At 39.1% G+C, this 72,089-nt stretch overlaps 2 protein-coding genes across 2 annotated transcripts; both read right to left on the reverse strand.

The window, feature by feature from the left end:
* Positions 1-22,085: 22,085 nt before the first annotated feature.
* Positions 22,086-37,139, reverse strand: LOC148010329 (G-type lectin S-receptor-like serine/threonine-protein kinase At1g34300; the record flags this gene model as incomplete). Its single annotated transcript, XM_087671134.1, has 2 exons — positions 22,086-23,533; positions 36,112-37,139. Coding segments are annotated over 2 exons (1,899 nt in total), but the record flags the coding sequence as incomplete, so codon positions are not given.
* On the reverse strand, positions 37,131-38,273 carry LOC148010330 (G-type lectin S-receptor-like serine/threonine-protein kinase SD3-1). Its single transcript, XM_087671135.1, has 2 exons — positions 38,170-38,273; positions 37,131-38,056 (listed from the first exon to the last, which is right to left on the reverse strand). Exon 2 carries the CDS (start codon positions 37,914-37,916, stop codon positions 37,140-37,142), a length of 777 nt encoding a protein of 258 aa, XP_087527261.1. The 5' UTR covers positions 37,917-38,056; positions 38,170-38,273; the 3' UTR covers positions 37,131-37,139.
* Positions 38,274-72,089: the final 33,816 nt, after the last annotated feature.

Consider the following 72,089-nt stretch of genomic DNA (forward strand, 5'->3'; position numbering starts at 1 on the left):
GCTCATTACATCACTATTGAGCACACAAAAACTATTTAACTTACGAAGTTCTTCTTTTGCTAGCATTTTACTCATTCCTTTTCCTTGAGGTATTATAGAGGTCATCCTCAAGTCTTCATCATCTTTCCATAGTCCCGGTTGAGAGGGATCCACTTCAGCAAGATATTCAAAGATATAAACAAGGGATGATTGCACTAACCAACCCTCAGCCATACTTCCCTCAAGCCGTGATTTTTGTCTCACAAAATCTTTCAAGGTTTTCATGAAGCGCTCAAGAAAAAATATCCACCTTGCATGAACTGCCCCACAAAGTGCGATCTTATCAATCAAATGTACGAGTAAATATAATTTAGTCAAAATGGATCGAGGAAAAAATTCCTCCACCAAACAAACCACCTCAACAGATAATACTCGAGCATCTTGCAATGTGTTTGGATCAATTTCCTTCAAGCTCACATATCTGTCAGGATGTATTTGAGAATTGTTTATTTTAGTGTAGAAATTCAAAGATATATAATGAAAAAATACAATGTATACACACCTCACAAGCTCTCCTATCTTGTAAATGATATCACGTACATCTTTGGATACACAATGGGATATGCTAGTAAGAAGTACGAACTAAATGTAAACAATATTCATAGATCAAATAATTAGTTGAGGAAAAAGTCATCATACCCCAAAGTTTACACATAGTTACTCCACTAATTACTATATTCATGGTTAGAGATACCCTTACTTGAATCATTTTGTGCCAATCGTGGGACTTCAAACCAGATAGTTGCTCCACACCTCTTTTCTTTTTCTTTATGAAAGCTCCCTTGAGACATCTCATACATCCTGTGGGTGTTCGAAAGCTACATATTTGTTCATTCACTATTTTTTCATCGTTCTTTAACAACATTCAAGGTGCATGGGGTAGCTCAATCTTTCCTCTGGGTCCAATGCGTGGCCAGGCTCGTCTCATGCAACCAATGTTACGTAAATCCTCCCTTACATTGAATCATGAGCCCCTATCAAGTGATCCCATAATGTAGATACAACATTTTTGAATATGTGCATGGGGTCCAACAGGCGATTGATCTTGAGTTCAGTCCAGTACGGAAGATGAAAAAATATAGAGAACCTAACAAACAAACAATATATTATGTAAACAATTCATCATGCTAAATACTTTAAAGTCAATCGAGAGAAATGCACTTCTTACCGACTCATGCCGAGTGGAGGATGGCTGTCGGCATTAATCTATCTCTCCTTCCAATCTCGAATGGTTAGAGATTGTGGAGTCATTCCATTAGTAGGGAGAACATATTTAGGATGGTCAATAGGAAGAAATCGATAATGATTGTCGTAGATAACCTTCTTTAAACATGCCGTCCTAGAGGAAACTAGAGAGGGACTGCAAATAGGACATGCATGATATCCTGATGTGGTTAAACCTGAACAAACAAGTGAATTAATAAAATACAATTGATTCAAGTCTTGAATTTCAAATATAGAGTTATATACATGTACCTGAACACTCTCCGTATCCTGAAAAATCATGCATAGTCCACAACAACATGGCTTTCAATGTGAAATCTCTAGAGGATGCAGATGCACTTGTATCTTGCACCTCAATACCTTCCCATAACATTTCTAACTCTTCAATCAAAGGCTCTAAGTAAATGTCCATATTTTTTACCTTGTGCTTTTCAGGAATCAGAAGGGACAATATTACATGTCCCTTTTTAATTGCCATGGATGGAGGAATATTATAGTTCACCAATACTACTAGCCATACACTATATGATGTGCTTTTGATGCCAAATGGATTGATTCCATCCATACCTAAACCAAATCTCAAATTTCTTGGCTCTTCTTTGAAAACGGACCACAAATTATCTATATGTTGCCATGCCGGTGTGTCCGCAGGGATCCTCCATTTTCCATCACTTGAACGATGACTAGCATGGCATGACATGAGCTTTCCAATAGATTTACACTTGAACATAAGTTTTATACGTGGAACAATCGAAAAATGTCGCAAAACCTTACGAGGCACATCCATTGACTTCATCTCCACTTCGTATCTTGATTCGCCACAAACATGACACTCTCGTGCGAACTCATGAATCCCACGAAACAAGACACAATCATTGACACATGCATGGATCTTGACATAATCGAGGCCTCCCAGAGATGTCAAGTAATGTCTTGCTTGCTCTCTCTTAGTTGGCAATTTGTTTCCTTTTGGAAGCATTTGTGATAATAACCTACATATATTTTTAAAAGTGAGTTAAAAAATCACCAACATATATTTCTGTCTAATTTCAAAATAGAACAATTAATATTATGATTCATAAGCCAAACTGAATTGATACCTACTTCAATAACGCATCCAAACTGATATTACTCCATCCATAAATTATTTGCAAGTTAAGTATCTCGAGGGACGCACGAAGAACGGAGTACGTACAACCTTCATACAACGGAGTAGATGACGCTATGTATAGTGGATCATCTGGCTTCGTAGAGTAATCTTCTCCCTGAACCGGTTGCGAAAATAGATGTGCTCGTTGACTCATCAGCATGCACCGCACTAAGTGATGACGATGACATAATTAAACCTAATTCATGACAACATCAAAATATTTGTCATTCATATGTTTACATAAAAACTTTAAGCTGGCGTATTAATTATTCTAAGATCTCAATTTTAAATACACAAAACTCATCATAAATACATTAAGACTTATTATAAGAATTCACTATCAAACCTTATCTTAAAAATAAAAAATTATGATAAAATCTAAATGCGCATCTATATTTGTGTTTACGTACGCGTCTAAATTTGTGTCTATTTGCGCATCTACGTTTGCGTCTATACGCGCGTTTACGTAAACTTAGACGCGCATATACCTGCCAAAATTAGACGCATACGTCAAAATTCAAAACATACTTAAATCATTTCTTTTCAAACTGTGCCTTTCCTTTCCTGTGTTTTTTGCGGTTCTAAAGCTCGAGTTTAGCCGACATGCAGTCTCTTCATGCCTCACCTAGTCTCTTCATGCCTCACCTCCGCATAACTCACCTCTTCTTTCATTTCAAACACACAAGAAGGAAAAAAGGAAAGCCAAGGAGAGGAAGAAAGAGAGAACAAGAGAGAGGAGAATAAAAGGAAGAAGAAGCAGCAAGCAAGCATCAACGGAGAGTAACTTACCAAGGAGAGGAAGAAGCGCCACCACCCGCCACACCAAACAGTCTCTCTCTCTCTCTCTCTCTCTCTCTCTCTCTCTCTCTCTCTCTCTCTCTCTCTCTCTCTCTCTCTCTCTCTCTCTCTTAGGATTTCTGATTCCATTATGTATTCCATTTTGTAAATCATGAATGGCGATCGTCGGACTGAAATCAACCGACTGAGCGCGTCTGCCAGCACGTCTACATTTCAGTGTAGATGCAGGGATAGACGCGAAGAAATGTTTTCTCTCATTGTGTCTGAGGCCGCGTCTCAGAGCGCGTGTTCTGCATCGAAGACGCAAGAATACATACGCTCTGCACAGAGGCTTTGACTTCAGAGTCGCGTCTCTAGACGCGTGTACTCTACAGTCTACACGCGATGATACACTCACACGCCAAAAGCATTGACCTAGAAATCACGTCTGACAATGCGTCTATATTGCATCTCAGATGCGGATATAGACATGCTCTGGACAAAGGGTTGACTTTAGGGACGCGTTTGAGAGCACGTCTATCCTGCAATTTAGACGCAGTTATACACGCGCCAGCGCCAGCTTTTATAAAAAACAATTTTCATTGCCTAAACAATATATCTTTGCAATGATGAATGTGACCAATCCCATGTTTGTGTTTATCAGTTTTCTTGTTTATGATAAGCATTAGGACTTAAGTTTTATGCTCAATGTCTAAAGAAAGCTAGATTATTAGCACTTTCAAGTGCCATGAGCATCCATGTATTTTTTCTATATGTGAGCATCAAAAGCCTTCTCTTACATAATGATTCTAGGCTCACTAAATGATTTTTCATAATTAATGTTGGATTGGATCAAGGATTATGGCTCTTTGAAAATGTTTAGGTGTGGATGAAGGTAATATATGATTTTTTGTATGCAAATAAATTTGTCTTTTTTCTATGTTTTTTTTGCAGATGTCGAATCCTAGATCATCAATAATGACCCGAATTTGGATCGCATGAATGATACATTGGCCTTGTTTGGCAGGGGGTCAATGCATTTTTTGGAGGTTTTTCTAGTAGGGAAAACTTCATGGGAGAGATGACCAGACACCTTGGCCGCTCTCCCACAACAGACGAGGCGTTCAGTGTCATGTCTGGAACGCCTCTGACATCTTTACTTGGCACTACTTCCCAGACTCCAATTGCAAGTACTCCACGTGCAGCACCTGTACATGCATCGGTTGAAGCACAAGTGTCAACCGATGCACGTGCATCTGCAGAAGCACGTGCATCCAGCAAGGCAGAGGGTAGTCGACAAAGAGGGAGGAGAGAGAGTCGAGGGGGAGGACGAGGCTTGTGTAGGGGTTCCCTAGGAGGTGGCGAGCAGTAGATCATGTAGAGGAGCCAGTACGCCAGTACTATAGAGTTACAGATACTAGTGGCATCTTCCATGATGATGAAGGAAGGGATGTAATGGCGTACATGAGGAGCATCGTGCATGCGACGTATAAAGATTGTTTCGTCTACTTCAAAAATCAGAAAAGCGACTTGTGGCAGGAGGTGTTGAGGGCAGTCCATAGGAGGTACCCAAATATTGAGGGTCAGCGATTCTTGGATGATTGGGGACGCACAAAAGTGAGGGATTTGCTTCACAACAAAAGATCCCACCTCATGACATGTGCCAGGGACTCACTATGGAGGCAGGAGGAGGGGCGTGGAGCCTATAGCCAACCACCTATGTGCCACCACATAGAGTGGAAGAAAGCCAAGAAGAAAGCAGTAGAGAAAGTGAAGAGTCGCCAACACGCAGAGGTACGACGGATCCAAATGGAAAGCATGGGACCAGATCAGGCGACAGAGAGTCGTGGGAGGCAGAGTTTGTAAGTATATTTTGATTTCTAGTTTTTTAAATTTTATATTTCTTTCAATTCTTTATATAATTTGTTCTAATACATTATGTCTCATAATTGTTTGTATATATCATGATTGTTTTGCAGACTATTATGGTTAGTAGGATACCTACTCCTAGAGGGGTAGGTTACCATCGAGGCCATAACTGCGCAGCCACATGGCTTCACTTCTATGAGGAGGGTCTCATCACTGAGGACCAATACAACCGGGCTATGAGAATTCGACAGCCAGAGGAGGTATGTTTTTCTTACTTTCCTATTAAAAGTATAGCTAATTATAACTTTTTCTCCACCATGTTTACGTAAGCAACCTTGATCTTTTGTGTGTGTGGATGAACCCGGATGTGGAGCATAGCGAGGAGGGGGATAGCGACACTAGTAGCCATGGTGGTGCTAGCGAAGATGTTTCTTCTTCAGATTCATAGAGGAGCACCATACCTCCTCTATGCCTTGTTTTCTTGTATATGTATTATCCATCTTTGAGCCTACTGCTTGCGGCCACGCTTTAGGTCGCAAGCACTTAAACTCCCCATGTAAATGCTTTTGATCTATAATGAATACATGGACTTTTATTTTCAATTCTCGTGCTTTTAGATCCATTGTCTTTTTCCCAAATGCACAATCTGATGTATGGGAGGGGGAATTTTCCAGTTCTATTTTGCGCGTCTATCCGTGGGTCTAAATTGCAAAAAACGCGTGTTTATAAGCGCATCTAAAATGCAGAGTACACGCGCTCATACAGCCGCTAGATAATTCAAATTTAAAAACGAAATTAAATATCTTTTTTTTAATGAGATTTTTTGTTTTCCATTAGCGTCTATGAGTGCTTGTAAAAGCGCGTCTACGGGCGTGTCTATATGCCTATCTAATTTGCTAGATAGACGCGCTGGTAGACACATAGAATAAATTAAATAAATAACAATTTTGGTTTTTTTATGCACTTGTATTCACGCGTGTATATGTGCGTCTGTTGCGCGTCTATTTTTGCATGTAAATTCCTTTATACATGCAATTATAGACGCGAGGCTGTAGACGCGCAAATAGACGGGCGGATAGACGCGCCCGTAAGATTTTCTCTATATTCAAAAATCGCTTCTAAAAGTGCATTTAAGAGGCCTTTTTGTTGTAGTGGATCCTTATATAGCATTGGTTGCCTCTTGAGCGATTGGATTTAAAGCTTGAGGTAGCTATAGGCGGTGGTGATAAATGGGTGAATGCAATTACCTTCTTATGAATTTGAAAAATGGCTTCTTAAGATTTCCTTGCTATAATAGGTATACATTTTTTAATTTAATTTTCTTCTTATGAAGTTGAAAAATAGCTCCTTAAGATTGCCTTGCAAGAATAGGTATACCCTTTCTAGTTCAATTGCATGTATATCTTGGATCTTAGGACATTTCTAACTTAGAATGCTATTTTGGATTGTAATTGAGATCATATTATTTGCAATAATGGGAAAAATATTGTATTTGATCCGTGTTATGGAGAACAGTGCAATGAAAGTTCAACTAGGCATGCTTGATTGTCTAGGATAGTGTAGTGCCATTCTCAATTCATCTTCTATGCAAGCTTTAGCTTCATGCTACGATTTGCCTTATAGTTTCTTCTATACTTGCAAGCTTCAACAAATTCTATTGTATCTTTTTTCTTCGACCACTTTCAATATTTATAGCCATCTTGATGAGGATATCTATGGTGCAAATAGGTTGGGTCCTTCTAAGGCCTCCTTCTTGTGAGATATCAAAGGAAAGCACATGATGGCAATATCCAACTTGTGTAGAGACACTCCCCCTTATGCTTATAATGCTTAAGGTTTATGGGTAGTGGAACATTTGGCACCTTCTATATCTAAACTCTAATAAAATTTTCATGATATCATATAGATCTTGAGTGTATATGGATGCTTATCATGTTGTTCTTTGACATTCCCATGGTTCTAAGCATCTCTAGAAACCTTCTCATGTGGGTTGGTTCAAATACTTCAATATTGTAGGATTCTCAAATATTGTAGTCATCAATACTCCTAGTTTATCTAGCTCTTCATTGGCATAGCTTGTGAATTTTAATTGCTCTGCTAAATTTTCTTTTGCTTTGCTCATATGCAAGTGAACACACTTCTAGGAGTATAGATCATTTTGGTGGGTTGGTCTAAGGAGTCAAACAATTGGCTTGACATGCCATTTAAAGTGTAGTCATTGTCTCCTTAGTTGTTTCTTCCTCATGTAAGTCATTTCTTCCTTTGGCTCTTTTATGGTTGCTAGCAATTATACAAAATATATGGATGCAACCAATGAAGGAGATTGGGTGTCCTGCACAACATTTTCCTTTCCTTCACTATAGCCTTCAATTAAGCTTACCCTAGACAATCATTTGTGCAATTGTTGCTCCAAGGACTCCTTTTGTCTTCTTATATCCTCCTCCAAAGATATATTTAGGGGTACTAAGGTATCTTCATGTTCCTTGGCCTAGTGTGCTTTTCTAGATTTGAATCCCTTGATTGTTCTAAGCCACTTCTTTCTTCCTATAGGTCATTCTTGTTGTCACAAGGAGACCTTTTGTCATGTCCCTTCTTTTACATGTATTCCTTCTTATCCTCTACAAGTCTAGATGTTGCTTCTTTTTTTCTCTCTTTTTAACCAATCTTTTCTTATTTTTCTTCTCTTTCTTCTCCATATCTACCTTCCCTTTGTCTCTAAAAGAGGTGTAACTAGAATCCTCTACAAATAAATGCTTCCTACTAAGGCTTCTATGTGGTGATTGGTCTACTTAGGATATCATGATGTTGAGAATGCATTATGTCTATTCAAAGTTGTATTGATGGACCTAATCAATGCATTACCCCACATGAATATGGCTTCCCTTGCCTTATTTCATGTGAGTTTGTGATCTAGACTCTTGTAGAAGAGACTTTGGGCCTTTACAATGGCTTTTCAAGTCACATCAATCCACAAGTAATTTAGGCTCTATCTAATGATTCCTTTAGTTAGAAATCCCCAATGAAACTCTCAAGAACCCTTGTTATATAAGATCTTGGACTTACATAGGTGAAAATGGCATGAAAGATTGGAGTAGTGAGATGCAAGTCTCCATCTGCTATAGCATTAAGCAAGGCCATCCTAGTTTATATCTTGCTTGCCCCATCATTTTTTAATGGTCTTGCATTTCTAATCTCATCATATCTAACAAGGCCTTGCCTAATTCCTAGTGCTTCTTCCACCAAGCTAGTGTGAATTTAATGTCATAACTTGCTCTTTCATCATCAATGTGTAGTTGGATGAACCAATATTTGTATTAGAATTTACGTTGATAGACTCTAATGAACTCACAAAATACAATGTGACTAACTAGTCCTGCCATCACCTCTACATAAGTTTGTGGGCTACACTGCTTCATTACTCTTCTTATTGTCAAGATTGTGGGAGAGAAGGAAGGAGTCTCACTTGTAGCTTTCTCACTTACACAATGGGGGAATACACACAAAGGTGGAGGCTGAAAACAGTTTTCCTCTTCTTAGTTGTGTAAGCCAAAAGAACTCTAGTACAGAGAAATAGAAGAACCCTATATATGGGTCTCAAACCAACCTCAATTAACTAAGGTGGCATACTAACTGAGCCACGAACTAGAGTAGATAAGGATAGCTGTCATCTAGCTAATATTCATGGGCGGTGTACCAACCGCATCTGCAGCTAACAAGTCGGTGACATAAATGCACAACGGTCACCCTGGCATATCACGAGTGGAGCTCGATATCTCAACACTTCCCCTCGAGCTCAATCCCAATTCCTGCACACCAAGCAGGTCTCTGAACTTGCGCAGCTTCTCTGCGCCCAATGCCTTCGTAAATATGTCAGCTACCTGATTCTCTGTGCTAACATAAACTAGATCAATAAGACCTAGTTGAATCCTCTCCCACACATAGTGATAATGTACCTCAATTTGCTTTGTTCTAGCATGATAGACTGGGTTATTTGCCAAGTGTATACTACTCATGTTGTCACAATAAATGACAATTGGCCCATCTGTAGATCGATGCATATCATAAAGTATCTTATGCAACCAAGCTACCTCACATGCAGCCATTGCTACACCCCTGTACTCAACCTCTGTGCTCGATAAGGCAACTGTAGGCTGTTTCTTGCTGCTCCAAGTGACTGCAACACTCCCAAAAGAGAACACATATCCACTGGTAGATCGTCTATCAGAAATACTACCAGCCCAATCAGCATCAGTGTATCTATGCAATTGTATCTGAACCCCAGTCTCATAAAATAGTCCATACTACAATGTGGACTTCACATACCTGAGTATGCATCTAGCCACATCCAAATGCGGTTTCCTTGGAGCCTGCATAAACTGACTTACCAATCCAATAACATAGCTCAAATCTGGCCTGGTAATAGTCATATAAATCAAACTTCCTACTATGCGTCTGAACATAGTAGGGTCTTCGAGAAACTCACATACATCTGCGCTCAGCTTCACATTCTACTCCAAAGGAACTGAAATAGGTTTACAGCCTGTCATCCCATATTTGGACAGCATGTCCAATCACTACAACAGAAACGAGGCAAAGACGCGCATGTTAGACGCGCAAAGTCGGGCGCGTCTATCAGAGCGTCTATAAGTGCGTGTAAACGTGCGTGTAAATAGACGCGAATTTTGCGTCTATATATCCGCGCAAATAGACGCGCCAGCAGATGCACAATTATTTAACCACCTGAAATCGATTCTTGAGCATACACATGTACGCATGATAAAAACCATAGAATTAAGAATACACATTGAATCATTGAATTAAAAAAATAGAGTTAATAATTACTTTTTCGTTGCTCTCTAATGAATGGCAGTTCCTCCAGTTGACAAGCCTGATATAAGTAATTAGCGGCAAGTGACAGAAACCTTACAATTAGTAGCAAGCATTGCAATATGTATCTCGTAATTTCTCTACATACTTGAAGATGATAAAAGATACTTCCTTTTTATTATGAAAAATTCAATTTAGCCTTAAATTGACTATTGATTCTTGAGTATATTGCACGTGTGCGCATGATAAAAAGCATAGAATTAGGAATACACATTGAATCAATAAGCAAATTAAGTATGTTACAGCGAATGATCCATCTCATCTTCAATGAGATCAGCTCTTGCTAAACTATCTACTTCTAGGTCTATGTTACCAAGAGGTAACGAAACAAATAAGTCTATCCCACTATCAGATGTGTTGCTATATTGCTCAATAACTTCATCAATATCATCGACAATCACATTATTGTCTTCTTTTGTGTTTCCTTGAACATCCTCGCTAGGTTCATCTTGTACTATATCACGCATATCATCCATTATGGTGTCATCATACACATCATCATTAATTGTTGGATTGTCATCTGCTATCTCCATGTTGGTAATATTACCATATATTGATTTTGAACAATTAGATATAGGAATGACATACCACCATCGATTATTGTTTACCATTGGATGATACACAACCTGTATTTGAAAAACAAAAGCAAAAAACTTAAGTACTTATTATATTGTGTATATGTATCACATGTATACATATAAAAAAATTAGCTTTTGCATATATACCTGCTCGCATTGTTGAGGTAGTACTAATGTGTCATTCTTATTTTGGTAAAATTTTGTAGAGTCAATGATTACAAAACCACTTGGATGACGTCTGATTGTGCAATGCTCACCATTTGTTACCACTTCTTTAAACCACTTCACATCCAGTACATATATAAAGAATCATCTGAAGTCAAGCTTCAGAATATCTTGGATCAAGCCACAATAACCTTCCATGGTACCATTGGCATCCTCGAAGTGAGCAAGGACACCACAATCTTGGGTATTTCTCTTTTCATCTATACGTTGAGTTCGAAGATGTTTACCCTCACACCAAAGTGCATTGAATAATGTGCACTAGTAGTAAAAGATAAAAGATCAAACATGTCAATTATTCATATAAAATAAAACTTATAGAAACAAATTAATTGATAGTATATCTCATCTTTGATAAGCAACCTCGTGCGTATTCCCACTCTTCTTGAGATATATTAACTGCCTCCTCTTTTTCCATTCTCTCCATTTCTTCATGTAACCAATCTATATCAATATGACGTGGGAGCGCATTTAGATGATCTGAAAATGAAACATTACGTCCATATCTAGTGCGAAATTCTTGTCTTTCGCTTTTTCTTCTTGCCCTTGCTTCTCGAGGGACGCACGAAGAACGGAGTACGTACAACCTTCATACAACAAAGTAGATGATGCTACATATAGTGGATCATGTGGCTTCGTAGAGTGACCTTCTCCCTAAACCGGTTGCGAAAATAGATGGTGTACCATGTTGTCCAAAATCTCATCCTCTACGACTTGATGGGGCATTTCATGAGGGCTACTATCATGGTCGTCAGTCTCTACTCTTCTTGAAGACTCTACCTTCTCGCGTCGACGTTTTGCACCCTCTCGACGCCCGGGAGGGAGCATTTGAGGATGTGGCACCGCATCCTGCTCAACCACAAAATGAAGTTTCATGTACGTTGATATATAATTCCCGTAACACAGACATATAATCTTAGTGGTAAAAAAAAACAATGAATACCGGTGATTTTTCTCGGTCCCATTTTCCATACAAGCTGAGGTGTGACATTGCAATTCGACGTGCTCGAAAAATACACCCTCGACAATGATCACACATACATTTAATTTTTCATCGTAGCCATGCATCTCGATTATGAAGACGCAATGTTTCATCCTCACTTAAGGATGTGCTCATTGACTCACCAGCTTGCACCACACTAGGTGATGACAACGTCGACATGATCAAACCTAATTCATGACAACATCAAAATATTTATCATTCATATGTTTACATAAGATCTCAATTTTAAATACACAAAAATCATCATAAATACATTAAAACTTATTATAAGAATTCACTATCAAAACTTATCTTAAAAATAAAAAATTATGATAAAGCCCAAATCCGCGTCTATATCCGCGTTCTATATTGGTATCTATTTTCGCGTCTATTTTCATGTCTATACTCGCGTTTATCTGAACAATAGACGCACATATACACACGAAAATAGACGCACACGTCAAAATTCAAACCATACTTAAATCATTTCTTTTCAAACTGCGCCTTTCCTTTCCTACGTTTTTTGCAGTTCTGAAACTTGAGTTTAGCCGATATGCAGTCTCTTCATCCCTCACCTAGTCTCTTCATGCCTCACCTCCTCATGACTCACCTCTTCTTTCATTTCAAACACACAAGAAGGGAAAAAGGAAAGCCAAGGAGAGGAAGAAAGAGAGATGAAAACAAGAAGAAGCAACAAGCAAGCATCAAGGGAGGGTAACTTACCAAGGAGAGGAAGAAGGAGAAGGAATAAGCGCCACCACCCGCCACACCAAACACCCAAGGTGACTCTCTCTCTCTCTCTCTCTCTCTCTCTCTCTCTCTCTCTCTCTCTCTCTCTCTCCTCTCGCTCTCTCTCTCTCTCTCTCTCTCTCTCTCTCTCTCTCTCTCTCTGTTTCTCTCTCTGCTCTGCATCAAGGGAGGGTAACTTACCAAGGAGAGGAAGAAGGAGAAGGAAGAAGTGCCACCACCCGCCACACCAAACACCCAAGGTGAGTCTCTCTCTCTCTCTCTCTCTCTCTCTCTCTCTCTCTCTCTCTCTCTCTCTCTCTCTCTCTCTCTCTCTCTCTCTTTGTTTCTCTTTCTCTCTCTGCTCTGTCTGTGTATTTAGGATTTGTGATTCCATTATGTATTGCATTTTGTAAATCATCAATGGCGGTCATCGGCATAAAATCGGCCGACCGAGCGCGTCTAATAGCGCGTCTACATCTCAGTGTAGACGTAGACATAGACGCGAAAAATGTTTCCTCTCAGAGCGTCTGAGGGCGTGTCTTACAGCGCGTGTGCTGGCGTGTGCTCTGCAGTGTATACACGATGATACACGCACTGCACAGAAGGTTGACCTGCAGTCTACACGTGATTATACACGCGCATTGACCTGGGATGCGCGTTTGACAATGTGTCTGTGCTGCATCTTAGAACCGTAGATAGACGCGCTGGACAGAAGGTTCACTCTAGAGCGCGTCTAACCTGCAATGTAGACGCGGGGATACACGCACCAGGTCTCCCAGTTCTGATAGTAAACAATATATTTTTGCAATGATGAATGTGACCAATCCCATGTTTGTGTTTATCAGTTTTCTTGTTTAAGAGAAGCATTAGCACTTAAGTGTTATGCTTAATATCTAAAGAAAGATCTTTGAAAATGTAGGATGTAATATATGATTTTTTGTATGCAAATAAATTTATCTTTTTCCTGTGTCTTTTTCGCACATGTCGTATCTTGGTTCATCTAGCAATGACCCAGATGTGGATCGCATAAATGATACATTGGCCTCCTTTGGCAGGAGGGTCAATGCATTTTTTGAAGGTTTTCCTAGGGAAGACTTCATGGGAGAGATGACTAGACACCTTGGCCGCTCTCCCACAGTGGACGAGGTGTTCAGTGTCATGTCTGGGACGCCTCTGGCGTCTTTGCCTAGCACTACTTTACAGACTCCACATGTAGGTACTCCACATACAGGTACTCCATATGCAAGTACTTCATATGCAGGTACTCCACGTGCTCCACGTGCATCGGCTGAAGCATAAGCATCTGCAGAAGTACGTGCATCGGCAGAAGCTCGTACGTCCAGCAAGGCAGAGGGTAGTCGACAGAGAGGGAGGAGGGAGAGTCAAGGGGGAGGACGAGGCTTGTGTGGGGGTTGCCTAGGAGGTGGCGAGCGATCACCCTCACCAGTAGATCACGTAGAGGAGGTTGTATGCCAGTACTATAGAGTTACAGATGCTGGTGGCATCTTTCATGATGATGATGAGGGAAGGGATGTAATGGCGTACATGAGGAGCGTCGTGCATGCGACGTATAAAGATTGTTTCATTGCCTTTAAAAATCAGAAAAGCGGCTTGTGGCAGGAGGTGTTGAGGGCAATCCATAGGAGGTACCCAAATCCTGAGGGTCAGCGATTCTCGAATGATTAGGGATGTACAAAAGTGAGGGATATGCTTCACAACAAAAGATCCCACCTCATGACACGGGCCAGGGACTCACTGCGGAGGCTAGAGGAGTGTGGAGCCTATAGCCAACCACCTATGTACCACCGCATAGAGTAGAAGAAAGCAGCTGAGAAAGTGAAGAGTCGCCAGCACGCAGAGGCGCGACGAATCCAAATGGAAACAATGGGATCGTCGCATTACGGATCGGGCGGCAGAGAGTCGTGGGAGGTAGAGTTTGTAAGTATATTTTGATTTCTAGTTTTTTTTAATTTATATTTCTTTCAATTCTTTATATATTTTAGTCTAATATATTGTGACTCATAATTATTTGTATATCTCTAAATGTTTTGCAGACTACCATCGTTGGTAGGACACCTACTCCTAGAGAGGTAGGTTACCATCGAGGCCATAACCGCGCAGCGATATGGCTTCACTTTTATGAGGAGGGTCTCATCACTGAGGACCAATACAACCGGGCCATGAGGATTCGACAGCCAGAGGAGGTATGTTTTTCTTACTTTCCTATTAAAATTATAGCTAATTATAACTTTTTCTCCACCTTGTCTATGTAAGCAACCCTGATCTTTTGTGTGTGTAGGCGAACCCGGATGTGGAGCATAGTGAGGAGGGGGATAGCGACGCTAGTAGCCATGGTAGTACTAGCGAAGATGTTTCCTCTTCAGATTCGTAGAGGAGCACCATACCTCCTCATGAGGTCTTCTTTTCTTGTATATGTATGATATCTCTTTGAGCCTACTGCTTGCGGCCACGCTTTAGGTCGCAAGCACTTAAACTTCCCTTGTAAATGCTTTTGATATATAATGAATACATGGACTTTTATTTTCAATTCTCGTGTCCGTAAGATACATTGTTTTTTTCCTAAATACACAATCTGATGTGTGGGAGGGAGACATGCTCTCTGGTTTTTTTTTCCAGTTCTGTTTTGCACATCTATCAGCGCGTCTAAATTGCAGATAATTCGTATTTATACGCGCGTCTATAATGCAGACTACATGCGCTTATACACACGTTTTATAATTCAAATTTTTAAAAAAATAAATATCTTTTTTTAAAATGATATTTTTTGTTTTTCGTTCGCGTATATCCGTACTTATAAAAGCACGTCTATCAGCGTGTCTATATGCGCGTGTATATGTGCGTCTATTGCGCGTCTATTTGTGCGTGTAAATTCGTTGATACATGCGATTATAGACGCGAAATGGTAGACGCGCAAATAGACAAATGGATAGACGCACCTGTAAGAATTTCTCTATATTCAAAAATCGCGTCTATGAGGCCTTTTTGTTGTAGTGAATCCATACTGCCTCTGCAAGAGCCGTATCCCACTTGTGATCTAATCACCTCAATGCCCAAGAAATAACGCAGCTCTCCCAAATCCTTCATCTCAAACTTCTGCTTCAATAGCATTTTCACATGAAGGATATCTTCATCACTATCACCTGTCATAATCAAATCATCAACATAAATGACAAGTAGCATAATACCTTTCTTTGTTTTTCTCACATAAAGTGAGAAATCTGCCTTGGAAATCTGAAAGCCAATAGTGACAAGATACTGTCCTATCTTGTCAGACCATGGTCTAGGTACTTGTTTCAAGCCATACAAGGCTTTCTTCAACTTGCAAACAAACTCATGATGAATAGCATGCACATAACCTGGTGGCTGCTCCATATAGACCTCTTCTTGCAAATCACCATGCAAGAAGGCATTCTTTACATCCATCTGATGTAAAGACCATCCCTTTGATGTAGCCATAGCAATGACTTCTCTTACGGTTGCCATCCTTGCAACCGGATTGAATGTTTATTCATAATCAATGCCATATGTTTGTGCATACCCCTTGACTACTAATCTTGCCTTGTATCTGTTCACAGAACCATCTGCATTGTGCTTCACCTTATAAACCCACTTACAACCAATTGCATTCTTATCTTTAGGCAAAGGTACCAATTCCCATGTAGTATTTGCTTTCAAGGCATACATTTTTTCATCCATGGCTTTCTCCCATTTTTCTTTTCCCATGGCTTGCTCAAAAGAAGTGGGTTCTGTTCATGTATCACTTTGACCATATAGGCATAGTGAATGGCTGTAAATCCATCATATTTCAACCTATCCACAGGATACCTAGCTCTGGTAGACCTGCGCAAAGTAGGTTCATTCCCAGGTGTTCTCAAAACATCCCTGGTCTTCCTTACTCCAGGTATAACAATAGAAGGAATACCCAACTCATCATCAATGCTCTGTTCTGAGCCATTGGATTCACCATCCACATAAGAGTGACATGCATTCACATCAAACATGGGCTGATCTACCTTCTCTTTTTCTTTTCGTGAAACCTGCATACCACTATCTGCATTGCTTTGAGGAGATTCTCATAATCTCAATCTGCCTATCCATGGTGAAGAATGTGAACCACTACTAGAGAACACTCCATGTCCACTAATATTTTGTGACTGCTGCTGTGAATTCTGTGCAGAATTACCATTTTGTGTATCTACATCATCAATCACATTTACTGGTTTATACCAGCTACTCATCTCATCAAAAACATCTCTGCTCACTGTAAACTTACGAGTCGAAGGATTATAGCATCTATACCCTTTCTGCTCTGCAGAGAGTAACCAATAAAGATACACTTCTTAGCTTTTGGATCCAACTTGGATCTCAACTCATCTGGCACATGAACATAGGCAATGCAACCAAAAATTTTCAAATGAGAAATATTTGGTTTCCTACCAGTATACCTCTCCTTTGGAGTCATTCCATGTATTGCTGCAGTGGGAGTCATGTTCATTATATAGACTGCTATAGCAACTACTTCAGCCCAATAAAAATCTGACAAGTCTTTTTCGTTGAGCATGGTACGAGATACCTCTCCAATATACTTGTTTTTCCTTTCTGCAATTCCATTTTGTTATGGGGTATGACTGCACGAATACTGCTGCTTTATGCCATGCTCCTGCAGGAACCTTGCAAACTCATTTGAGATATACTCTCTCCCTCCATCTGACCTTAGGCATTTTATTTACAGGCCTGTTTCTTTTTCAACCATAGCTTTAAGAGTTTTGAAATGCCCAAACACTTCACTTTTTTTTTCATAAAATACACCCAAATTTTTCTGCTATAGTCATCAATAAAAGTGACAAAATAATGACAGCCTTCAATAGATGCAGCTTTAATAGTCCACACATCAGAGTGGATTAATTTCAATGGCTTCTTACTCTCTTAAACATGTCTAGGAAATGGTTTCCTTGCATGTTTTCCAAATTGAGAGGCTTCATATACCTTATGCATTTCTACAACCTTGAATTTAGGCAATCCTGTAACAATATTTTGGGCTTGCATTGATTTAAGTTGCTATACATTAACATGACCAATGCGTTTATGCCAAACATCAATATCTGCAACTACACCAGTCCTATGTGCAAACATTGCTGCACTCAATTCAGGCATGTCTACATCCAACGTAAACATTCTGCCCTTCTTCTTTCCTTTTGCTATCAAGTGACCTTTATTTTTTATATCCTCAACAAAGCATCCATGATTATTAAATCTGACCTGCAAGCCTTACTCAACCATTTGACCAACAGAAACCAGGTTCTTGGTGATATTCGGAACATGAAATACGTTCGACAGGTATTTCTTTTTTCCATCCTGCATAGACAAAGGAATTTTTTCAATCTGCACAATAGGATGTGCAATATCATCACCAGTCTCCATAAATCCTGGTTTTTTCATTTTTCTTGCATTCTGCATCCATTCTACATGACCTGTCATGTGGTTTGACGCACTTGAGTCAACATACCACACTTCGTTGCTTTCTTCTACACTTGTCACAGAATTGTTCATGTGCTGCACCATAAACAAATGCTCATTTCTGTCATCACCCTATCTACTAAAAGATGCATAATTCCCTTGTTGCAATTTTCCATTCATGATGTCATTCTACTTTTTATAGCAGTCTTTAGCCATATGACCCATTTTACCACGGTAGTAGCATTCAACATTGCTGTTTGCATTTTGACCTCTTTGTCATCCACCACGACCTCTTTGGCTCCCCCTGCCCTCTAGAGTTACCACGTCCTCCTCTATAGGACTGGTTTTCTTGAGTTTGTTGCATATTCTGATTTCTACCACGGCCTCCTCTACCTCTGCCTCTACCTCTTCAAACATTTGAGTAGAAGACAGCTTCTTTTGAAGTTCCTCCTGAAAAAGATGCACCACCATTTCTCTGCTCCTCAGAAATTAGAAGAGCAATCAACTCCTCAAAATCAGGAAATCTTTCACGGACAGAAATGGATGTTCGAAACTGTGCATAATCCTTTCCTAGACCATTCAAGGTCACAGAAACTAAATCATCATCTTCCACTGGCGACCCAATGGAAGCAAGTGCATCTGCAATCTTCTTCACCTTCATGTGGTAGCCATTGATGCTCATACTTTCTCTTTCCACATTATGTAACTCTTGCTTGAGCTGCATTTTCGTGGCTTGTGTATTTGTGCTATACATTTTTGACAAAGTATCCCATGCCTCCTTTGGCATACTTGCATCCTGAATATGCACAATCATAGAGTCTGAAATACTGATAGACAGCCAGTACATTACTTTTCTAGCTCTCTCATGCCATCCTTTAAATGCCTGCATTTGCTGTTGATTGGGAACATCAGAAAGAACTGGTTCTTCTTCATTTCCTGCAACAAATTCCCAATATTCGTCATTTTAAACTTCAATGCTTGAAAGTTGTTCTTGTCAAGCTTTTCAGTGACAATCTGTGAAAGAGAATCAGATGCCATTACAGAACACTGCAGAAAAATCTGTCACTGCAAAAAACACAGCTTCAGCCTCACAAGGGCAAATCTGCAAAACTGACGAAAGTGGTATTTGACCACACAATCACTTCCTAGTGACGATTTTGCATCAACAGGCAACAAGGATGATTCTGTAACTCCAATGTCTCTGTGCACACGCATACGATGCAATTTCTACGGTAACTTTTCACCGACCTGTAGAACAGTGGTCACACAGTAAAAAACAGGGCCTTTTCCTGAGTGCGTGTGGAAAACTTCCGCCTCCAAAACAGACCCCGAAATGGCCTTGAATCAAAAAAATAGGGCAACTAGGGGCTAAAGCCCTTTCCCGCAGCATATACTACCCTCTTGCTACACCACGAAGGGCATTTCAATCTGAGACAATGCACTCTTGCACTTTCCGGCTGTGCTACCTGCTGCAGAGACTTGCTCCAAAACTCAAAAAATGAAAGCAGCATTGGTCCTCTTACCAGAACACCGCGAACTTGGTTTGCTTTCTTGAGCTCCTTACGACAAACCAAGCTCGATACCATGTTAAGATTGTGGGAGAAAAGGAAGGAGTCTCACTTGTAGCTTTCTCACTTACACAATGGGATAATACACACAAAGGTGGAGGCTGAAAACAGTTTTCCTCTTCTTAGTTATGTAAGCCAAAAGAACTCTAGTACAGAGAAATAGAAGAACCCTATATATGGGTCTCATACTAAACTCAACTAACTAAGGTGGCATACTAACTGAGCCACGAACTAGAGTAGATAAGGATAGCTGTCATCTAGCTATTATTCTTGGGCGGTGTACCAACCGCATCTGCAGCTAACAAGTCGGTGATATAAATGCACAACGGTCACCCTGGTATATCACGAGTGGAGCTCGATATCTCAACACTTATAGTGTCATTGCTCAGGATTACCTTGTCAATGTTTCTTATTTCAATCAATATTTTAGCTTTCCAGAGCTCTAGATCTATGGTTGTAGATTGATTTGGTTTTGTTGCTCCATAAGGAATATGATTCTATATTTATTCTCGACATCTCTTTTGGAAATAGCTCAATATCTTGCCACAAAAAACAAGTCTTTTCTTAAGTTATTTTCTAGCACAAGAAAGTAAAATTTAGTCCATAAATCCCAAAATTTTAAGCTTAATTACCTTAGCTTTACCTTGCCTACCTCACTTGCACAACAATAGTTGGAATGATTCCTAGTATTGGAGTATGGCATACCTAATGGCATGGTATCTCATTGTGGTGTACATGGTATTTTTTGGTTGAATGTGTGTTTTTATTTATATACAAGAGGAAACATGTCCTAAGCCCACCAACAATAGAAGTTTGGATTGCATTAAAAGCCTTACTAAGGAATTTAAGTCCAATGCTCAACATGCTAATACATAGAGATATGTAATATGTGTGGGAGTAGGTTAGGTATACCAAAATGCCTTGTCACATGAAGTCTTTCCCCAAGAAAAATATTATTCAATAGGGGATGATGTTGAAGCTGTAGTAGTAAGTCTAGATTACATGCAAGGATTAATAATATTAGAGAGGTCAATGTACAAAACATACAATCATATTCGTGTATTTTAATGGCTCGCATTGCTTAGTATTGGTAATAAGATGGATACATGCATAGGTGATCTCTACTCTATGTTTATACCTCTCTTTCAAGAAGGGAATTTTTGAGTTAGCTTTCTCTTTGAGCTCTCTTATCTCAAACTTGTTCATGATCTTTATTAAAGGTGCATAAGGTGAATGAGACAAAGAGTCCTTGTCTCCTTCTCTATCAAAGTCTTGAAGAATTCCTCTTGTATCAAAATGCTCTCAAGTAGTTTTGTTCATGATCTCTTGCTAGGTTGTAGAGCAATGTGACATGACATTGACTACATTGTCATTTGCAATACCTATATCAATCATTTCATAAACTCTTACGAGTGTTCCAAACATTATGTCAAGTCAATGAAAGTATCCTATCACTATAATCTATATTATCTTCACTAGTTTGTTAACCATTCTATAGATGGAGCATCGAGTGTAATTGGGTTTTTTTGCTAGCTAGAGGCTTGTACTCACTTGATGGTGTGTTTGGTCTATACATGAAAGGTTGCAACGAATTGGGGTTTTATCAGGAGAGGTCTCTCAGGGGATGTTGTAATATTTTTTGCAGCAAGGGTTCTAGCAAGGAGAGGCTTCACCTTAAGGGGCTAGATTTTAGGCACCTAGTGGGGGGGAGCTTTTGGGGAAGGTCTAAAGGTTCAATGCTACGAGACACTAAATGTTATTCTATTTGCATGAGTGTAGGTTAGGTTCTCTCTCCCCTCCTTTCCCTCTACCTCTTTGTTCACTTGATAAATGTTTCTCATGCCAAAATTTTTTCAAAAAGCCCATATATACATACAATCATCTTAGAAGAAGATTAAAGAATGTGTTCATTATCGAGATGTTGATCACAATTGGATTCATGCCCCTTCAATTGGATAAGAGATTAACACATGGGACATAATAACCACACAAAGAATACAAGCGGCCAATCCTCTCTCTCTCTCTCTCTCTCTCTCTCTCTCTCTCTCTCTCTCATTGAAACACTCTAAGGTGAATCAAACCTAGTCCTCAACCCTCAAGGATAATGATTGGTGTTGAGTGTAAAGATAGGCAGGGGGACCCCTCTCTAGTGTTCAAGGCCTCTATTTCATTACATGCATGTTGCATTAATTATGGAAGATCTAAAGACCTCCAAATGTATCACTATTAAATGGCATAAGAGGTAGATGGATATATGAGATTCTAAGATGGATTCCTTTAGAGGTAGAATGGATCATGGACAAAGTAGCAAGTTGGGCTCAACAACTAAGAGGACTACATTATTGGAGTCTATTAAAGGCTCAAAGAGATTTAGACCACGAGAATGGTTGTGAGTTTCTTGCACCCTACAAAGAATGCATTCATTTAATGGGAAAAGGTTGTTGTACTTCAAAAAACATAAAGACTAGAAGGGGCCCTTGCTTAGAGTGTTTCTACAAATGTGGCCCACTTGAAAAAAGCACTTTCCACTCGTTAAGATGGTTACAAGGAAGAGGAGGATTAGGATGTGTTTCTACAAATGTGGCCCACTTGGGAAAAGCACTTTCCACTTGCTAAGATGGCTATATAGAAGTGGAGGATTAGGATGTCTTGGAAAGCCACACTTTCGAACCTATTGAACATTTATCGTGAAAGTTGCTAGCATATAAATTGCAAGTGAGGGGTTAACTATCCAAAATGCTCCCTCTCTCTCCCCTATTTTCATTGTGCAAGAGAGAGGAAATAACAATTCATTTGTTCCGGGAGAGCTCCAAGGTCAAACCAAGTTGAAAAGCTCTCTCTCTCTCTCTCTCTCTCTCTCAGGTGGGCATTGGGTGATAAATCATTAAAAAGGTGCATATGCCATTTAGCGTTTTTGAGCTTCATGTGCCGGCCTATTTCAGCATGTCTAAGATCCAGCAAAACGGCTATCACATATACATGGAAAGAGAGCTACAAATACATGGATGGCCTTACACAGTTTTGGAATGTTCAGGATATTATGCTACAGTGGAATCAGTGAATTGTTAGTACACATGGCCACAAAACATGCAAGAGTTATGTGCACAGTCTAGGCACGTTAAATAATAGACAGCACAGAAGAAGGCGACTCTGTTACTCTCAAGAGGCATAGAATGGCAATGATAGACTCGGTGGTGACGACGATGAGGTTGTTTGAGATGTCTCTTTGGTTAGCAGGCTGCGCGATAGATTTTGGGCAATATCCTCCACACCCAATGATGTAGTCCTTAAGGAGGAGGATGCAGTCAGCTGCTCTTGCTCTAAAGAATCTCTAAGAGCCTCCTCATTAGCATAGAAGCCTCCCAACAACTGAGGGATGTGGGAGGTGGGGGTGCCGACAGGCAGTGTCCCCTGCAGCATTTGGATCACCCTACTCATCGAAGGCCGTGATGATGGCTGCACTTGCATGCAGCAGAAGGCAACCTTCAAGGCCCTGTCCACCTCCGCCATGTCCAGCTGCTGTTCTGTACTCTGCAGCAGCCTAGCATCCACCACACTCTGCAGTTGCTTCCCCTCAAAACACCGCTGGAAAGCCCACTCGGAGAAGCTTTGCCCTTGCCTGGCCGGCGAATCAATACTCGAGGAGCTGGAATCGAAGCTCTTCCTCCCACTGACAGTCTCTAGCACCACCATACCAAAGCTATAGACATCCAATTTCACAGTGATGGGTAGATTGGACCTCCATTCTGGTGCGAGGTAGCCCCTGGTTCCCCCCACGAGCATGCTCACATGATGATTGTTGTGGGCTCGGTCTCTTGCATTTGCGATCTTAGCCAGGCCAAAATCTGAGACTTTTGCGCAGAAATTCTCGTCCAGCAGGATGTTCTCGGGCTTAATGTCGCAGTGGATGATGCAGTCCCTGCATCCTTGGTGTAGATACCTGATGCCGCGCGCTGTTCCAACTAAGATGTTGAAGCGAGTCGGCCAGTCGAGGTTGCGTCGACTGCCGCCGCCATCATCAAATAGATACCTGCCCCCGGGAGGAAAAGTTAGCAGCTTACTATCTGTCCAAACTTCACAACGTGCAATGGTCCTGGTGTGAATGCAGTACCACATCCCACAAATGCAAGTTAACGGCCTCAGCAATGTGAATAGATAGACTAAGAGGCAACTCCATTGGGCTCTTTTATTTAATTTAAGTAACCAGTCATCTCTATCTATCTCCCCTTTCACCATTTCTTTCTCCCTAAGTTTTGGTATAATAGCACCTAAGCTCGCTTTTCTTTTCTCATAATCAATTGGTTACCCTAGTGGTAAGCCACTTATTTGATTAACCACAATTGATTACCGTAGTAGCAAGCCAACCTTTTCATTAACCTACTGATTCAGGTTCAAATCAATCTTTTTCTGTGCCTATACTAAATCACCATGCAAAATGTAAAGTTTGCACTTAAAGACCTTCAGATTACCATACCTTCGACTTGACTAACTGAGCAGCTTGCATGTACACACACTCTCTCTCTCTCTCTCTCTCTCTCTCTCTCTCTCTCTCACACATTCATGAAGAGGATATAATGGTCTTTCTTTTGTGCAGCGGGGCAGGGGAGGGGGGTTTCATTATGTATTTTAAAGGAGACAAAGTATCACATTTCCAAGTTCAAGGTGAGGGAAGGATCATGGTTCACAGTTTTGGAGTTAGTTTTGCAAAGGGGGGACTCAGCTCTCTTTCTCAAATGGAGGAGGAAGCTGAAGACTTTTTTATAGGGGATTCAAGGGGGAGGGATCTCTCTCTCTCTCTCTCTCTCTCTCTCTCTCTCTCTCTCTCTCTCTCAACAAAGTCCCATTTTCCCTCAATCACAACACAATCCATATTCTCAACCATAGCACAATTCAAAGGCTTGTAACTAGTTTCCAACAATCCACTCAACATAGCCTCTCTCTCTCTCTCTCTCTCTCTCTCTCTCTCTCTCTCTGTGTGTGTGTGTGTGTGTGTGTGTGTGTGTGTGTGTGTGTGTGTGCGCTTCTACTCTAGAAGTTCACTCCAAGAGAGAATGCCTACTTCCGCCTTTGTCTTTCTCCCGTCTTGTACCATGTCTTTAGTACACATCAAAGTTTGCTACACAATTAGCAAGTTGTTGCTTGGAACCCTTTCTCTATCTCTCAAATAAGAATTTCTTCATATGTGCAGGTGTCTTTGGAGAGTTTTTTCAATCTTATCACCTCTCCCAATGGTACAAGGATGGCAACTAGGGGAGAGGTTTAGACTTGAATTCTCGCCTTAAGAATGAGATGTACCCAGTAACTTTCTCAACCATCTTCACAACACCACCCAAGCCAACTTGAGAGCCAAGTTTGTGAGAGAAATGATTATGTCAACAAGTTTACAACTTGGAAGCAAAAAAAAGGGCTTGCAAACATCACTTTCCAAGATATACACATGCTTTACTCAACTAGAGGAGAAGTTGGCTATGGAGGTGACTACAACTAATAAGAATATTAAAAAGTCAAGTATATGATAACAAGGGTGCAAGATAAGGTACAAACAAAAATTAAAATAAGAAAGAAAGAAGATACACAAGGTATAAGAAGCACTATTTCCTCTTTAGTTAATGAAGTTATCTTGCAAAAGAACCTTAGACACAAGTAGGAGGACTTCTTGATGGTTGGCATGAAAAAGCACAAGAGGGACTAGAGAATGAAGATCGCAAAGAATATTTGGAATTATGTAGATTAGAAACCAAACTGAGGCCACTATTGGAAAATCAAGGGTATAATTGGATGACACCATGGCCTATCACGAAACAACAGAATACACATTTTTGTATTGCCATCAGCGTATTTATCATAAACTACAAATTTCTTTGTATCCATGATAAGATTGTGGGTTGGTTTCATTTAAGATGTAGATACCAATTCATGGCATCTTATTTCTTTGGTTGGATGTTAGTGATAGTCAAATCTATGATGTGGAGCTTTAAGTCTCTTCCATAGAGTACTGAAAAGGGACTTATCTATATGGATACTTACATTGTTATCCTATATGCGTGTAACAAATACAATATCAATCCCATTCTTGATGTATTGGATCTATATATCTTGCTATTATGTTTTAGATTGTCTTGTTTAGTCTATCGATCAATCCATTTGTCAAACTCTCGTTGCTTGGCTTATTTACTACATTGTTATCATGTATGCGTGTAACAAATACAATATCAATCCCATTCTTGATGTATTGGATCTACATATCTTGCTATTATGTTTTTGATTGTCTTGGTTAGTCTCTCAATCAATCCATTTGTAAAACTCTCGTTGCTTGCCTCATTAACTACATCAAATCTAATGTAAATTGTTTGACATGTTCTAATAAGATTTTTCCTAAGCCCACATGGTGAAATATTTAATTAAACCACAATATACTTGTTTCCATTGCTTATTTCTAGAAAGGAACCTATGAAATTCCATGCTATTGCCTGAAATGGATGTTGTACCCCAATTGATTGAAACTACCCATGTGATTTGCGTGATGATGATATACGTCCTTGATATTGTGCACAAGATTTCAAATAACATGATTATATGTCTCATCCTTGGCCAATAGTAACTTGATTCGAACATTTGTAAGATTTTCCTTATTCTAGGATATCCAAACAATGCATGACTCTGATGAGAGTCAATGTCTCCAATATGTAAACCATTAGTTCACGAAATATGAAAGTTTGCTTTGAGCCATAATCTTTTTAATCTAAATGTACGTGTGAGATAACGAATTTCTAAGGATTTGGACAATAGGTAAATGTGTTATTTATGCCATAACCATTTGCTCTATTGAATATAGTAGCTCTATATACATCATTATTTAAAGTTGAATATCTTGAATATCCACTATACTTCAACTTAATGCATTAGCTACTATATGTACAATGTTTTATTTTGAAGTTATGATCTTTCCAATGCCCATCTCAATAATCTTCCAAGTGGATGCTGCTTATGAATCAATGTTGCTAATGGATGTTGATAAGTCTCTACTATGATTTCTGGACCATGTAAATAAGAATGTAACTTTGCAAATACACAATATTATTTTATTTTTTTTCGTTCTGGAGTAGTTTTCTTCAACTTTATTTAGTTACATACTAATAAAGCTCATGCCACATGGGCTTTCAACTTTATCCTCGTTTTCTTATAGTGAAATAGTTCCTAGCCATTCTCAATGGGAATGACTTTATAAACATTACATATTGTAAAATGATAATTGGCCAATGGCTAGTCAAATTTTCCAACTGCTCAAAGACCATCTCACATTCATTCCCATTCCTCCATTGGTATTTTTCTCCTTTATAATTAATCTTCTCAATGGGTATGTAAGTATTATTACATTTTGGAATGGACATAAAAGAGTTGGCTATTAACCCTAAGAATCTTTATAGGTGTTTGACTATAATTGGTTATGCATAGTTTTTTATTGCCAAAATTTTATAGCATCCACTTAAATTTCACTAGATGAAATCATGTATTCTAAAATATTGAGACTTGTTGCACCATTCTTGAATTATATTCTAAAAATGCGAGAACCTTGAACCCTATCTGCACTTCTTGAATTGTATTTTAAAGTTGTACTTTTACAACCTGTTCATGATTTCTTTAAGAATCAAAAGATGTTCATTCCATGTGTTTGAATTTATAAAGATGTTAGCTAAATAACTCATTAAGTATTTACTTACAATTAGATCTTGGAAAAATTGTTGCCCATTTGTTAAAATGTGTATATTGGATTTACCAAGCTTAAGGGCATAACCTTAAATTGAAACAAACAATCCTTTGGAATAAGTGGGCTTTGCCAATATCTGAATGCCAAATCGATTTATGTGAACTATCTTGGCTTGTCCATTTCTTGAAAAATCATATAAACTTCAAAGAGGATAAATATTCCTTATTGTAACTTTGTTCAATGGTCTATGGTGCACATAGAAGATATATTGGCCATTGTCCTTAACAAGATCTAGATTTGCCGCCCATGGACTTATGGATGATTTTATGACTCCCTTTGCCAACATAACCTCGACTAATTCATTAATTGTGTATGTGTGTGTGTGATACCAAGAGGCATATTCCACGGTGGATTCTGTGAGACCACGATGGATTCCGTGAGTTTTTTTATTCCACGATGGATTCTGTAAAACTATATTTATTTGTCAGGGCTCATACATACGGTGGATTCCTTGTACGAGAAGTTGACGGGGACGCTTGTCCTTTTTGGGTGTCATGTTAATTTAGTGTACACATGGGTGATTCCATGGTATGTTATTCTATAAAATACATACTTAACTTAATGGACGTTTATGAGTTTAGAGTGCACGCATATTAAATTAAGGTTATGACAAAGTTATGACCTATTTATTTATTTTGTAGCTAAAGACTGCTACGTATTCACTTTTGTCGATTTAATTTTATTATTTTCTAACAATTGTGAATGCTTCAGTTGATGTGTAGAGCAAGCAGTGGTGACATTGGAAAACACTAGGCGATAGCATGTATTCAAATTACTTAGAAGAAATTATCATTTTTTATGGACACTCGCCTTATCATTAAAGACGTGGCGCTAATATTTATTTAAGCACGTTTATTTATTAAAGCGCTTGACAAATATTTATCATTTTGTATATGCATGGACGCACGGTTTAAACATTTCATTATCAGACATTGTATTTGGGCACAGTCCGACTTTTGGGATGCCTAACCACTTTATTTTTTATTTGAACAAAAGCAAACACAAAAGCCAAAGCATGCTAATTGTAAAATTGGGCTATTTTTTAGTTTTGAGATGAATAAATTCATAAATACATACCTTGTGAAGCGCTCACACAAGGCATGGGGGAAGATTGTACCCAATTTGTCTCTTTTCTTCATGTTGTGTAAATCTTCATTCTTGTATTATGAGCTTTAGTAGAGTTATTTTGTTCTTGGGGACCTTCCGACACTCGCTATGTATGTACCCAGCATCCGATTTGCGCACCAGTGGCATTAGAGCGAAGCTGCGATCAAGGGCTTCCAATCGCTTACCATATCGTGCGAAGAGGAAGCTCCTGGAACAAACGGGCTCTATAGGTAAAATCATCAATACCAGTGTGTTCTTGACGGTGAAGAACCCCCTACTGTGATGCTGGATCACGAAGGACCACTCTCTCTCGACGGAGGACCACTCGGGAAGCTCCTTCATAAAGACATTTTTTTTTCTCAAAAACAGATAAGCAACTTTCAATTAGTTTGATTATAAAGCTTAATAAGCTTTATTTAAAAAGCTTAAGCTCAAAATTTCATCGTGAGCGCGATGGTAGTATGCACTAAACGACATCGACGTCAACCAGAACGTGCCGCCGTCCTGTCACGTTTATTTTCAAAAAGTCAAGCTTTTTAAAAGGTTTTAAGCTTTCTAAAGCTTCAAAAATTTCCAACTTAAAGTTTTCCATAGCAACTGTTCACATTAAACCAACTCCGAACCTGCTCTACAACTTCAGCAAGCCTCTGTTCGTACCTACACCCTGACAGAGAGCTTCCAGCAAGCAAACTGACACGCACAGTCTATTTTATGTTTGAAAGAATATCGACATCAATTATCATAACCACAAAGAAGGAAGGTTGCAAAAAGCCTCTCTTTTTTTTTTAAGCAAGCCTTCTAATCCCAAACTTGAGCTACGCTCATCTCTCTAACAAGATTTTGAGTGTGTGAGGTTGTTTGAGATTTTGCAAGATGTCTAATCAAACCATGGAAGATTTTATGGTCGAAGGTGATTTACGAGAACCAAGGATGAAGCAAAAATTGAATCTAATTATGATGCAACTTCAAGAGGAACGAAAAGCACGTCAAACTTTGCAAGCTCAACTAGCTACTCTTCAACGATCCGCTATCGATCAAGATGACCCACAATCCAAAGATGTTATACAACATACGATCGATGCGACACTCAAACACAATCTATCAAGAAAGAAGCCAAGATAAGTAAAAGAAATTTTCAAATTCCGTACTTTTAACGAGCAACGTGATGAAAAAACTGTTCTCGCTTTTATCAGTCAGTTTCATGATTATTTCCATAAAAAATAATATGCCAAAAAAGACAAACTCAAATGTATCACTAACCCTTTAGTAGACAGAGCATCGTTAAAAATTGAAGCTAAGAAAAATCAAATACATCTTAGACACATAATTTCTTTCATAATTTAGAGATTGTTTTACTGCTAATTTACTATCTAGTTTATCATAAGCTGATTGAAATAAATTAGTTGCTAATAACTAGATTCCAATTGATTCATTGTCTTATTCTGATGGATTTATATTTTTTAATAAAAGATTGTATGAAATTGTTCCATTTAAATCATTTATGTTGCACGAAATTCATTGTTCTCCATATCAAGACAATAGAGGTATTATTTCTGCTTTACATACATTGGTTGAAGATTTTTATTGGCCACATATGAAATCTGATGTTTTTAACTTTCTATCTGAGTGTTTAATTTGTCAAAGAGTCAAGCGACACCATGGTAAGCAATATGGTTTATTAATGCCTTTACCAATTCTTGAACGACTATGATAACATATTTCAATGGATTTTATAACTGGTTTTCCTAACATCCAAGCTAATCATGATATGATTTGGACTATTGTAGGTTGATTTAGTAAGCAAACATATTTCCTTCCATGCAAGAAAATATTAACTGTATCTCAAGCTGTACAATTGTTTTTAAAGACTATTTTCACTAACCATGGTTTGCCAAAAGTTATTATTTTATATCGTGATTCTAGATTCTGTAATAATTTTTGAACTACTTTGTTTACTAATTTAGGTACGAAGATTGATTTCTCATCGATATTTCATCCTAAAACAAATGGATAAATAAAAGCTACTAGCAGTTCAACTTTAGATCTTTTACGTATATACACAATTTCAAAACCATAAACATGGAATACACACTTACATTTACTTCAATTTGCATATAATAATACACCACCTACAACGACACATAAAGCATCTTTTAAAATCATTTATGAACATAGATTACCTACACATGTTACATCATTGTCAAACAAAGTTAAAGCTGTTGATGATATTACCAATATACATGCTACTATTTTTGCTGAAGTCAAAGACATGATTGCGAAAGCCCAGCAATCATATACAAAACAAGCTAACAAGATAAGCAAAGCCATGAGTTTCAATTTTGATGAATATATTTTTGATTATGCATTGAAAGCAAAGATTACAAAGTCTTAAGAGACACCCTATTATCAAGTTAGTCCCTAGATTTTATAAACCTTTCAAAATCATTCACAAGATTAATGACAATGCATTCAAATTAAAACTACCCCCACATTGAAAAATTCATAATACTTTTCATATCAGTTTGTTACGATCTTTTAGAGGCCAATTACATGTTCACCCTGTCTATGAAAACCCTCCTTTGTTAGAAAAAGAAACTGAAATCCTTGAACCTGAAACTATTCTCGATACTGACTTTATAACCACTAAAACAAGCCATAAATATTCTAGATATTTAGTTAAGTTTAAAAATCATCCTGTTGAAGAAGTCCAATGGATGCACGCCCGCGACCTAAGTGATTACTCCTCACTACTCACTCCACATTGAGCTAATAGCAATTGAGAACAATTGCTATCCCACCCTAGGGATATGATGTCAAGAGGCATATTTCACGATGGATTCCATGACACCACAATGGATTCTGTGAGTTTTTTTATTCTACTATGGATTCGTAAAATTATATTTATTTGCTGAGACTAGCACACAAGGTGGATTCCTTGTGCGAGAAGTTGACAGGGACGCTTGTCCTTTTCGAGCATCATGTGAATTTAATGTGCAAGTGGGTGATTTCATGGCAGGTGATTTCGCAAAATACATATTTAACTTAGTGGACGTTTATGAGTTTAGAGTGCACTCGTATTAAATTAAGGTTATGACAAAGTTTCAACCTAATTATTTATTTTAACATTGACGTCTACATGACGCTAATATTTATTTAGACGCATTTATTTATTAAATAGCTCGATAAATATTTATTATTTTGTATACGCATGGACGTATGGTTTAAATATTTTGTTATTAAACATTGCATTTAAACACATTCCAACTTTTGGAATACCCAACTGCTTTATTTTTTATTTAGACAAAAGGAAACACAAAAGCAAAAGCATAATAATTGTAAAATTGAGCTATTTTTAGCTGAGATAAATAAATTTATAAATACATGCCTTATAAAATGCTCACACAAGGCATGGAAAGAGATTGTATCCAATTTATCTCTTTTCTTCATGTCTTACAAATCTTCATTCTTGATATATAAGTTTTTTTGTTCTTGGGGACCTTCCGACGCTCGCTATGTACGTATCCAGCATCCGATTTGTGCACCACTGTGTGTGTATGTGCATGTGTGTATCCTCACATTGAATTTTATTAGTGGTATTGGGTAGGTTGGTATTTAATGGCATATTAAAGCATTAACTATTATTTGTTTTAGTATCCCAAACTTTGAGACAAAAAACTAAGTAGAAGATATTATACTTCAAAGATGGGATATGTGTAATAAGAATCATTGCTATATATTTGAATGATAATATCATTCTATTGAGGGATGCAAGGTCATCCCATAAATCCTCAATCTTCTTAATATGATCCTTCATAGAATGAGAGTCATCAACCAATAACATTTAGAGTTTTTTATTTGGAGTCTATGATAATGCCATGGACAAATGTTTTGATTTGATAGAGATAAGACACCTTTATGCAAACCTCTGTTGTAATTTAGATTCTTTGAATATAAACAAGCACTCAGTTTTCAAGGCTCATTAAGAGAACTATTTAAACTTGAGAGTTGAGCCGATCCCAAAGAGCCACCTAGTCAATAGTAGATGTAATATAAGGATCCTCCATCACTAGATAGGATATCAAGGTAGTAACAAAAGCCACCTGGTCAATAGTAGAAGTAATGCAAGGATCCTCCACCACTTGATGGGATACCAAGGAAGTAACAAAAGTCAATAGATCAAAGGCATCCACTTTGCACTTCACTTTGCAAGACCAAAGGGAGTAGTTAGTGATATCTATGAAATCCTTCTCACGCAGCATCCGAAGAATAGATACATGCACTAATGATGTCAAAATGGCCATGCAAGGTCTTTCAATATGAGCCCTATTAGAAACATATAGGGAAGCTAATGCTAAACAAGGTTAATCTGTTCTTCTAAACTTATCAGAGTGGTAATCTCTAGATAATTGATGGTCTAATCTTTGGTCTTCTTCATGATGATCTTCACAATATTGACCATTGTGACATTTTAATTGATGAAAATGTTACAACATCTTCAAAAGATTAGTCAATGCTCTTATCGATGTTATCAAACCTATCGAACCAAAAAGTCATCTTCCTTCACAATATCCACAAAACACACAAGAAAACTATTGAACCAAAAATCCATCTCCCTTATCGAACTTATTGAACCGAAATTTCATCTTTCTTGAAAATATTTGCAAAACACATAAGAAAACTATTGCATTTTGATGCTAGGCTATCCAAATGGAGAAAAATTTCAACCACACTATTGCAAAACAAGGTATAGATGTTTTGCACACGTCAAAGAAACCCAGAGTAGTGCAAGCAATTATGCATCTAATGGAGTCAAGATAGTAAGATATGGTTGTTAACAATGGATAGTTGTCACTCTCTCTTGAGTGGCTAGTCTTCACAATAAATTCATACTAAATAGCAAATCGAGTGTGGTCTCCTCTCTGTAGAATATCCAAGTCCTCTCTTTTGGCGATGATATCATGTGAGAGTGCATAACGAAAAAAAAAACACAAATACAAAGAGATAAGGAAAGAGATGACTGATATAAACTCAGAGAATAGAAATGGAATGCTAAATACAAATAGGGATCGATTGGTTCTGGCAAGCAATCCAAAGCATCAATGAGGACACCACATCACGCTACTGATGAAGAATACACAAGATGGCAAATTGTGTTGAACCTACAAAAGCTAAATGACAAGGAGGATTGGGCTTCTTTAAACAGATAAGCCACCCCAAATCTAATTGACCAACTATAAGTACCAACATTTGTGCTAGTCACCATCATAAAATAACCAAAAATTATATTGCCAATCTCCATAATGAATGCACGACCTAGGGTGCATAAAAACAATATGCACAACATGAAATAACAAGCTACTAATGTGAGCATACAACAAAGCAATCTAAAATTGAAATGCAAGGGTGTTACCTCCTTTAAGACACATGAAATGGCAAACAAGTAAAATGTCAAAGCTCCTAATGTCCTCCACTAACTCAGATAGAGGCTCATAGGTGGGAGATGACAATGCATGGTACAAGTGTCTACTAACAAGGATAATACCCTTAGGTTTAATGATGAAGTATGGCGCCGTTGTTGGTGCTTCAAGAACTCCAAGAGGGTATGATTTGTTACATTCATCTTGTGTAATATAGAAATGGCAATCATCATTTATTTCCATTGAATTAAGTTGTGGCTGCATGTACATTCGTTTATCTTCTGTAGGTAATCACGGACTAAGGGGGTTGAGAGGAGACATCCTTAAATCTCCACCAAGATTTGTAGAGAGTATGAAGTATGCAGATGGGATGTAGGTGGAGGAGACACATGACTACTACTGGTAATAATGCATGTCTTGTAGAGCTAGTGCTAGCAAAGTGAGGTCTCTCGAAAGAGCACACCTTCCCGCCTCGTCTACAACACTATTATGACTGCCTTAGCTAACGAGTAGATATTATTAGCAAAGCTAGAGACCGAAGACATTCCCTTCAACCATGGCATCCTTGGAGCTAATATAGCATAGGAGTTGAACTCCATGTAAACATCATCAAGAGAAAATGAAAGCTAACACGCAATGTAGATTGATGATGTAGACTCGACAACTATTTGTAACAGAGCTATTTGATAGGGTTCAACCTTGAACTCCATGTGTATGCATACACACATGCACACACACGTGTGTGTGTGCGTAAACAATGTTTGAGTGATACATTTGTGGATTTGCCACCACAATGAGATACGTATATGTAAATGTGCTAAAAGCCCTTCATGAACCCTATGAGGATGCATGTTTGAAAGTGGGTGCAAACGTGGATGCAACGCCTTTAGACACCAAAAGGATAAATTTTGTAAAAATGTGAAACAATAAACCTATACTTTTTCTAAATAGCTACCCGTGCAAACAATGCACCCTTCTCCATCACTTTGTAAAGTAGGTAAGATAGACTAGACCTAGGGAGGAGGGAATTTACCACTTTAGCAAGTATACATTAGCAAATATGTAATATAAGTCATTTTATGCATAATCAATCTCAAGCATGTTTCACATACACCTATACAACTTTTCCATATGCAACCATATGTTGATGTGTACAACCCAAGGTATGCAAAAATTTGCCCACACCAAGGAAATTTTGGCTAACATTTTTATGCCACCCAATATAATATTATACGCTTTTTTGCAATCACAAAGACTTGAACCCTTCAACCTACATAACGTATGCCAATGTTAGCCCCATGAGGCTAATCAACTTTTTTGTGATAAGAGTGATATAAAAATATAAGATTGGCTTGTCTAGATGGTATGTAGAATACACCTTGTCCCAATTTAGTGATAGTTCTACAAAAAAAAATACAACTTCTTTAACTAGTTAAATTAAGATTCAAATTTTTTCATAATATATATAAGCTTAATGTGAGATAACAATTGAACCATATATATTTTTATATATTTTGGATTTTGTAAATCTTAAAACAACGCATCCTTGACTTGGCCCCTCATTAGAGCCCAGTCGCACCTAGAGTTAGTGAAGGGATGAGAGCACTACTCCCCCCCACTAGCCCAATGGTCACACTCTTCAAGCCAAGGGCAACAAGGTTATCCTCACCCTAGCCTTCCCCTGCTAGTACCCCCTTAAAACAAGGTGCTAGCTCAATGCTAGTTAGGGGGAAAGCACTCCTTGAAATATGATTGGTTCATACAAATTAACTTTTGCCAACTTTAAGTGCAAAGCCGATAGGATTTTAGTTTTTTTTCGGTTTTCCTATTTAAAATCAGATCCACCTGGAGGGTGCAACTGCAAAGGGAGTGAGAAATACATGTATCCCTCTTGCCCCTATTATCACTAGGGCAACTTGGGCTCTTATCACTCTATTGCATCCCTCTTGCCCCTACTATCACTAGGGCGACTTGGGCTCTTATCACTCTATTGCAACCCTTCATTGCTAACTAGGACTACAGTACAAAAATATCAAAATGTCCTAAAGTCTTTTTTCAGCTCAATACGATATACATATATATACATATAGTTTGACCATTATTAAAGGCTCATTTAATTCGCTTGGGGAAAAAATTTTATGAGGGAGAACTATTAGACGCAACTACTCGATCAGGTGGCCTAATAATAAATACAAATAAGATAATAAACATGAATCTGAAGGGAAAAGCAAGCCAAAAGAGGGGGACAGAAAAAAAACAAAGAGGAAGCTGAAATAATTTGACAGTGGCAAGAGCAGGGAGATGTATAGTAAGTACCTGTCTAAGGATCCATTGGGCATATACTCGTGCACCAGCAGCCTGTGTTTGGGCTCTGCACAGAATCCGAAGAGGCGCACCAGATTCACATGATGCGTGCTGCCGATTATCGCAACCCCCGTCCGGAACTGCTTCTCCCCTGACTGCTCTTCTGCACTTCTCAACCGTTTTACAGCCACCTCTGTTGTTGTTGGCCTCGTGGGCAGCGAGCCCTTATACACCGCCCCAAACCCACCTTCCCCGAGCTTCTCCCTGAAGTTCTGCGTGGCAGATCGCAGCTCCTTGTATGTGAATTGGACCGGTGCACCACACGCATCCTCGAAGAGAGGATACGCGGAAGAGCAACGTCCAAATATAGGATTCTTGCGGCAATAACAGAACCACAGCCCTGCTTGAGCCAGCAGCACAATTCCTAGGGTTGCAACAGCCGAGACGATGATGACAAGGAGTATAGTGAATTTAGACGAGGTAGAGGCTGAAGAAGGAGGGGCAACTGCAGAGGAAGTTGGAGGAACGGTACCACAGAACTTAAAGAATGAATTGCTAGGAATGCTTGGCCCTTGATAGCCGCTGAAAGACGTGCCACCAATGCTCAGGAAGCATAGCTTTGATCCATCATTATAGGAGGTCGCTGCCACACAGGGAGGATTCTGAAGGCATGTAGTGTTGCAGTTTGTCTCACCATTGTTAAGCATGACACCATCCAAGCTGAAGAGCAGTGTGTGATCAAACTGCACCATCACCATACCGGTAGTGCAATTGCTTCCTGCTGCCCCTGGGACGCTTGCCTTACATCCCCTCCTTGGGTTGCTTGGGTCTACAAATGTATAGCCAGCTTGCTCCACACAGATACAGCCAGGCCCGCCGCTGTTGTAAGTGCACAAGCCCCTGTCGCCACAATAACCATAAACCTCACACTGGTCCAAGGCTACCCACCCGATGCTCCAATCTGTGCCTCCTGTAAACCAGCTGTAGATGCGAAGGTTCCCATCCGCATCTAAGGTTAATCGTCTGACACTCGGAACCGGTCAATCGTTGAAATCATTGGAGGCCCATGACTTGACATCTGCACCTCGTCCATCAATGACAGAAAAAATGCCATCAGTCTTCAATACTGCATATGGAGCTGCAGACCCAGCTGCAGAGTTTTCGGAGGTATGGCTCGACCAATAGGAAATGGAGCTGCTGCTCCCATTCCTCCAAACAATGGAGAAGTTCCCATTCGCATCCATGGTGGCTACATACGGGCCGTTCTGCAGCGACTGACCCGCTTTCAAGGGCTGGTTGGGGACGAGTGTGTGGGTTGGGCTGTCGAAGCTCTGCCAGACGATGGCTCCGCTCTCGCCGTAAAGGACGAAATTCCCATCCTCTCTCATCTCAGCGCCTGTCACATTCCGATGCGCGGTCGAGCTGCTCCAAACCAGAGCCGCAGAAGAAGAAGCATGTGCATGAGATAGGAGCACAAGGTTCCCGTCTGATGTGAGCTCAAAAGACGCACCTGCGCCCTGCACCTGCACATGATCGCCCCCTGCTGTCCACGCCGCTGTTTGCTTGGATACAAGCCCATACAGGACCCCCACAGAGTAGGTTGAGGGGGAGGAATTAGACTCCACTGTTACTGGGTAGAAGGTCAGCAGGAACGTCCCTTTGGATGAAGCCCAGCCTGTGGTAAGTGTGGGGGTGAGCTTCGAGCCAAGGGGGATGATGTTGGCAGCCTGTCCAATCTCTTCTCCACATGATAATCCCAAAAGCACCAGAAAGCAGATATGCAGACTACAGATAAGCGAGAGAGAGACCCGGAGCATCTGTCTCTCTAGACCAGCGTTCCCTCACCCGCGTTGCAGGGACTAAACAAGACTAATGGATGTTTAAGCCCTGCTTCATGGTCAAATCAACGCAAGAGTAGTTGGCGACTTGGCAATTTGCGCAGCAGTATGTAGATTGCCTGCACAATAAACAATGAAAAAAAAGATCTGTTATAGAGAGACGGATACAGCATACTTGCTCCTCTCTCTCTCTCTCTCTCTCTCTTTAATGCACTTTAAGATTTACGTGCACCTTCGATTCCATAGTACACACGCATCACCCCCTCCCCCCGCCAGAAACAAAAGCATCTGGAAGCAGAGACCTCCCTCTCGAGTCTCATGGTCAGTCTCACACTGTACATATAATACACTCGCATATGAAAAATAGAAAGTGGTTGTAAATACATATAGAACATGTGAAAATAGAAAGTATTTGTTGATAATGTGGTTAAATTATATTGAGTGCTTTGTGCATAGATTTTCTCATATCTTTAAGTGGTTGTACATACATATAGAACATGTGAAAATAGAAAGTATTTGTTGATAATGTGGTTAAATTATATTGGGTGCTTTGTGCATAGATTTTCTCATATCTTTGTAGCAATCTATATCTATCTATACTACTTTATAATTGAAGGATCTCCCAAGCCTGAATCCGAGCCTACATGGCTGACATGGAATGCTTTCCAACCTCTGGAAGTTTATTATGTTTTTTTTAATTTATTGAGGAGTTTTGAAAAGTAATTAACTCTCAAAAAGGAAACTTACTTGTAGGTTCAATAGAGACTCTCAAGTCTCTCTCTCAAAATAGGTCATGATTAAGATATCTATATTGCATTATAATTGAAGGATCTCCCAAGCTTGAATCTAAGCTTACATGGCACCTACATAATATTCCTAAACCTTTAGAGGTTTATTAAGATTTTTTAACATTTTATATATGAGTTTTGAAAAGAAATTAACTCTCAAAAAGGAAATTTACTAGCACGTTCAATCAACAGGCTCTCAAGTCTCTCTCTCAAAATAGTAGGGCATGAATGAGATATGGTTATAGTGCATACTCTCTCTCTCTCTAGTGGCACGTGGTCATGTCGCTACATGCACAGCGTGTCAAAAACTCTAGAGTGTAGCTTCCTTATAGATCTAGAGAGCCAATGCCACTTTAGGCATTAGTGTTAGTGTCCATGGTTCAAAATTATTAGATTTTTGGACAAGTTTTAGCCAATTTTTTATATTTTAGATATTATCTTGTAAAAATCCATAAAACTATAGACAACTTCTAGATTAGGATAACATGTAAAAGAAAGCATGTAGCTTTCAGCTACTTTGAGAGGATTTTATGTTTTTTAAAAAAAGATTAGCGAAATCGTGCGACGCGCGATCGTTGTTTTCAGCACTGAACAACACTTTGAAGTGGGAGATGAAGAAGGAGCGATTTGGCAGAATTTTGGTCAGTTGTGCTGGTAATTTACCTCCTTTCGAAGCCAATGGAAGCATCAGATTGGCGATCTGAGCAGCATAGAGGAAGGTATTATTTTATACACGTTTTTGTCTGTTAGAGTTTTATCTTTTCATAATGCAAAAATAAGCTCACAAGCTTCATCTCTGTTAGTATTCGTTTACATATTCTATTTCTTCTTGTGAGTATTCTTCTATGTCTTCTATTTCTTCGAACCCCTTCTCTTCCATCTACTCCTCTCCCTGAATCTCCCTTTACCCTGTTGTCTCTTACCCCCGTGGTATACTTTCGACACCAAACACTCCGACACTGTGTTAGGGGAAGTTTATACTATCATCAGATGTGAATTCCAGATAATATTTGGGCTAATTTGGGACTGATATCTTTAGCCATATTCAAAAAATTAGCTACAGTAGTGTTCTTTTAATTCATTTCTTACTCTACAGAAGACATCTTGTCAAAATATGCAAGTATTATGTGCCCCTATGACAATGCAATATTTGTAGATCATTCATAGATGCTTTGAGTTGAATTAAGAGGAGCTTTTTCTCTTATTTCTTGGCTATGGTAACTTATCTTTATCAGGAACTCAATTTGAAGCTCTCTTGAAGCAAGTCTCTTTGCCCTACAAGCCTTGTAATTGACTCATAAGCTTTTGTCCCTAACAATCTACATCGAATGTAATCATGCAAAGTTGATTAATGCTATGACATCATGTTTGAATGATGGGATACATAGTAGTTTATGATACATGACAGCATATTGTACTTGATTTTATAATTTGTGATTACTTTTACAATCAAGAAAACAATCTTAATTTGAGTTAGAACTTATGAGATAATACTCTTGTGATCTTTGCTAAGAACATGCAGCTGGAAGTTCTATTAACATCTTCAAAAACTTGGCTTGAAACCTTCAATCCTTCTCTTATCTCTAGCATCCCCGGAGTCTAAGCTCTTGAATCCCCATACATTATTCTCTCTCAAACCCCTGTGATTGACTGTGAAGTATCTCTTAAACCTTTAAACATTCACTGTAATCTACTTATCTCTTGAAGACACATCTCCATCTATCTTGTCTAGTTTTCTTACCAAACCCCTGTGGTGACCTTCAACCTTGTATGCTGCAACAACGCTACAAAGGTATTTGGAAAAATTCAATGGCTTTTCTTTCTATTTCACTTCTCTCCAAGAATTGGACTTCTTGAGCAGCTCTCTGCTAATCTTCCTCTGTGTGTGTGTGTGTGCACGCACATGCGTGCGTGCGTGTATACGCATGCATGTACGCATGTAAGCTGTGTCAAATGATGTGCATTGAATGCATGCATGTGCCACTCTAGCGCTCTCTTTCCTTTTCTCCTCCACAACTCAAAGCTTTCACACAAACAAATCCTTAGTATAGATTATAAAAGACATGGATTCAATAAAGTTATATCTAAGTCTTCTCTCTCTCTCTCTCTCTCTCTCTCTCTCTCTCTCTCTCTCTCTCTCTCTCTCTCTCTCTCTCTCTAGCCCCTTGCTTATCTAGAGCGTCTTGTTACCAGCCTAGAGACATAGACGAGGCCTTGCATAGAGAAATGAGTCTCATGACCTAGGTGGGCAAGGGAGTGAGTGGCATTAGCAAAGTGGTAGCAGATGGCATTAGTAGACGAGCAAGGTAGTCACCAAGGGTTCAATGGGAGAATGATCTTTTGGTTAGAGTGGTGCTCAAATCGGATGATGTACGCTCGCGTAGTGAATGCCAGAAGGTCCCCAAGAACAATGGAACTCTACTTTTTGCACAAATTACAAGGTAAAAAGCATGAACGACAAGAGCAAGAGACCAATTGGGTGCAATCTCCCCCCATGCCTTGTGTGAGCGCTCCACAAAGCATGTATTTTATGTATTATTCATCTTCAAGCTCAAATAATAGCCCAAATTACAAAATAGCAAGCTTTTAGCTTTTGAGTTGCTTTAACACAAAAATAGGAATAAAGCTAATGGACGGTGCCCAAAGAGTCTGGCACGCCTAATACAATGTCCAAATAGAAATAACATAATCGTGCGCCCATGCGCATACAAAATAATAATAAATATCCGACACCTCAATAAATAGGTGTGACAAAATATAGGCACCATGCCTAAGGTATACGCCCATCAAAATATAATCAATAAATCGAATACTCGCTATCCTCCAATTCTTTTCTCCGCCACTGCTGCTATCTCTACACATCAACTGAAGCATTCACAATCGTTAGTAAAATGATACAATTAAACCGACAAAAGTGAATACCTAGCAGTCTTTAGCTACATAAATAAATCAACAGGTTAGAAATAAATCCTAACCTTAATTTATTACGAGTGCGCACTCTAAACTCATAAACGTTTATTAATTTAATATGCATTTTGCGAAATCACCCGCTATGGAATCACCCATGTACACACTAAATTAATGAAACGCCGGAAAAGGACAGGCGTCCCCATCAACTTCTCGCACAAAGAATCCACTTTGTGTATGAGCCCCGGTCATCAAAGTTTACGGAATCCACCGTAAAACCTCACGGAATCCATCGTGGCATGGAATCCACCGTGAAATATGCCTCATGGCATCATACCCCCGGGGTGGGATAGCAATTGACCTCAATTGCTATTAGCTCAATGTGGAGCTAACAGAGTGGGGAAAGTATTTAAGTCTCTAGCGTGCATCCATTGTGCTTCCTCTACAGGATGGTTTTTAAATTTAACTAGATATCTAGAATATTTTCGGCCAGTTCTAGTGGTCATAAAGTCAGTGTCTATGATAACTTCTGGTTCAAGTATTTCAGTCTCTTCCTCTAATAAAGGTGGGTGTTCATAAACAGGGTGTACAGGTAATTGGCCTCTAAAAGGTCTTAACAAACTAATGTGAAATGTATTGTGAATTTTCCAATGAGGTGGTAATTCTAACTTGAATGCATTGTCATTAATTTTGTGAATGATCCTAAATGGTCCATAGAATCTAGGGGCTAATTTCACAACTGGGTGTCTATCTACACTTTGTAGTCTACGTTTTTCTATTCTCAACCAAACATAGTCATCAACTTTGAAATTCATTTCTTGTCTTTTCTTATTGGCTTGTTTGGTATATGATTGCTGGGCTTTAGCAATCATGTCTTTAACCTCATCAAAAATAGTATTATGCATACTAGCAATATCATCAGCACTCTGAATTCTATTTGACAAAATTATCTCTGTGTAACCACGACTTGATGAAGGAGATGTAGGACTGGTTCTCCGCCTCTGCAGACCGGTCCTTCGCGATCCGATGATGGAAACAAGGGTTCTTGATCGCCAGAAATCTGCCTGTATCGACGGTTTGCAACGAGATTGACTGTAGAGTCCGATCGTTCCAGGAGCTCCGCGTTCGCATGAGATGGGTAGTGATTGGAAGCTCTTGATCTCACCTTCGCTCTGATACCACTGGTACGCAGATCGGATGCTATACGCTCGCGTAGTGAATGCCGGAAGGTCCCCAAGAACAATGGAACTCTACTTTTTGCACAAATTACAAGGTAAAAAACATGAACGACAAGAGCAAGAGACCAATTGGGTGCAATCTCCCCCCATGCCTTGTGTGAGCACTCCACAAAGCATGTATTTTATGTATTATTCATCTTCAAGCTCAAATAATAGCCCAAATTACAAAATAGCAAGCTTTTAGCTTTTGAGTTTGCTTTAACACAAAAATAGGAATAAAGCTAATGGACGGTGCCCAAAGAGTCTGGCACGTTCAATACAATGTCCAAATAGAAATAACATAATCGTGCGCCCATGCGCATACAAAATAATAATAAATATCCGACGCCTCAATAAATAGGCGTGACAAAATATAGGCGCCATGCCTAAGGTATACGCCCATCAAAATATAATCAATAAATCGAATACTTGCTATCCTCCAATGCTTTCCTCCGCCACTGCTGCTATATCTACACATCAATTGAAGCATTCACAATCGTTAGTAAAATAATACAATTAAACCGACAAAAGTGAATACCTAGCAGTCTTCAGCTACATAAATAAATCAACAGGTTAGAAATAAATCCTAACCTTAATTTATTACGAGTGTGCACTGTAAACTCATAAACGTTTATTAATTTAATATGCATTTTGCGAAATCACCTACTATGGAATCACCCATGTACACACTAAATTAATGAAATGCCCGAAAAGGACAGGCGTCCCCATCAACTTCTCGCACAAAGAATCCACTTTGTGTATGAGCCCCGGTCATCAAAGTTTACGGAATCCACCGTAAAACCTCACGGAATCCACCGTGGCACGGAATCCACCGTGAAATATGCCTCCTGGCATCATAGAGGCATTAAGTTTAGGTTAGAATGCAATATTAGAGTGTTAGGGAAAGAGCATGAGATTTGAGTGTTTGGGGTGGCACTTCAATCACTACAAGATATAGGCCGTATAGCGACGTTAAAAGCGACGAAAATGTTAATAAAGAAATTTGCCCCCGTCATCGCAAAAAGAGTCATTATTGGCGATGCCATAGAATAATCGGTATTAGCGTCATTATCATCATCACTATTTGCGTTGGTATCAGCGTCGCATAGAATAGTTGGTATTAGCGTCATTATCAGTGTTGCTATTTGCATCGGTATCAGCATCGCGACGCTAATACCGACACAAATAACAACGTTGATAACGACGCTTTGTGACGCTAATAGCGACATGTGTAGTAAATTTGCGACGCTAATAACGACGGTAACAAAAAAAAAACTTTTGTGGCAGGGCAAATATAATACTATGTGCTTTGTTTGGGCCATATAAAATAGTTTCAAAAATGTGTACAATGCTTGTGTAAATAAAGACAAAGTGTACTTAAATCATAACACTGATACATGAAATAAATACATGATCGTATCATGAAAGCAACCGGTACAATCATGGCAAGATACTACTACTACATAGAAAATGTCTACACAGATCACGTAACAAAAAAAAAGGGTGTGTGAGCTCTAGGGATCCAAGGGCGAGCTATAGATCATCACCATCCGAACCTCATCCCGCCACAAAAGAGCATCAAATGAACTCTGCAAAAAAAGAAACCACTATATATCAGTCCACCATACAATAATGCATTCTAATTATGGTGCGCAGATCGGACGCTGTATGCTCATGTAGTGAATCCCGGAAGGTCCCCAAGAACAATGAACTCTACCTTTTTGCACAAAAAACAATGTAAAAGCATGAACGACAAGAAGCAAGAGACCAATTGGGTTCAATCTCCCCCCATGCCTTGTGTGAGCGCTTCACAAAGCATGTATTTTATGTATATTTCCATCTTCATGCTCAATAATAGCCCAATTTACAAAAATATGACAAGCTTTTAGCTTTTGAGTTTGCTTTCTACAAAAATAGGAAATAAAGCTAATGGATGGTGCCCATAGAGTCTGGCACGCCCAATCTCAATGTCCAAATAGAAATAACATATCCGTGCGCATAGGCGCATACAAAATAATAATCAATAATCGATGTCTCAATAGACATAACAAAATATAGGCGTGGCGCCTATCAAAATATAATCCAAAGGTCGAATACTCGCTAGACTCCAATGCTTTCCTCCGCCACTGCTGCTATCTCTACACATCAACTGAAGCATTCACAATTGTTAGTAAAATAATACAATTAAACCGACAAAAGTGAATACCTAGCAGTCTTCAGCTACATAAATAAATCAACTGGTTAGAAATAAATCCTAACCTTAATTTATTACGAGTGCACACTCTAAATCATAAACGTTTATTAATTTAATATGCATTTTGCGGAATCACCCGCTATGGAATCACCCATGTACACACTAAATTAATGAAACGTCTGAAAAGGACAGGCGTCCCCATCAACTTCTCGCACAAAGAATCCTCTTTGTGTATGAGCCCCAGTCATCTAAGTTTACGGAATCCACCGTAAAACCTCACGGAATCCACCGTGGAATATGCCTCCTGGCATCATACCCCCGGGTGGGATAGCAATTGACCTCAATTACTATTAGCTCAATGTGGAGCTAACAGAGTGGGGAAAGCATTTAAGTCTCTAGCGTGCATCCATTGTGCTTCCTCTACAGGATGGTTCTTGAATTTTACTAGATATCTAGAATACCTTCGGCCAGTTCTAGTGGTCATGTAGTCAGTGTCTATGATGGCTTCTGGTTCAAGTATTTCAGTCTCTTCCTCTAATAAAGGTGGGTTTTCATAAACAGGGTGGATAGGTAATTGGCCTCTAAATGGTCTCAATAAACTAATGTGAAATGTATTGTGAATTTTCCAATGAGATGGTAATTCTAACTTGAATGCATTATCATTAATCTTATGAATGATTCTAAATGGTCCATAGAATCTAGGAGCTAATTTGACAACTGGATGTCTATCTACACTTTGCAGTCTACATTTTTCTATTCTCAGCCAAACATAATCATCAACTTTGAAATTCATGGCTTGTCTTTTCTTGTTAGCTTGTTTGGTATATGATTGTTGGGCTTTAGCAATCATATCCTTAACCTCATCAAAAATACTGTTATGCATACTAGCAATATCATCAGCACTCTGAATTCTATTAGACAAAGATGCAACAGGTGTAGATAATCTATATCCATAAATGACTTCAAAAGGTGCTTTCTTTGTAGATGTGTGCGGTGTATTGTTATATGCAAACTGTAATAAATGCAAATGAGTGTCCCATGTCTGAGGTTTAGAGATAGTATTTGCACGTAAAATATCTAAAATGGTGCTATTTGTGGCTTCTGTTTGTCCATTTGTTTCTGGATGAAATGCAGATGAGAAATCAATCTTTGTGCCTAGATTTGCAAACGGTGTAATCCAAAAATTGTTACAAAATCTAGAATCACGATCTGAAATGATAACTTTGGGCAATCCATGGTTAGTAAAAACAGTTTTCAAAAATAATTGTGCTGCTTGTGATGCTGTTAAAGTTTTCGTACATGGAATGAAATATGCTTGCTTACTAAATCTATCTACAATTGTCCAAATCATGTCATGGTTAGATTTAGTATTTGGTAAACCAGTAATGAAATCCATAGAAATATGTTCCCAAGGTTTAGATGGAATAGACAAAGGCATTAGTAATCCATACTGTTTACCATGATGTCTCTTTATTCTTTGACAAATCAAACATTCAGAAACGAAATTAGATACATCTGCATCCATATGCGGCCAATAAAAATCTTTAGTTAACATACGTAATGTAGATATGATACCTCTATGACCTTGATATGGGGGACAATGAATTTCATTCAAAACAAAAGATCGGAATGGAATAGTAACACACAGTCTCTTTTCAAAAAACATAAATCCATCATTATATGACAATGAATCAACAGTAATGAAATTATTTTGAACTAATTTTTGCCAATCGGAATGAGAAATAATATCCTGGTGATATGTATCTTTCATAGCAATCAAAGAATCAAAAGATATGACAGAAATATTATGAATTGCAGGTCTTCTACTCAATGCATCAGCAACTACATTTTCTTTTCCAGGTTGGTATTGAATGATAGGATGAAAACTTTAAATGAAGGAAGCCCATTTGATATGACGGTCAGAAATTTGGGGTTGGCTAAGTAAATGTCTAATGCTTTGCTGGTCGGTCTTTATCATGAATTCTGAACCCATTAAGTAGTGTTTCCACTGTTTTAATGCTTGTACAACTGCTAACAGTTCTTTATCATAAGTGGAATATTTCAGCTCAGAGGGTCTCATCTTAGAACTAGAATATGCTATTGGATGATTGTCTTGCATTAGTACGGCTCCTATTCCTGATCCGCTAGCATCAGTCACAACTAGAAAGAATGGTCTATTAAAGTCAGGCAATTGTAGAACAGGGGCATTGGTTAATGCACGTTTCAGTAAGTCAAAGGATTTTTGCTGAGTTTCAGTCCATTGATAAACAATTCCTTTCTTGAGAAGTTTTGTTAATGGTAAAGCAAGTAATGAAAAATTATGTACAAACTTCCTATAGAAACTAGCAAGACCAAGGAATGAGCGTAATTCATGCACATTTTTAGGAACAGGCCAATGCAATATTGCATCAATTTTCTTAGGATCAACTTTAATTCCTTCAGATGATACAATATGACCTAAATACTCAATTTCTGTCTTAAAGAATTCACTCTTTTCAGGATTTGCAAACAATTGATTTTCTTTTAGTAATTGAAAAACTAATGATAAATGCTCATAATGCTCTCTTTCACTTTGACTAAACACCAAAATATCATCAAAGAAAACAATCACACAATATTGATATTTCAAAAAGATACGGTTCATCATTCTACTGAAAGTGGCAGGTGCATTAGTCAATCCGAATGGCATGATTAAGAATTCGTAATGGCCAAACTGTGTTCTGAATGCAGTCTTAAATATGTCAGATTTATCTAGCCTCACCTGATGATATCCAGACTTAAGGTCAATTTTACTAAATATAGAAGATCCTTGCAGTTTGTCCATAAGGTCATCAACTCTAGGTATAGGATACCTATTCTTTACAGTGATCTTATTTAAAGCTCGGTAGTCAATACACATACGATAAGTATTATTCTTTTTCTTGACTAAGAGTACAGGTGCACCGAATGGAGAACTGCTAGGTCGAATTAAACCTCTATTTAGTAATTCTTCAACTTGACTCTGGATTTCTTTTTGCTCTATCTGATTGTGCCTATATGGTGCTTTGCAAGGTGGTTGTGTGCCAGGGATTAAATCAATCTTATGGTCTTCTGGATGTGAAGGTGGTAAACCTGGTGGTAGGTCTTCTGCAAAACAGTCCTTAAAATATGCAAGAAATTCCTTATGCCTAGGGTGCATATGATTTTTCTTTGCTTGCAATTCATTCACCCAAATGAGATATGATTTAGTACTCTTGCGTAATGCACGTTTTGCTTGAGTATGCGAAAGCAGTGGAAAAATATTAGATGCATGCATACCATATAATGTAATAGATTTTCCTTGAAAATTAATATTCATTGTGTGCGTGGAATAATCTATATTTGGATTATGCTGGTGTCTCCAAGGCATTCCTAAAATAATGTCGCTTGAGTGTAATGGAACAACTAAGAAATTTCTTCTTTCAATATATGAACCAATTTGAATCTCTAAATCTTGTACTTCTTGTGTACCATTGTACCTAGTGCCTAAAAATGCAGCTTTTATGCGATAATGCGTAGGTACAGTCTGTAATTTCAATTCCTTTACCAATTTTGCTGAAATAAAGTCATGAGTACTACCGTCATCATGCAAGATAGTCTTTTCCTTTCCATGCACCAAACATTTCATAGTCAATAATGAATGTGGAGTAGGCATACCTGGTAAAGTGTTGGAAGTAGTAGTAGGATCATCCTCATCTTCAGTGAAATCAGGCATATCCTCATGCTCGTCTTCGTCCATGGCTCCAAGATAGTTGATATGTGCTGGTGGCTTCTTTGAATGACAATTTGCTGCGAGATGCCCCGGTTGGTGACACTTATAGCATACTATTGTTTTGGCTTTGGTTACATTATTTGCAATGGCTGGAAGTCTGGGTACATTTGGATTTGCTTGTGGAATAGGCTTTGGATTTGGATTGACATTGGATGGTAATACAGGTGGTTTAGCCCAATTCTTGCGGAAAGATGGTGATGAGAAACGACCTGGATTAAACCTTCTAAAATTGGAATTGAATTGTTTAGATCCATAATTACCATTGGCTTGGAATTGCTGTGGTTGTTTGTCTCTTCCGCGTAACTTATCTTCAATGTCGTGAGCTAGTGAGATGGCGTCTTCAAGGGTAGCAGGCTTGAACATGTTCACTTCAGCGTAGTAATGTCCAAGAAGTCCAGACATATACTTCCGCTTATGTGTCGTCTCTGGTACATCTTCAAGCATGCGTAGCTGTAGGAGTGCATTCCAAAAACGCTCTGTATACTGTGGAATAGGCTCACGATCCCGTTGTTGAAGTAGATCCCATTGCTTGATAGCCTTCTCATGAAATTGCGGTGGAAGGAAATTCTGCATTAACTTCTTCTTGAAATCTTCCCAAGTAGCAGGACATTCTATGCTCTTGCGTACTACAGTCCACCAAAGTGATGCTCTCTCTACCAAATGATTAGTAACACACTTGATTTTATCTTTTTCTGGATAAGTTTCCTCATGGAAATAGTCATCAATTTGGCTAATGAATGATAAAAAAGTCTTTCCTTCTCGTATGCCATTGAAAGTGCAAAATTTGAAACTTCGTTTACTTATCTTTGATTCCTTGCGAATGGTTTGTGCTTCAAGAGTGGCGTCGATGGTACGTCGAATCAAATCTTCAGCTTGAGGTTCTTCTTTGTCGGTAAACGCTCTTTGTAATTTTGTCAATTGCGCTTGCAATGCTTGCCTAGCCCTTCACTCTTCTTCCAATTGTAGCATGATTAGATTCAGATTTTGTTCCATGGTAGGCTTAGGTAGGTCATCTTCAGCCATAGGATCATCCATATGTGGGGTCGTCATCCTGTAAAACTCAAAAGACCTTTCTCACTCAAAATCAGGTTAGCGGGATGAGCGTAGCTCAAATTCGGGGTTATAAGGCTATGTATTTTTGGGTATTTCTTTCTCAATTTTCAGAAAATTTGCAATATTTCCGTCTTCATTTGCTGAAAATACTTCAGCGGACCTGTAGATAGGTAGAACACTTTGCCACGAACAACTTTCCAGTTTAGAGTTTTTGCGTAGGAATAAGCTTTCTAGGAGTTTTGAGCACTAGTCAGTTCTGACTCCAGTTGACTAGTCTGACTTGCAGAGTTGCAGACTTAGCCGACTTACAGAGTTGCAGACTTGCAGAACTTAGGCCGACTTGATGAACTTACAGTACTTGATTCCAGTCGACTTGCAGAACTTGACTTCTGATGCGCAGGACCCGGAGTTTGGTGACTTTCTTGCCCTGTGTGACTTGAATAGCTTGGCTTGACTTAAGGGAATTAAGCTTGAAAAGCTTAATGATCAGTCGTTGTCTGATTTCATGGGGGGGGCGTTTTTTTTGCCGCGCGAAAAAATCGGAGGCCCCTTTGAGACTTCGATTAAGAAATTCGAAGCTATTAAGCTTCTTTAAAGCTCATAAGCTTTACAATTAAGCTTTTGAAAATATGGATTATAAGTTTCCTCACTGTTTCTTGACGACTTGATGAAGGAGATGGATGCGTGGTCCTCCGCCTGCACAGCCTGGTCCTTCGCGATCTGACAGTAGAAACAGGGGTTCTTGATCGCCAGAAGTCTGCCTGTATCGACGGTTCGCGATGAGATTGACTGTAGAGCCCGATCGTTCCTGGAGCACCGCCTTCGCTCGAGATTGGTAGCCATTGGAAGCTCTTGATCTCAGCTCCACTCTGATACCACTGGTGCGCAGATCGGTCGCAGTATGCTCACGTAGTGAATCCCGGAAGGTCCCCAAGAACAATGAACTCTACCTTTTTGCACAAAAAACAATGTAAAAGCATGAACGACAAGAAGCAAGAGACCAATTGGGTTCAATCTCCCCCTATGCCTTGTGTGAGCGCTTCACAAAGCATGTATTTTATGTATATTTCCATCTTCATGCTCAATAATAGCCCAATTTACAAAAATATGACAAGCTTTTAGCTTTTGAGTTTGCTTTCTACAAAAATAGGAAATAAAGCTAATGGACGGTGCCCATAGAGTCTGGCACGCCCAATCTCAATGTCCAAATAGAAATAACATATCCGTGCGCTTAGGCGCATACAAAATAATAATCAATAATCGATGTCTCAATAGACATAACAAAATATAGGCGTGGCGCCTATCAAAATATAATCCAAAGGTCGAATACTCACTAGACTCCAATGCTTTCCTCCGCCACTGTTGCTATCTCTACACATTAACTGAAGCATTCACAATTGTTAGTAAAATAATACAATTAAACCGACAAAAGTGAATACCTAGCAGTCTTCAACTACAAAAATAAATCAATTGGTTAGAAATAAATCCTAACCTTAATTTATTACGAGTGCGTACTCTAAACTCATAAACGTTTATTAATTTAATATGCATTTTGCGGAATCACTCGCTATGGAATCACCCATGTACACACTAAATTAATGAAACGCCCGAAAAGGACAGGCGTCCCCATCAACTTCTCGCACAAAGAATCCTCTTTGTGTATGAGCCCCGGTCATCTAAGTTTACGGAATCCACTGTAAAACCTCACGGAATCCATCGTGGAATATGCCTCCTGGCATCAAATTAAACATGGTAACGACGGACAAGAAAGATGACTGGCTTACAGGGCCGCCACATCCACACAATTGGTCGATCAATGTAGTGAGATCGTGCCTCTCTACATATCGAGTCTCAAGGCTGGTGGAATCGCGATTTGTAATGGAGTGCTGCAAAGAAAACAAAATACAACTCTTAGAAACACGATTGTCAGTACAAATGATATTGCAAAAAAATAAGTAAAAAAAACTTACAAAGTCTTCTAAATATGTCATGTGGCCGCCACTCCCAATATGATGAACCACTCCGGCCTCTAGTCGTGCCCTCGCCGCCTCGCGTTGTTGTCTCCAACGTCTTGGAGAATCTGTAGCCTCCTCCCTGAGTTGGTGCCAGTCGTCCGTGTCTAGCCACTCGAGCTTTGTAGCCCCACTCTTGAGTGCCTTGCATGTGTCCAATTGTCTATGTGACATATATGCACGCATGGACTCCATCATCCAGCCCGTAGAAAATCTATCTAATGGGGCTGGTACCAAAAACTTCTCATGCAAGGATGCTACTATATAGTCCTTGCTCCCCTCCGATATGTTCTTCCAATGATCCAAGACGTTGTGCTGAAAAACTTATTGGCACAACTCTCTCATGCAAGCCATCACCCTCCTCCCCTCATCATTCATAATGATGGCTCCTGACCTATCATCTACAAGGTAGACATACCCCTCTGGGGTATGCCTAAGATGGGTCCTCTCCCACCTGCGACCACACTCCTGGGCATATCTAGGAGACCACTATACATCTGGTGTATCGACCGGGGTAGTATCTATCGGAGTAGCACCCATAGGGGTGCCACCTTTGCGGACGGCTGAGCAACAGTTGAAGTGAGCGGAGTAGACGTCCCCACAGGTGTGACAAATCTCGGAGGTGATGTAACTCTAGCAAAACGACGAGATGGAGACACTACGTGCGTACCTCCATAGCAACCACATGAGCCATGCTCTCTGGAACCGCCATGAGAGCGAAAAGTAGCACATGTATCCCGAGCCGACCGCGGGCTCACTGCATTCGGATCTCTGTCTAGCCCAAGTCTGGAGCGTTGACCTCGTTAGCTCGAAATTGAAGCATCAGATCGTGCCGAAGTAGATCTAATAGAGCGGCCTGACGGTGTCCGAGACAGCTCCTGGTCTGCCACGTCTTTGAATCTCACCATCTGATCTGGAGACATGTACGTGAAGATCTCCTGCAACTCCTCATTGCTCATCCCTCGACTCATCATGATGATCTAAATATCCACAAATGTCACCTGCACAGACAAAAAATGATGTTAGCATAATCAATTTAAATCATACAAAGCACGGTAATATAAATCTTTAAAAAATGATCTTACATAAAATGTATATCTTATGTACCCTTATAAGCGATTCATCAACAAATTGAGTAGGTGGATACTCCAAGTATGAAGTATCCTATGGTCCCATGTCAATCTCCTGACACAACTCGGCATACACTAGAAGATTGATAGACATGTCACCACAAAAGGATGAGTCCACCTCGTTCTCAAAGAATTCTTGGACTCCTGTATTTTCATCATTCTTACCCCCGATGCTGGCTCCTCTACATGCTCCAAGCTTTCGGTAGCCTCCACCTCTTGGATATCGACCCCTCTATTTGCATATTGTCATCATCTATGCTCGGAACATCGCTTTGATCATATACTCTTGCACTTCGGGGAGTTGAAGGTATAATATACCACGATCGAGGTTGTCGGGGGTTTGGATAGCAGATTACCTGCTCATAATCACGTACAAGAGAGATTTAACTATTGCGATATGTACCATGTCGTAATACAATTAAAAACAAATGAGTGTATGTACCTATTCACAATGGGTTGGCAACACAAAGGTGTTGCGCAAATCCCTCAATTTTTTTTCAGAATCTATTTCGAGAAATCTAGATGGACCTCGTCGAACTTTTGCTCCAGCTCCTTCAAGTACCACTTTGAACCACTGCACATCGAATAGTATCATGGAGAAGCTACGATAATCCAGCGTAACAATACTTTGCAAGTTCCCAAAATACTCAATCTCATCTATAACCGTTGTTTGGATCCGTTGCTCGTTGTCGGCTCTCTTGCTCAAACCTTGCCATGATACCACAATTTGTTGTGGAGTGCATTTTGTCAATACGCTCCACGCGAAAATGCCGTCCGCATGACCACACTACTGCACTATATATTTTATACTATACATTGAAACACTCAATTTGTTGTTGCATATAAAATATAGATACGACAAATCCTAAACACATCATCACCTTTGGACTACATCCCCTCGAGAATTCCCACTCCTCGGTTGAGACCTCCGCCCCTTCACGAGACGATGTAGTCAAAGCTCCATGAAACCATCGCGTTGACATAAACTGTGGCATCTTCTCCATACCCTCGGGATATTGAATCGGTCGATGGCGCGTACTATGTCGAAATTCAAATTGTACTTCCTCTCAATCTTTCCTAGCTTGCTGGTACTTAGCAAGCCACATCTCCATAGAGGTATGATGCAACATACAAAAGTGATTCACTTTCTCCTCCATTGCAACATCCATTATTTTTTCTACCCCATTTCTAACCACCACATGTTTGGTTAGTCTATCATTGTCCTTCAGCAACCATAGCATATTGTTATCTAAATCCACCGTTGGTAGCCATTGTGAAATATGCACTAGCGCCTCAGACACCAATCAACCTTCAGCCATGCTATCTTCTAGCCAAGCTCATTGTCGCACAAAGCCTTTCACGGTTTTCATGAAGTGCTCCAAGAAGAACATCCATCGCGTATGGACAGATCGAGCAATCTCCACTTCATCTACAAGATGCATAAGAAGGTGGATTTTTATCGTAAGCATGCTGATAGGCAGGTATTTCTCAAAGAGACAGACCATCTCCACTGCTCCCCATCTCGCAGATTCAATAGAGGACGTCTTAATCTCCTTCTATGACATCCATTGCATTAAAGTCGACAACTTGTAAATTGCCCCGCGTATTTCTGGAGTAAGACATTCTGCGATTGCGATTGGTAGTACAAACTACCACAAATGAGAAAGCATTATGAACAATGACTACACTCCAAATAGCAAAATATGCAAGTCACTTACAATCCATTCGTAGTACAAACTTGATATATCTTATGCCAATCATGGGATTTTATCCCTGATAATTGGTCATATTTAGAAAACGCGGACCTGAGAGAACGCATCATACCTGTCGGAGTGCAGATAGACTTGACTATTTGCTTCACAATGCACTCTTCTTTAGTGGATAAAACCCAAGGAGCACAAGGTAGCTGCAACCGACCAATAGCACTCGACTGTGGCCAAAGTGCCTCCATCTTCCTACCTCTTTCAAATCCATTCGTGCCCCTATAGTGTCTCTCTTTCCTGTGATGTGGTCCCATAGCAAGCTCCCCACGTTCTTGAAAATATGCATGGGATCCAACAAGTGGTTGATCTGTAAGTGGGTCCAATATGGCAACTCGTAGAAAACTGAGAACCATCGCATTTCGTTTGGATGTGACTCCGTGTGGACTATTTTCAACTCGTACCAACTTTGGGCATTCATACGTGTTGGAGGTCGTCCAAGAAAACCTTCCTCGAGTTCATGACCCTCTGGCAAGAAAGTGGCATGTCCTTGATATACCATCTTCTTCATGGTTTGTGACTTTCAAGAGTCTAACGTGGCCCGCACAATGGACATGCATGATAACTTGAGGTAACCAGATCTGTCCCAACATCTCTATCTAGTGAATACAAACTTGAATGAGCTATGATAGATATTATCAACGAGAACGGAAGCCTACTTACCTGAGCACTATCTGAGTCCTGAAAAGTCATGCATCGTCCACATGAGAATGACTCGAATATTGGCAGACCGTCGACCATCGCGCTTGCTCATATCTTGCACGATGACCCCCTCCTTCCACAAAATCTTAAGCTCATCGACTAATGGACGAAGATGCGTGTCCATATTTTTGACTTTGTAGTGGCCGGGAACGAGTAAGCTAAGCATGAGATGTCCTTTCTTCATAGAAAGCCATGGAGGGATATTATAGTTGAAAAGGACTATATGCCACACATTGTAAGAAGTTGAGCGCATATCGAATGGGTTCACGCCATCCATTGCAAGACTAAGCTGAAGATTCCTTAGCTCTTGGGCAAAGCCTGGGAAGGTAGAGTCAATGTGGCTCCATGCGTGTGAATCCACTGATATTCATTGAACTCCATCTATGGACCTATTCTGTGCATGCCACGTTGTCAAACTCACCATGCCGGACGTACGAAACATGTAGTTTATGCGAGGGATAAGCGGAAAGTGTCTAAGAACTTTTTGAGTGATGGTTTACCATTGCAAGTCCTATCGATACATGTGAGAACCACACTTTGGACATGTCTCCATAGTCTCGTATTCTCCTCGAAATAATATGCAATCATTGATACATGGATGGATACTGTTGTAGTCCATGCCAAGCTTTCATAAAACATGTCGTGCATCATCACGAGACTCAGGTATGGTATTTGCAAGTGGTAATATATGATACTTAAGTAACCTGAAAAAAATCATAAAATACCTTGAAAAAGCATAAATGTTTTTAATGATAGTGCCAAAAAGAAATCAACAAAGCGTACGTACAAGGTACCTGATCAACATGGTCACACTCACATTGCTCCACCCGTATTTTGCTTGCACACTTAGGAGTGTAAGTAGTGTCTTTAGGTGAGATACTCAGCACCCATCATATAACGGTATGGATGTTTCCTCTTTAAGCGAATCAGAAGTCTCGACATCCATGGGAACCAATGCATCGAACATTGTCTCCATCTCAAGCTCCAAGTTTGTAGGTAAGTCTCGAAGGCTGTCTATCTCCTTTGGTATTGACGGTATAGATTGGGTAGTACCTTCCAAGTGGTGGATTGGCTCAGGCTTGTACGCCCACAAACTCTTCTAAGGCCGCAAAGGGTACATGCCTCCTTGGGACGAGACGTTATCTCCCTGGATATAAAATTTGCCAACCACACCCAATCTTTTTATATATGGTATTCAATTAGCTTGCGAATACAATGCATGATTGATATAAACTTTTCTTACTATTTGCTCAAAATCCAAGATCACATGATCAATGATCTCAGATTGAAACTCGTTGAAGCATCGTACATGTTCTATAGACAATTGACGTTTTCGTCTAATTGCTAGCTTACATTGAGAGCATGCCTCGTGATCTTGAACATCACAACCTTCATCGTTTTCCATTTTGTCTACATTACGACAAACAATTTGTTTTTGTTATCATTCTTTTTTTCATTCTTAAATTATTTGAGAAGGGATTTCTTCACTTGTAACTCAAAAAAAATTAACGTATATAAAGTCTCCACCCACCCACAAATTAACGTATGTCGGAGTGTTTCCCGTCTTGTGGTATTGCACCGGACCTTGCTACCACTTTCTCTTTGTTTTTTATCCATTCATTATCTCCTCTCCTTCCATCTCTCTCTCTTTTTCTCTTAATAAGAGGGCTATGTGACCGCCAAGTCTAAAACACACTCACAAGTAGTTAGGATTGCCATCATATGATTTTAAGTAAAAAGTTAGGATTTACAATGAATAAAATAACATTTAAATGTCTATTTGGTGGAGAATGAAGTTTTAGGAAGTGCAAGAAAAGTATAAGGATTAAGAAAATGTACTTTTATGGATACTCATGAGTCATAGAAGTAAATCCTAGAAATATATGCATGTAATTTGTGGAAAAGAAATTTGGTGAATCCAACGTGTACTCCATTATTTGAAAGTCTTGGTTTGATGGTACACACCGTTGGGTGTCTTGAGTAGTACACTCTAGAAAGGCATGAGGGATGAAGGGGAAAAGAGAGAGCTCCCCACACACGAACAAGGGCTAGGCTTGATTTTTTAACCTTTGGTAAAAAGCAAGGCAAAAGAAAAGAAAGGAAAATAAAAAAAACACTACTTTGTAATTGAAGGATCTCCCAAGCCTAAATCCAAGCCTACATGGCAACCACAAAATGCTCCCAAACCTCTAGAGGTTTATTAGGAATTTTAAAAAAATTATTGAGGAGTTTTGAAAAGAAAGTAACTCTCAAAAATGAAATTTACTTGTAATTCAATATAGAATCTCGAGTCTCTCTCTCAAAATAGTAGGTCTCATGAATAAGATATGGTTATAGTGCATGCTCTCTCTCTCTCTCTATACTAGGAGGCTACACAGGCATATGGGAAAAATTCAATGACTTTTTCCTTCTCTTTCACTTCTCTCTAAGAATTGAATTGGTTGCCAAGCCCTCTGCTAATCTTCCCTTTCCTCTTGTGTGTGTGCAAGTGTGCGTGCAAGCTATGGCAAGTGATGCACATTGAATGTATGCATGCGCCTCCCTCACTCTCTCTTTCTAATTCTCCTCCACAAATCGAAGCTTTCGCATGGACAAATCATTAGTATAGATTGTAGTAGAAGACATGGATCCAATGAAGTTGCATCTAGGCCCTCTCTCTCTCTTTGAGATTAATGATGGGGCTAAAGAGTTTTCTTTTTATTTTTTCAAAATTCATCTAATCTCTCTCTCTCTCTCTAGCCCCTTTCTTGTTTGGAGAGTCTTGTTACCAACTTAGATACACAAATGAGGGCTTGCACCAAGAAATTAGCCTCATGAGATCTAGATAGGCAAGGGAGTGAGCAGCATCGGCAAGTGGTAGCAAGTGGCATTAGGCAAGCAAGGGAGTCACCAAGGCTTCATGGGGAGAAAACGTTTTTGGTTTAGAGCATTAAGTTTAGGTGAGAATGCAATATTAGAATGTTAGGGAAAGAGCATGAGGTTTAAGTGTTTGGAGTGGCACTTCAATTAGGATTTTTGGTAGGAAGGTTTGGGGGACAAGGAGTAAATTGGGGTTAGGATTTTGGGGATAGCAAGATTAGGACTTCAAGTTAGCTCTCTCTCTCTCTCTCTCTCTCTCTCTCTCTCTCTCTCTCTCTCTCTCCAATGTGAGGGTATTGGGAGTCCTAGTTTCCCCAAGGAAAGAGAGAATTATTCAAATGTGTTTTATGTAATAGATAGTCCAATAACCTTCATTCACCTTAGGCATCATGATCATACCTCATGGTAGGTACGTCAAACTCATCATAGTTAATTAACTAGAGTTAACCTACCTGACTTATTTATGAAGTCACACATGGCTAGCGACAACTAGCCTATAGTTGTCAATGTCCAGATAAGTTGAGGTAGCATCTCTTCCCATTATCCTACCACCATGTTAGGACTAAGATTTTAATGTGAATCCTAGTGTGGGATCAGAGTCTCTAGGAGTAGTACTACTACAAAAGGATCCAAGGACTATACTAGTAGAGTGATGAGACCAATAGAGAAGAACTACACTCTTTCTAAGCAAATGGTTTTAGCTCTTAAGTTTGGTGTGAAGAAGTTCCACTCCTATCTTTTACCAAGGCACTTCATTAGTATCACTATAGAGAAAACCTTTCCCTTTGTCCTACAACACATGGATGTTTCAACTAGGATTTCTAATAGGGTGAACTAGTTGATTTGGAAGAATTGAACTTTACACTAATGGTGGAATATTCAACCCAAACATGTCTTGCTAATGTGCCAACTCAAAGAGATACCATGATGAGAAAAAGGGTAAAAACCACCAACAAGCTCATGCTAGAACCGCAAATGGAGCCACCCAAGGTAGTCAATGAAGCCTTTGCACTCTAGTTTGATGGAGCATATAAGAGAAAGGAAGGAAAAGTAACATCAAGTATAGTGGTCTTTAACCCTATCAGAGAGAACATAACGGGAAAATGAGTTTCCCTCCAAGGGGTGTGATCAAACAATGAAGCAGAGATGCAACTCTTTCTAAGGGGATGGAATGGTATCTAGATAATTGGATTCATAGATTGAATGTTTTTAGCGATTCCATGCTATTAATCAAACATATTGAAGGCACTTGGACTTGTAAGAGTGAAAATTTAGCCACTAGATAAAGGGAGGTGAGACGTCTTATGAAGAAATTTAAAAATATATAGGTACACTTTGCTCCAAGAGATAAGAATCAGATTGTAGATACCTTGGTGAGTGAAAAAATACGAGATCAGATTGTGGAAGTTGCAGAGCTACAAGATTCTAAGTTTTAAGGTAGTGAACATATCTATAGGTCATTATTTGTTTCTTAGAGGCCAGAGAGAATCTAGATCACTTAACTAAGGAGCAACGTGAAGATGGCTAACTCGAAAGGCAGTTAGATATCGACTCATCAACAATGAGCTCTATTGTCAAGGAAAAGATCAAGTTCCTTGCAAGGTCCCATTTTGCAATGAAATTAGTGATATTTTAGAAGCTTGCCATGATGGAGTATATGGTGTCCATTTTGTCCATGATATCACTAGTAGGAAATGTTGGGGTAAAAGGCCCTTGGGTTTGCGCATGTACAGTGACCGCCCATATTCTTTATTCATATATATATGAAAGTGCAATAAGGCTGTCATAACATTGCTGACAGAACCTACATTATGTGTGCTCTTCTCTCCCGCATCTCATGCATCCCTTTCAACTGGTATCAGAGTAGGTATCAGAACCTACATTATGTGTGCTCTTCTCTCCCGCGTCTCATGCATCCCTTTCAACTAGTATCAGAGCAGGTCCTTCGCGAGCGCTTCTTGGCCTTCCTCGGCATCTACACGAGGTATGGGAGCTTGCTTCTCACTCAGTTCTCACCCATTCTTTGACATGAACAACATGGTTTCATGAAGAGGCAGCCATAGCTTCATCATTGAAGCTTGTTCTCTTCACCTCTTGCTTGGACTTGTCCTAGGCTTGTGTAGGTCTATTGTAGGCCTTCATTGGGCTCTTGCTTATCCCCTATCCAACTTGATTTGTCCCCTCAAGTACAGCAGCATGCTCATGTTTTATTTGTGCCTATTTGCAAAAATGGCTCAAAAATCACTATTTTTGTCATATCTCAGGCATTCGGAACCCGATTTAGGCAAGGTAAGAGTTTAAGTTGGGGTTTTGGCACACTTCAAACATGATGGTGATGTTGGATTTTCCAAATTCTAATGATAGAATATTTTGCAATAGATTTGAGGTTTGAGATAGCATGTATTTGTATGCCTATGGCTTATGTGATGCTTCTACTGATGTCTATTGATATCGGATCACTTGTGGATGTTATGCGTCTTATGTGAGATGCATTTGGAGCTGATTTAGCTCAGCCATGACTGCTTTGAATAGTCCCAAATCTATCCAAAATAGAGCAACCACCTATTACTTCAATTTTATGCTTATAGGTCTTAGCATTTGATGCTCGATTATGCCCGGTTGGTGCCTATACATATGGGAATGTATGCCTATGGTTTGCCTATGGATTTGAGCTTGGTTTGAGCATTATTTTACTCAATTTTGGATTGTGATTTTTTGCTGAAAACTTCATTTATGCTACAGTTGGGTTATGCCTATTGGTCACGGGGTGCTCCCGGCTACTCGGTATGATGTCATGATGTATTTGGACTATGCCACATGTCTTGTTTATGCTCCAAAATGCTTTTGAGCTAAGATTAGAGCTCGATTTGGGTTTGACTGTCACTTCTTTGCAGCTGACATTTCATCTATGACATGGTTTATGCCTAGGCTACCCAGTACGGGTTACGATGTCTTAGTGAATGCTTTATGCTTTGACTATGGATGGCAGTTGTTTGAGCTTGTATCGACATTCATTTGAGTATTCCCTTGAGTAGTTGGACATTGATTCTCCTTGGCTTTTTTTTGTTACAAATTGGATTTTTCCGTTACGACCTTGGATGTTATATGGGATTTGATGCTCCGATTATGGATCTTAGCTATTACTTGGATGCACTTACAGGTATTAATCAGTGGACTTGGATAGTGCTTGGGATTTATAGTTATGGCTGTCCTACTTTCTCTATTGTATGGCATCTATGCTATTTGAGTTGCTATTGCCCGTGTATGTCAGGGAGCAGTTGATCTTTATGGCCACCTGTGTATGCACATGGTCTGCTGCTATGTATTTTATAGAGCCTCTTACCTGGATTCTTTTACATAGATATTTGGGCTTTTATTGGAGCTTGATTCTTGCAAGTTTATTTGCCACCTGTCGTTCTTGGCTGGACATGTATGTTAGTACATGGTATGAGATACTGCAAAGTTATGTATACTCCTATGTTTCGCGGATGCTTATGCATTTATGGCTCCGAGGCATGCTTATGATTTTATGGATGCGAACTACAGTGGTCAGATATGTCATGCTTTTGTTTGCTAGGGCAGGGCATGTGAAGCGTAAATGCTTCAAGTGGATTAGAGAGCAGAAAAGATTGCACCGCACTAGACATGAGAGCAGAGTCAATGATATAGTGGGTGAGACCACTATTGATAGTGGTATGGTGCATGTAGTTATCCATGATGATGCAGCTGAACCTAGACTCCTGGCATTGTGTTGCCCTGTAGATTACTTGCTCAGTGATACGGCCTATACCTTTGATTGGCTTTTAGACAGTATGGTATCTTGTCATGTTACTCCGCATAGAGCTTGGTTCTCTTCTTATAGGGAGGTTGACGGATGTATTTCTTTGGGCCTTGAGCAAGATTATCATGTTATTGATACAGGGGATATACACTTGGCTTTGCCAAATGGGTCTTCTCTTATGCTCCGTGATGTCTTGCATATACCTACACTCAATAAGAGCCTGATCTTCGTTAGTCAATTGCATGGTGCAAGATATTATGTCTCTCTTGGAGATACTTCACGGAAAATCCATCGTGGTTGCTTGGTATTGGCCAGAGGTGCTAGATATGGCAGTGATTATGTAGTGCATGTCTCTCATGTGGGAGATTCTATGGTTGCAATTACATAGATACCACATGCATTGTTATGGCATTGTTGCCTAGGCCATGTACGACACACTGAGATGGATGCTTTATGTGATATGGGCTTATTGAGTGCTCTTCCCCATACTACTTGCCCTTATTGTACTCATGGTTTGTGCATAGCCTGTTTGGCTTATGGTGATTGTGTGAGGCATGCTCCTCTAGATCTAGTCCATGTTGTAGTATATGGACCTATGCCTTCCCAGTCACTTGGTGGAGCGTCATATTTTGTGACCTTCATGGATCATGCTACCCACTGTGTTTGGCCTTACCCTTTGGTATGGATTGAGGATGATGTTACTATGCTTGACAGGTTTATGGATTCTGCTAATAGTAGGCCTAGATGCTTGCAGATGGATTATGAGAGTCATGCTATCTCTCCCAGCTTATGGATCTCTTGTCAACAATATGGCATTGATTTCTTATGCCCATGGTATTATGGGATTGCTCATGGCATGTGCTTGACTTTACAGGCAAAGGTTTCTTCTATGCTTACCACATCTAGGTTGTCTTATGGCTTTTGGATTGAGGCCCTTATGATGGTAGTCTACTTGGTTAATCGAACGTTGTGTTTCTCTTTGGATGTTATTACTCCGAATGAGGCATGGAGTGGCATGAGACCCTCCTATGATCACTTGAGGATGTTTGGCTACTAGGCATCTGTCAGTATGCCACATGAGCCTATGTCACGCAGATGCATAGTCCTTGGTTATGGAGATGGCGACTTTACGGCTTACAGGTTTTGGGATTTAGATGCCCAGTAGGTTCTACGCAACCGTCATGCTGTCTTTTATGAGATGCAAACACCTCTTAGGCTTCTTGACGTGCGTTCAGTATGCTTTATGGTTGATTCTACAGCCGTATGTCAATCTTCTGCTTCACTGAGGCCGCATACTGTCTTGAGACCCCGTTTGACTTGTGTTCGAGATGTTGGCCCTCTTTCAGTTGAATTTGGAGAGTTTGGATGCTCTCCCCTGTCTTTTATGCGCCACGCTGATGCTATGACCTAATCTGATGATGATGATGTACAGCCTTGCACTCATGAGTTGTGCTAGATTGCTCCGTTGTATGGAGTTGTAGGATCATTTGCCTCCTGGATGTCTTGGACTCGGAGATTCCTAACACTTATTGCACAGCTCACTTTCCGATTGGGCATTCGGTGAGATGTCATGATTCCTCACCCTATCTCTTTTCTTTTGTTTTGTTTTTTCACTCTGTGGCCCATTGGCCTTTTAGTGGGAGGTTGTTGGGGTAAAAGGCCCTTGGGCCTGCCCGTATACAGTGACAGCCCATATTCTTTATTCATATATATATGAAAGTGCAATAAGGCTGTCATAACATTGTTGATAGCACCTACATTGTGTGTGCTCTTCTCTCCCACGTCCCCTGCATCCCTTTCAGGAAAATATTCCAAGCAGGGTATGTTTGGCGAAGTTTATATCGGGATGTGTAATTTTGGTGTGCAAGGCTTGTGATGTGTGCCAAAGAACAGGGCCAAGGAAGCTCACTCATGAACCTCAAACCACTACTAAATCATATGGGCCATTTGAAAGTGGGAGATTGATGCAATTGACCCTCTTTCATGTACTAATGCTTGAAAGGAATATATCATAGTGGGAGTGGACTACATAACTAGATGGGCAGAAGCTATTGCCACAAGTAGAATCACTACCAAAGAAATATGAAAATTTATTTTCAAATCTATTTTTTGCAAATTTGGAACTCCACTAGAAATTATTTCAGATAGAGGACTAGGCTTTCGTGGAGACCTTGTAAAGGATCTCATGGGAGGTTGGGTATCAAACATAGACATTCTACTCCTTATTATCCCTAATGCAATGGGCTAATAGAGAAAGTTAATAGAATGATTTATAAAATTATCACTAAACAGGTTTATAATAACCCTAAGACTTGGGATAAGTATTTGAATGCAACCTTATAGGCTTACCACACCTCATCCAGGACATCTTTGGGGTTCACTTCATTTTATTTGGTCTATGGCTAAGAGGCACTCTTGCCCTGAAATAGAGCTAGCTAGCTTATGGGTGTTGGATGAGAAACAGTCTTGGACCTAAGAAGAATATCAAACAACACATTCTAAAGCTTGAAAGATTACAATTAGAAAAGGAAAAGGAAATCAAACATTATGCTATCCAAGCAAGGAAAAGATAAAAGAAGTTCAATGATAAGCTCTTAAATAAGAAGATTATGAAAGAGCCTCTTGTGCTTAGGTATGATAAAAAGTTTAATAACAGGAAGGATGGTAAGTTTGAAGCCAAATGGGAAGGATCTTTTGTTATACTAAAGAGATACTCCAATGGCAGCCATCACTTACAATCTCAAGCAAGATGCATAAAAATCGAGTGAATGGTTGGAGGTTGAAACCTAATCATTGCAGGGTCTTCTACCATGGTATGTTTTTTCGAGAAGAAGACCATGTGAACCAATTGACACCAACAAAAATATGAAGGTGAAGTTAGAGGCATGAATATCTCTAGGTTAAGGGGAGGGCCAAATATGATGGGTACATTTCACAACCATTTATTTTTTCATGTGAACCTCGTTTTAAAATCATGCAAGGTGTACATAGCTTTTAGGTGCGTAGTTTAAGCCTTATATAGGAATCATTCTTTATAAAGGCTTGCACATTTCTACCAAATAATAGTGACATACTTTCCATTAAAAATTTCCTTTCTAGAAGTAATTCACTTGAGAATATTTATCTATAATAATTCTAGCATAGGGATTGGAGGGATTCAAAGGTGAGCCATATGATATTTAAAAAAAACCTTGGAGTGGTACATAAGGGTCTCCTCACATTTAAGGAAATTATGCCAAGCATACAAAAAGTCAACATGAAGTCAAGGGGATATATGACACATTCTATAAAAAATTCAAAGTTGTAAGTTACTTTGATTTAAGATCTTTGAAAGTGAAAGGAGGAGGTAGGTCTAAGCTTGGACACACAAGTCTTTAAGTATTTTAAGAAATACTCCAATATTTCTCCCATCTATGCATACATCCAATTCTATTTTTCTTCTCTCTTATATTTTTCTCATTTCATACATCTCACTTTTCGTAGCCTATTAACTATGATATTCTTCCTTTTAACATTTGGAGCTTCATAAATGATATATGCATGGAAAAGCTTTGGCTACCAAAAGAAGAAAATGTAATAATATATTGATACATGAAAGGATTCATAAGGTAACAAAGACTGCATCTACAATGGTGAAGATTTGAGACTCTTCTCAATTATTATGCAGAACCTTTTTCTCCATGAATATCTCTCCAAAGAGTAATCTTTCACTTCTTTCGGAGGATGGAACATATTGTAAGAAGTGTATGTACCTTTTCACATTTTCTCTACTGAAAACCTTGTAAAACTATTCATCCCATATTATGAAGCATCACATTATATTAGTAATGCACATGCACAACTCTCTCACATATTTTTTAATATTTTTATATTTTTAAAAATTATTTTGGAAATCTTGACTATGATGATTTATGCACACAAGACAACAAAATGTACTATGAAGGGAGACTTCAAGCATTGCTTTACATCACTTAGTATATCATTCAATCAATTTGGAGCCTTAATCGATCAAGATAATACTTGATTAATTAATATTAGCAAATAATATAATCTAGCCAAGTACTTATAAAAGGAGATCCCTTTGAGCCTTCCAAGGGGGGGGCACACATACTCCACTCTACCATCATTCTTACTATCTCTATTCTCTTCCTCTCCTTCATCACTCCCCATCCCTCTTAACTCCACTACCCTTCTTTCCCATTTTTATTACACACACCATGTCCCTTTCCCTCACCCCCAATCCATCTTTTAATTCGTTCACCCTCCTTGCCTCCCATTTCATCACCCTCTCCTACTCTTGCCCTCATCCTCCCTCATTCTTCATCCCTCTATTATTCCCTCCCTCCCCATTCCACTACCCCAAACCCCTTTGCACCATCATTCTCTCAACTCATTCTTTCTCTTTCTCTTTTTACATTGTCACTACCATTATCCCTCCACTTATGTGTGCTTGTCCCTCCCCACCATTTTGGATTGAGATGCATTAGTTGTAATCTTAAATATTAGCATCTTTAATCATTTTCTTAATATTGTACCATGTCTTCTCCTCTCTTTCTCTTCTATATCATCATCTCTCTACTCATGTGTGTAAAAGTGCCCTAGTGCACTTACAATTTAGCTAGGTGGTGTTCCTTTTGCATCCCTTAATGTGCAGAGATTGATCCCATTTGTATAGAGGCCACAAGTGCTCATTCTCTCCCTCAATCCTAATTTCGATCAAACTCTCTTTTAAGGGTGACTTTCTCTACTATTTTGTGGGACTAGGCTTTGGAAATATCCATGAGATTTTTGAAGCTCTATTTGAGATGAAGTTGTCATGCCCTTTTTTTTGAGGTCTTTGCTTAGCCATATATTAATGCTTATAGCATCCCTATTTTTTTGAGATCTCTTTGGGGCACAACTTGGCCAAGTGCTCAAGCTTATAGAGATATTTTATACTTTCAAATATCTTTGAAGAACATCTTTTTCATATGTTCAAGCTTGTAGCAACTCTCTTTGATATTTGTTTGTGAAGTCAGAGCTTGGCCATATGTCCAAGATTAATTAAACTCTCTCTTTTTGGTGTGATATTTGGCCATGTGATCAATTTTATAGCAACTCTCTCATTGGTCCTCAGCCTTAAGGATACAGACCCTAATCATGTACTCAATCTTACAAAAAACCCCTCATTATAATATATTTTCCATGGTGGAGCTTGTCCATGTGCTCAATCTTTGTGTTGTGGCAATGTGTCTAAGCTTTGTTCTATGTCCTTGAGCATATATTAAGCATCTCTCTTTGAGTTGTCTTTGAGAAATAGCTTGGCCATGTACTCAATATTATAATAGCTGTCTCTTTGGTTTCAGCTCTTAAGGAGGTAGAGCTCAAAACCTATAGTAGTATGCTACACTTTGAAGTCCCTCCAAGATCAAGCTATTTTCTTGAGCTTAAGTTTAGGTTAATATTGGGTATATTTCCAAGCCCAATAAAACTCTCCCTAAGGTTTAAAGGAGCTCTATTCTAATTTGATATTTGGCATGTGGCCACTCTTAATCAAAATCTTTGTGAACATAGGGTGTATTTTATTTCTTTTGATAGAAAAGCTAATGAGTTATGTTAACATTTTATTGTGCATACAATTATGTTGATAGTCAAATGTATTTATTCTTTCCAATTGTTACATATGTATGACAAATTTTTAGCTTAAAAAACTAATATTAATTTAGTAGTTTAATATTAATCTTGATCTACTAGTTTAATAAAGGATCATTTCTAAAACACAAGAGCTATCAACACATAAAAAAGAAGACACAAATTTAATAAAGTATTATTTTTAAAACACATAAAAGGAAGACATAGATCACCCTTTTTTTTGGGTATATTAGATTCATATAAACTTTTGTAAAATCATTATGAAATGTAGGTCTACTCTATATCCATATCATCCTCTTGGGCTACAAGGTTTTAAGGATCTTCTAGATCATAGGCAAGTCCTAGATTTGGAGTTTATTTCCCTTTCTCACTTGTATCTGTTAGATATGCTTAATGCCCCACCCTCGTAAGGTGTTACCAATGATCCATGGTGCTTTAAGTTGTAAGATCCCCATTATGAGGAGAACTTGTGTGAGCAAGGGTCCTAACTTGTATGTCAAATGAGGTCTAAGCGGTCGGATAGAAAAAAGGTGACCCTTGTGGATTTAGCCTTTGGGTTAGATAGGGTAGTTATGCTAGTAGCAACTGGAGGCATAATGCATTGAGTTGTGGGGTGTGGGAGCTATCACTAATTCCTATTTTGATATTTGAGGCCCACAAAAGTAGCCCCTAGCTAGGGGGATATTAAGGGGGACCAACGGCCCCCTTAACAAGGGTTTGAGGGCAGTGGCCCCATTTAATGGTAAAGGGAATGTTTTTAGGTTGACTAGGGAAGGTTCATGATATGGTCGACCAAACCAACTAAACTACCTTCTTGGGCTATAAAAGGAAGACCCCTCCAAAGGCATTGTCAATCTATCTTTCACCTAATTAGAGTTCTTCTAGCTACCCTTAAGCTCTTCGCCTATCATCTATTTGGATTGCCATCTAAGCTTCATAGTGGAAGTGCACGAGTGGACAGAGCGATCTTTATATTAGTTCATTTGAAATTAAAGCAATTTCTATTCTCCTTATATTTGCTATGTGCTCTCTACTCCTTGCTCAGGTTTTGTCCATGCTGTGCTATGTAATTTCTATAGTATCTCCTTTAAAGCTACATAAACAAGAAACTATAGATCAATCAAAGTAGTTGAGAGAATAGTTGAATAGAAATACTTACATTCCATTTTGGTGACTATCATAGGACTTGGTCATACTTGGTGTAGGTTTTGAAGTTCTTCCATGGGTTATCCACTAGGATATGAAGTGCTCCAAGGTACTCTTATATGGTTGTTTCTCTAAGTGCTTATGCATTTCTTTGTTAGATAATATGGCTATGGCCACCGTTACCTCTAGAGGGGCATCCACAACAATACATGCAATTTTCCTAGCATAGTGTTGCTTAATGCTCTCATTTTCATGCAAAATTAATAAGTATTCTTGCTACATAAATTGAGTGTTATCCACCCAAGATATAGTAGTAATAATAGTCTAACTCCTCTCACAAACTCCCTTGACCTAGGAACAATCTCCCCATGATTACTCTTATATATGGGCATCAAATATGCATAGAAAGAAGTTGGAGTGGGCTTTGATTGAAACTTTCTTAGTAGATAATCTACATAGACATGATCCTTTGGCCTACAAATGTAATGTGGTGGAGTTTCCTTGCATTTGACTACATGAATAGAGTATTGCTTGTCTATTCAAAATGGAAAGTTTTCTACATGTGCATTCAATCTAGAGGTCCTTAACTTCTTTTTGAGCTTTGCAACTTGTCTCTCCTCAACTTGTGGTATTAATAAAGGCTCTTGTTCCTTTATTGGATCTAATAGATCAGTTAGAATGGTTGATACTAGTGCTAGTTCTCCTTCTTTTAATGATTGCCCTTTCTTTGTTGATATCTTAGTATTTGTAGATACAACCTATTTCTTTTGTGAGGTTGTCTTTTTCACACCGTCAAATGATTTGACTAGCTCATCATTGACTGCTCTTTCACCTTTGCATGCAAGTTTCCATCCCCCCAGTAAACATTGTATCATCACCATCTTGTTGCGTTTTTTGACCTCATATACATTAGGGAGAACCAAACAAACAAATTTGGCAACACTCACATCAAGGCAAGACAAGTCTTATAGACTTCTAACCCTCCCAAAAACAACTTTATTTGCTTGTTCATTATCATCCCAACTTGGATTATCATGCACATGATCTAATATGAATAAGTGAGGCTTGTTGAGAAAGTCACCAAAAGGGTTAAATATGTCAATATACCATTCCTTACATCCAAGGAAGCAAAGTTCAATGTAGACAGTGCTTGTACAAGTGTTGCCTTTCCTTTCCTAGTCATTTAAGAAGCAATTTGTATAGACACATTGAAAAAACAAACATATATGGTGTGGATTAGGATACTTAAAAAATATGATAAATATATAAAATATGATTATGATACTTTGAAAAGATAATTTCATATATAACATGAATTATAACACCTTAATGAAGTCAAAGTCAAATGAAAACAAGATAACTTCACAAAGATAACTCAAATAAAACATAATGTTAGTTTGGTCATGCATTCAAGAATATTTCAATGAGTTTCAATTTTTTGAATAGAAACTCAAACAAAGCATAATGTTGGGCACATGACACTAAGCCCCCCATAAGTTCAATAAGGCTACTTGTATAAGACAAACCCCATCTTCCACAATTCTCTTGATGCCTTGGGTTGACTAGCTCATATTAGGTGACTAGAACATCATACAAATGATCCCTTCCCATGCATGGGCACTCAAGCCTAGCTTTAATCCCAAGTGTATGCATGTATATCTTAAACTCTATATTATCTCTTCACCATTATATGAAATCAAAATGTAGTATCATTATGAAATCAAAATGTATTATCATAGAAAATAATATAAATAATATTATTCAAGTGGCATTAAACTATTCAAATATAATATTCTCATAAGTCAAGTGTACATCCTCAAGGTCCCTTCCAAAGAGACCTCAAAGTCACATAAAAATGGGGAGAGTCTATATAGTCTTGATTATAGCTCAAGCTCTACTCCACTATCTTACCAAGTTACCCTCCCATTTGTCTCAAAGGAACCTCAAAGTTATATCCAACAAAGAAGGTCAATATATACTTGATCACATGCTCAAGATTTTGCCACAAATACATCTAAAAGAGAAAGGGAAAACTAGAAACCTATCTTGCAAAGACGTTTTAGAAATTTACATTAAAAAGCTAGTAGTATTGATACAAGCTTGAGCACCTCAAAGTTGCCATCCCCTCTATCTCAAGGGCACCTCAAAGTCATATCAAGCAAAGAAGGTCTCCATAGGCTTGATCACATTCTCAAGCTTGCTCTTGAATACATCTAAAAGAGAAAGGAAAAACTAGAAACACATCTTGCAAAGCACACCTGCTCCCCCCCCCCCCCCCCCCCAAAGCCAGAAAGAAAGGGTTGATACAACCTTGAGCATGCATTGAAGATTTATCTCAAAGTTCTGTTAAAAAATTCACATAAGAAAGATAGTTTTGATATGAGCTTGAGCATGTGCTCAAGATCTATCTCATAAAAATCTTGATAAGAGAGGAGAAACTACTATGCTCTACTCAGAGATAGAGGGTAAATAATATTACCAAGCTTCTCCCTCATAAAGAGAGGGCTTACATTAGCTTGAGTAGGTTCTCAAGATCCATCCAAAAGAGATCTCAAAGTCACATAAAAGTTGAGAGGATCTATATAGGATTGAGCACATGCTCAAGGTCCATCCCACCATCTTGACAAGATTCTCTCCCCTCTATCTCAAAGACACCTCAAAGTCATATCAAGCAAAGAAGATAATTATAGGCTTGATCATAAGCCTATAATTATCATAAGCTCAAGCTCTCTCCTCAAATGCACCTAAAAGAGAAAGGAGAAACTAGGAACATATCTTGCAAAGCTCCTCCCTCCTTAAGGAAAGGGTTGATATAAGATGGAGTATATGCTCAAGACTAGTCTCAAGTGAGAAATTTACATAAGGAAGACAATGTTGATACAAGGTTGAGCATGTGCTATCTCATAGACATCTCAATGATAAAGGAGAAACTATCAAGTTGCACTCAGAGATAGAGGCGAAACAATTTTACCAAGCTCCTCCCCTACAAAGATAGGGTTGATAAATACTTGAAAATTTGCTTCACAATCTCTATTCCAAAAAGACCTCAAAATCACATAAAAGTGGAGATGCTCTACATAGGCTTTAGCACATGACAACTATCTTGTCAAGTTTCCCTCACCTTTGTGTCAAAGACACATTGAAGTCATATTAAACAAATAAGGTTGCTCTAGGCTTGATCA

Source organism: Lygodium microphyllum, chromosome 29 (assembly GCF_053477565.2).
Source record: "Lygodium microphyllum isolate KBCC chromosome 29, Lygodium_microphyllum_v1.1.10, whole genome shotgun sequence".
NCBI lineage: Eukaryota > Viridiplantae > Streptophyta > Polypodiopsida > Schizaeales > Lygodiaceae > Lygodium > Lygodium microphyllum.

Excerpts from the sequence above, each read along its gene's own strand:
- LOC148010330 (XM_087671135.1), bottom strand. The coding sequence starts at position 37,916 with ATGCTCCGGGTCTCTCTCTCGCTTATCTGTAGTCTGCATATCTGCTTT.